We start from the raw sequence: 68,494 nt of genomic DNA on the forward strand, positions 1-68,494 counted from the left end.
GCGAAGGCAAATCCTTGACATCACCTTCATTTCTGAATTTGATCCTCTGATTTAGCAGCGCAGCGCTGGCTTTCTGGCACCCGTTTTGCCTGGCTGTTCGCTATTTAATAGGTACAAGGCTTGTCAGACATCTCCATGCATCCGATGTCCTGGCGTTTCAAAATATCCCCGTGGTTATTTTTTAAAGGGGGTTGGATTAATCATGAATTTTGGTCCCAATCTGCGCGGGGCTCCCGGAAAGGCTCTGCTCTGGGAGAGGGGCTGCGCCTCTCTGCAAAGCCGTTTGGGATACACGTGCTGCGTGAGTTCAGCCCGGTGAGATCTCATCCGTTTCATCCCAGAAAATAGTTAGGGGGAAAATCTACCAGGTCCCACGGTGCCCATGCCTTTGGGACGAGTGAAGTTTATTCCCCACCGATTTTTATTTAGGTGAGTTTTAAATAACTCAAACGCTTCCCTGGGGGAACCATCCCACAGCCGAACAGATTTCAGCACTAAGCAGTTTTTCCTGGTGTTCAGCCTAAATTTTCTTTTGCTCTGTTTTACCCCATTACTCTTTCGCTATAAAATTTCTCAGGTAATTTAAATATGAAGTGGCTGTGGAATACATTTTGGGATGCGGATCATCACTTGATGAGGGTGTGATTGTGCATGGTAAGAAACTGCAAACCACGGCTGCTTGGGAGGAAGGGGGGGTGACGGCGAGCTACCGGAGAGCCGCGGAGATTGGGGGTGATGCTGGGTCTGACCAAAGGGGGTACAATAACTTCTTTCTGCCTTGTCCCTTTAGAATGAAGCATTTCAGGAATAACAAAGCAGCAGGTGGGAAATCTGGGGGATTTACCCCCAGAAATCGCATAATCAGCTTAAATTAGGTCTCAAGGGAGGTGGATGAGGGGGAAGCTGGAAGCCAAGAGACCGGAGTACACGTGTACCGATGGTGCGGGAAGGGGAGGGTGTGATGTACGGGCAGGGGAGTGCCAGGTCTGCGGGCTGGGCTGGAGAAGCCCCACACCAGAAAGCGAGCCCGGCGCAGCGTTACCCTCTTGGGAGCCGGGAGGGAGCCTGCGTGGGAGCCGAGTCCCTTGAAACTCGTGACACCCGGAGTCATTTAATACGTTGGGCAGCTGTCCCTGCTCAGGACATCAAAGGCAGCCAGAGCCACCCTTCCCTGCCGGAGCGGGGAGCATGGGCCAAGTCCCGCATCCCCTCTTCTGCATCCGGAGCTGCATCACACTGCGCCTGCGTCTGGGCCTGCTCCCCCGGGGCTTTGGGTGGCAGTGCCGCAGGAGAACGCCCCGTGCAGCTGGTCCGGGGCTGCGCTGCATGTGTAGTCATATTCGCCCCCCACGCCTGTGTGCGCATACGTGTCCTTGGCATGGGATCGTATAAGCGTTGCTTCCCCTGATGTATGGCATGCGAATCCTCCGGACAGATGGGAGGGCTGGGGCCGGCGCAGCGGGAGCCCTCTGATCTCTCCCTGCCGTGGCAGTGTCTGAACTTTAGCCAGTGCTGCTAGCAGGTGGGCCCGAGCCGTGCACGCTCACTCCGTGCACGCTCGCTCCGTGCACGCTCTCTGTGTCTGTGCGTGCTCTCTCCGTGCGCGTTCTCCCCATGCACACGCTCCATGTGCACACTCCGTGCGCGCTCGCTCTCTGTGCACGCTCCCCTGCCTCTCCGGGGAAGGGGCCGGGTGAGGCTGTGCCCGTGGCCGGGTGCAGCGTGCGGAGACATCCGTGCCAACCCTGGGAGCGCGCTGGGGAAGGAGAAAGGCAGGAAAAGGGAAGGGAGACGTGAATCCCCATCGCTCCCTGGGCTGACGGGCGGGCATGGGCAGGGCGGCAGCTTCCCGGCCACTTCTCGCCTGCGTCCAGCTCCTTGTCAGAGCACGAGGAGAGCTCACAAAGCCCGGGATTTTTGGAGGAGGACGGGGTGTTGTTGCCCCCACCTGCCCCTGCCCCTGCCCCTGGCAACTGCTTAGAGATCCTTGCCTCTGCCCGCTCTGTAACAGCAATCCCTTCCTGCTGCTGCTCCGTCCGCAGCTCAGCCCAGTTCCCCGTCTCACCGGTGCAGCTGAGGCTGGGAACCATTTTCCAATCAGTTTACTGTTTGGTGGTTTGTTTTTTTTTTCCCCCCAGAACCATCTGAGGAATCGCCCTGGTTCAGCACCACCGATTTCCTTACCGGGGCTGGGTAAGAAAAGCAGGGTTTTGTCCCCGACTGACTTTAGTGGGTGGGTGTTCCCTGCCGTAGGAGCAACGCTGGGAAGGGATGGGAAGGGGTTTTCCTGTTCTCCCAGACCGGCGCCCACCTCTCCGAGGTGCTCCACTGCCACGAATGAGACCTCTCCCCGTGCCGCGGTGCCTTTCCCACCTTACGAGTGTTTGGTTTGGTGTCCCCCGAGACATTCCTATGTGGGCAGAGGCAGGTGTTTACCCAGCACACAGCCGTCCCGGCGTGCCAGGTGCGGCCCGTGCCGTTTGAACCCCCAATAAAGTGGCACCGGGTGACCTTCGGCTGCTTGTTGGTGACTCTGCGGTGCTCGCCTGGCTCGCACGCCTGTTCCCCTCGTCCCTAGGATGCACCAGCACCCGTCAGCACCAAACTGGTCTCCGCCGGTTCGAGGCGAGGGGGTCAGTGCCCCGGGGCTGGGGCGACCGGCGGGAGATCCCGAAGTGATCCCGAAGTGATCCCGCCTCCACCTCTGGAGTGGTGGGAGGTTAGCCCGCCAGGGTGGTTTGGGCACAGCATCCTCCTCCTGAAGGATTCCTGCGCTCCTGGATCCCCACCTGAGCCTGTGCCGGTAGAGCCGGCATCGCCATGGCAACCGATCGTGATGTCATCGGCAGGGATGATGGGGCAGGGATAGGGAGAAACGGGCAGGCAGCAGGCAGGGCAGGCAGCACTTCCCCATTTCTCAGCCATGGGACCCAGCCGGGCCGGGGCAGGTGGCCCTCTCAGTTCCCCCTCCAAAAAAAACCAAAAGAAAACCATCATTTCATTTCGCTCCTTCCTCAAGTGTTTTCGTCTCTTTTGAACGAGGGCGTCATCCGGACAGCGCGAGCCCCTGCTGCGTGCCTGCGCCCGGGGCAGCCGCTGCGGATCAGCAACGCGCCGCAGCCCACGTCGTCGTTTTATTTTAAAATGCAGAAACCGAACAAACCTCCACCCAGATTTGACGGCAGGGTTCTGCCACGTAAGGTGCCGGAGGAGAAACGAGGAAACGGATAAATAAAAAAAAGTAACGGAGACAAACGTGTCTCGGGGCGCTGCGAAACGAGGGCGTCTGAAATGTGCCTAGTCGAAAGCGAACTGACTCCAGAGGGGTTTTTTTCAGTTTTTGTAACAGAAAGCGAACTGACTCGAGCTTTTTTAAAATTTTCTTAATAAAAAGCAAACCGACTCTGGAGTGTTTTGTTTTGGTTTTTTTTTTTTTTAATTTTCGTAATAGAAAGCAAACCGCCTCTGGAGGTTTTTTAGAATTTTCTTAATAGAAATTGAACTGACGCCGAAGGGTTTTTGTAAATTTTTGTAATAGAAAGCGAACTGCCTCGAGCTTCGATTTAAATTTTCGTAATAGAAAGAGAACTGACTCCAGAGTTTTTTTGTTTATTTTTTTAACAGAAAGTGAAGTGACTCCAGAGTTGTTTATTTTAAAATTTTCTTAACACAAATTAAACTGACTCCAAAGGTTTGGGGTTTTTTTGTTTTGTTTTTGTAATATAAAGCGAACTGACTCAATTTTTTAAAAAAATTTTCTTAATAAAAAGCAAACTGACTCCGGAGGTGGGTTGTGGTTTTTTTTTTTTAGTTTTATTAATAGAAATTGAACTAACTCCAGAGGTTTTTCTTAATTATTTTTGTACTAGAAAATGAACCGACTCCAGAGGTTTTAAAAAAATTTTCTTAACAGAAAGCAAACTGATTCCAGAGCTTAGTGTGTCCCCCCCCCCCAACCCCGCCAAAACTCAAAAAACCCCACCAAAAAACCTCCGAAAAAACCCAAAAAACCTCCAGCCCTCCTCCCAACTCCACAATACTCCACAAAAAATCCCAAAACCTCCACAAAACTCCACAAAACTCCCAAAAAATCCCAAAAGCTCCACAAAAATCCCAAAAAATCCCCAAAACTCCACAAAGCTCCCAAAAACTCCACAAAGTTCCCAAAAACTCCACAGAAATCCCACAAAACGCCACAGAACTCCCACAAAACGCCACAGAACTCCCACAAAACGCCACAGAACTCCCACAAAACGCCACAGAACGCCACAAAACGCCACAAAAACCCCTCCAAACCCCTCCAAAAAAAACCCCTCCAAAAAAAACTTCCAAAAAAAAAGGCGGGTTTATTTAGTGTTTAAGGGTAAAGCACCCTAAACCGGAGCCATTCCTCCCCCGAGGCCGGGACGACCGAACACCCCCTCACCGATCGTTCCCGCCCTCCCCAAGAGCAGGCAGGGGCGGGGGGGGGGGGGTGGTGTGTGTGTGCCTACCAGCGTCCGCTGGGGGGCGCTGTTGGATCGCGGCTGAATGCCGCGGGCGAGGCGGGGGACGGGGACGGGGACGGGCCGTCGGGGCGCCGGGACCCCGGCGCCCCGACGGCCCGTCCCCGTCCCCGTCCCCCGCCTCGCCCGGTCACCGCTTGAGGGGGGATAAAGTTGGGGGGGGTGTGTGTGTAGTGGGGGGGGGGGAAGGTACGCGCGCCCTTTAAGAAGCGAAAGTGGGCGCGTCCCCGCGCCGCGAGGCCCCCCCCGCGCCGCTCAGCGATTGGCCGCCCCGCTCGGGGCTGCCCGTTCCGTTGCCTGCGCGGAGGAGTAGAGCGATCGCCGCGGCGGGCGGCGCCGCTGTGCGGGAGGGGACGGCGGCGGAGGAGGAGGAGGAGGAGGGAGGCGGCGGCGGCGGCGGCGGGACGGGAGACGGAGGAAGGCGGCGGGCTGAGCGGCATGGGCGCCTGACGCCCGTCCCGTCCCGCCGCCGAGGGACGATGGCGCGGCCCCGCGGCGGGCGGTGGTTGCTGGGCGTCCTCCTCGCCCTGTGCCGCTTGGCCGCGCCGCTCGCCAAGAGCCTGGAGCCGGTCTCCTGGAGCGCCGGTAACCCCAAGTACGTGTGCGGCGGAGGGGCGCGGGGGAACGTGGGGGGTGGTGGTGGGGAAACCGGCCTGGCACCCCCCCCCCCCCCACCCTGCCAAACCCCCCCCCCACCTGAAACCGGGAAAACTTTAAAAAAAAAAAAAAATAACCGAAACCGCAAGATTTTTAAGAAAAAAAAAAAATCCCTCCCCGGGAAGCGGAGCGGGCACCGCGAGGAGCGGCTGGAGGCTGCGGTCGACGGACGGAGAGGAGCGACCCCCGGCTGGAGTACGGACCCCTCGCCGAGCCCCGGCTGCTTCTCCCGGGGCGCGCTTGGCTGCTGCGGGTTTCTACCTTTTTTTTTTTAAAATGTACTTTCAATTTTTTTTTCCCAATTTTCAAGAATTCTGTTGGCTTTTAACCGTTTTCTTATCTTTAAATTTTTTTCTGGCTTTTTAAAATGTGTTTTATTTTATTTTATTTTTTTAATTATTTTTTCACCTTTAATATTTTTTTTTTTTTTTTTCCCCGGGATTTGGGGAGGCTCCGCGGGTGCCGCCGCCCTTCGCCTGGCCCCGCTCCGGAGGGTGCCGGGGGGGCCGCCGCCGGGCCGGATCGCCGCTCCCCTGCACCCCGCCGACGCTAGAGTTGGATTTATTACCGCTTTTTTTTTTTTTTCTTCTTATCCCCCCCCCCGGCTTTTCTCTTCTAAAAGCAGGCCGCGGAGGAAGGCGGGGGGCTGCGGGGGGGGGGGGGGGGTCGGCGGTCGGCCGGCGGTGGGCGCCCCCCCCCCCCCCTCCCCGGCCCGGTCCGGCGGTGGGAGCCGGGGCGGTCCGGGTCTGAACAAAGCCGGCGGCGGGGCTGCGGCGCTCCTCCACAGCCCTGCTCCGGCTATACGTACGGCTGAATCGTGTATATATATATATATATGTATTTATCTGTGTGTCGTGTGTGCGCGTACGTGTCTCTGCCCCGGCTGAGATGCAGGAACAATGAGAAGGGGCTTTTCCAGCGCGCCGGGATGAAGGGCGAGGAGGAGGAGGAGGAGGGAGTGGAAGGTGCTCGGCCGCGGTCGCTGCTGACCTGGGGATGGCGGTGTCAGGGTGGTTTTGGTAGCCCTCTTGCTGGGCTTTATCTTGTAGATCACAGAGTGTTTGTTTATCTTAGCCCCTTCTCATTTAAAAAAAAAAAAACAACAGAAAAATCCTGCTTTTAGCCTGATTCCCCCCCCCAACATTTCTCTCTCTCAAAAAAAAAAAAAAAAAGGAGTTTTTTGAGGGTTGGAGAGAACTGAAGCAATTTGGACAACCTTCCTGCTTGGACACTTACATTCCGACCAAACATTTATTTCTCTTTTTTGGGGGGGGGAAAGCAACTTTGCTGGCACACGCGTGTGCACACAAGCCCTCGAGCTCCAGCCCGGCGCGTTGGAAACGCTGGGACGAGGGCTCCCAAAAGTGAATTCTCCCGGTTGGTGTGTTTTTTTTTTTCTTTCCTTCCTTTTGGAGATGTGTCTGTTGGCTTGGACTGAAAAGAGAAAGAGCCCTCGGGAATCGATCTGTCGTGTTTGTGAGTCTGTGATGTCGGCGAGGGGGAGGCGAATCGGTTCCAGAAAATACCTTTTTAGTTGAAGAGGGGTGGCTGGAGGTAGAAATGGCTTTGGCGTGGTGGTGGGGGACGCCATGTCGCCCCAGCCTGCTCTACTAGCGTTGGCTTTTATCGAATTGCCAAGGCCTGGGGAGTTGGGCGGAGGCGGTGGCGATGCGGCGGGCACGCTGAAAGCTGGCGGGTGGCACGCCGGTGGGTTTTCCACCGTCCTCCCCATCTGCCCGGGGGGCTGCCTTGTGCCGGCACCGAGCCCTGGGTGCGGTGGGCTCGGAGGCATCCCTCCCCGGCGGGGCGTCCTGGGGTAATTCGAGGTGTTTCTTGCTTCTCTCTCAGTTTGGAGCTCGGTGGTTGTCCGCCCTCGGTGCAGCTTTCTGGTTGCGTGCCATCCCACGTGGGGACTGCTCCCGTGGATGCCTGGCGTGGGGCAGCAGCCCGGGGGGCTCGGGGGCAGTGCCGGTGCTTCCCCAGCCCCGAGTCCCTGCTGATGTAGTGCCCGCCGCGCTGGGATGGGAGAAGGTGGAAAGCGCTCAAAATGTTGGCGTTCCCACCCAGAAATGGCCCTGCTGGGGTGGGATCCCAGTGGCGGGGCAGGAGCGATGGTTGGTTTTTGCCACGGTGGAGGCTGTCGGTGCCCGGACATGGTCCCGCTCTCGTCCCGTCGGTCTGTGCCTGTGTGGCCTGACCCCAGACCCTCGTCTTTGGGGTCCGTCTTTGGGGTCCCTCGCTTTCTTTTACACCTTGATGCTCCTGCCTCCGAGTTCTGCAGGTTGCGTGGTGTTGGGCACAGCCGCTTCACGGCCGCTCCTGCCTGCGAAGGCAGTTGAGCAAGCCCGTCTGGGGAACCGCCTGCTGTACAGAGTCCAGTTTGAGGAAAAGCCGTGCTCTTTGTTAGACTGGGCTTACTCTCCTGGATGGATGCGTTAAAACCCCCACGCGCGCTCGCCGTCCTACTTTGGGCTTTCAGGCCCCTTCCTCCGGCGCTCTGTGGGCGATCGTGTCTGTGCCAGCCCTCCGCCCCGCTCCGCCGAGCTTTAACTCTTGTTTTTAGAGTAAAGAGAGCTAAAGCCCTTAAAAAATAACATCGCTAAGTGGAATTTTCCAACAGATAGAAGGAGAAAGCGTTGCGTGTTGGGCCGTCTGGCCTTGGTGGTGTCACTGTAAATAATGAAAATATTTTTCTGCCCTTTCCTCCCCTGGCCAGCTTGGGGCTGCGCTTACGAAGTGTGGGCTTGTAACTTGGCTGGGACGTCACCGGCAGGTTCCTGATCTCGTGGTGGTTATCAGAGGGACGTTGATAACGCATCTGATAGAAGGAACGATTTCCTAGTCAAGACTAGCTTAAGCTGTGGCACTCTGTGCTGTGCTGGGGAAATGTTTCCCTTCTGCTCCTAGGTGCGTGTCCAAAAGCCAGCGGTGAAATCGTCACCGTCTTCCTATTGTGAATAATTCTCTGTCTTAAAGGGGGGGGGGGAAGATAGGCTTAGAAATGCTTTTGCTGGATAAAAGGTGATAATTGTCACAAACCTGTGCTTGGGACAAGCTCAGGCTAAATTAGATCCCCTCTGAGCGAGCTTTCCCCGGGGTGCCTGCGGAGCCCCTTGGAAGGAGGTCTCGGGGAGCTGACATGGTTTTAATTTTCTTCCATCGTGTCGAAGGGGGCTTCATGGGAGGGGGGTGGAGGGTGCTTTTGGGATTTAATCGGCCCTTTTGCTGCTGAGCCGCTGGCAGCCGGGGGGTTGGTGGGAGCGTGCTCTTGTTGGACAGCCGGGAATTGCAGGAGAAATTCTGGCTAAATCCTTTCTGAACTCCCTTGGCTGTAATTTTGGAGAAATATTGACCCTGGTGGGCTCCTGTGCCGACCGTTAAAAGGAAGCATTCCTAATAAAATATCGTTTGGAAAATTCATTTCAGGCTGGAATTCGCCTCTCCAGAAGGTATTTTAATAAGGAGGTGGGGGAAATGGGACACATCATCCGCACGGCTCTGAAGAACGGGTCGTTTCGGCTCTGCTTTTCTCTCTTTCCCCTCATATAAGTTTTACTCGGCTACACTCGCTTGCTCTGTGGAGCAACCCAGCAACTTTCTAAAAACAAGACAAATGCATTTAAAAAAAAAAAAAGCGTGGAGGAGGGGGGAAAAAAACCGAACCAGACAAAAGTCTAATCCTTTGTGGTATTTTTATTCTGTTTTTAATGACATTATGGTGTCCTATTGAATTCTGTAAGTGCCGAGTTTGAAGCCTGGCGTATCTTTGCCTTTTTTAATGCCTTTTTACGAGGGACAAAGTGCTTGCGGGAAGGCTGTTTCCGAGGGGAATGGCTGGCCTAGAGCTCTGCATCGGTGGGCTCACACTTGTCGGAGCAGATGTAATTTAATTACCGTACCAGTGGGTGCATGAGGCGCTTTGCAGTATAAGGAGTTGGGAAATAGTGAAAACACGCTGCTTATTTTTTAACGAAAAGCTGCGTTTGGCTCGTGGAGCCTTCGGAGACTCCCTCTTCCCGGGGAGCAGGCGGGGCCGGGAGGTAGGGGCTCCCCCAGGTTGGGGGGGCGCGGAGGGTCCCATAAGCGATCCAACGGCCCCCATGCACACCTCTGCCTCCCCGGGGCTTTGCTTAATCTCCGAAGGCTGGTTTGGATGAAGCGAGCCTGGACGGTCTGCATCCCGGTTGGAGTTTCCCTCTGGAATGGCGGAGCCCTTTCGTAGCGTGCCAGGAGGGTGCTGCGGTGCTGGGGGGGGACCCTTTGCTGGGTGCCAGGCTGTTGAGTGTCCTCCCAGCATGGAGGGCTCTTGCTCTGCCCCCCCAAGGCAGAAACCCCCCGTGCCTGGCCCACATCGCAGGAGCGAGGTTACCCTTCTTGCCGTGGCTGGGGGAAAGGAGCACCCAGGGCTCCTTGCGTGACGTTTGGGAATGACTTCATTAACTTAAATTAAAAAAAAAAAAGTGAAGGCAGGGCTGCGGCTATTGCAGTAGCTGGGTAAATACCACTGGATTCTATAAAATGGATTTAACTGCTTCCTTTAAAAGAAAAAAAGAGCCGTGATGGGGTGGCTGATTGATTGTAAAAGGAGCCGTAGCTTTCTCCAGAGCAAAACAGCTGCTGCAGCTCCTCGGAGCCGCGTGGCAGCAGGGACAGGACAGGGCTTTTGTGCCATTTCTGACCGCGGAGGGCTGGGAGGGAGCTGGCGGGGGGGCTGCTTCCCTCCTCCGCTGCACCTGAGCGACTTCAACGCTTTTGGTCTGAAGCTGCTCCTTGGATCCCCATCCCAAACAGGCTGCGTGCGGCCGGGCGGGATGTGCCCACGCCCTCGCACGGCGCAACCCCGGCCGGGTGGGCAGGGGTCCCCTCTGGGCACCTTTACTGGGTGGGCAGGGGTCCCCCCGAGCCCTGCATGTGTTTGTACGGGTCATGGGGATTGCAGAGAGCTGCGATGCACGTGAAGCCACTTGCACGACACACGTCAGGAGGTGTTTGGGTTGTCCCTTGGAAAATGGGGGACTTAGCAGTAGGGATGGTCCCTTCTTTCCGTGTAGGATTTCTGGGTCCCGCCTGCCCCACAGCTTCCCCGTGGCTCTCCGGTCCCTGCCCCGCTGGCAGGGCACCCCGTAATCAGCAGAGTGTGGTGGCAGTGCTGCTGGGAAGCCGGTCTGCCCGAGGAGCGCTGGGGTCCGGTGGGAAAACATCTTGTACCGATCAGTAGCACATGCTACTTGGAGTCTGGCAGCTGAAACAGGGTGGGGAGAAACGACGCTGAAATCCATTCTGTGTCTAATTAATGATTGCTTGTATGGGAGAGCAGGAGGAGGACTCTGGGCTCGGCGCTATCTCGGCGTCACATCTGGGCAGGAATGTGGTGGTGGTGCTGCGGGGCTTTTGTTGTGCTCGACTCGAAAGAGCCGGGGTCCTTTCTGCTGCTTTCCGCCGCTTTTCTCCTTCCCGTCCCTTGCTCTGGGGTGGGTGGCATGGCAGAGAAACCTCCTCCGGCGAGCGGGAAGGAGGGCGGTGGTGTTTTTCCTGCTCGCAGACAGGTTCGGCACCCCTTGGTGCAACACCTGGCATCCTTTGGGGAGGGTTTTCTTTGCCTGTCGTGTGTCGTCTCCGGTTGGAGCACCAGCGCTCTCATCATGGCTGTGCTGGAGCCTCGGGATCCCGGCACTCCCGGCCCCACCAGCCTGTCCAGGCTCAGTCCCAGACAAGTCGGACAAGCCGGGGCTAAACGTCCTGCTTGGTTAGGCTGGGTTTGTGCACGGGGTGGGGTTTGCACGGCCCCTGCGCTTTCGGGGAGCGGGCTTCTTCCTCTGGGGCTGGAGCCAAACCCCGCAGAGGCTGTGGGTGATGCCCGGAGGGGAGGGGGGGCTCAGGGGCCTCCAGCACCCTCCTCCCTCGGGAAGGCCAGAGGATGGGGGGACAGGTTTGAGGGGTTACTCGCGGTGTTTCAGCGAGCGGTGGCTTCTCCTCTGTGAGCTCTCCCCGTCGGCGCCCCCCGGGGCGGGATCCGACCCGGCTCAGGTGCCGGCGTGGCAGTGCCGCCCCGGCCGAGCCGAGCAGCTGCACTTCAAAAATGCCAGCTATTTATAACCCTGGCTTGGCTGTTCTGGAATAACTTTTTCCTACCCGCAGCCGGCCTTTCCCAGGTGGGCTGCTCCACCTTTCCGAAGCCGTGGGACCGGGCTTTGCCAGTAGGGCTGCCGTGGGGGCCGCGCAGAGAGCCGGAGCAGGGGGGCTTGTTAGTGTCCAACCATGAACTTCCCTCGGTGTTTTCTGAGGGCTCTGTCCCGCCGTGATGCTGCGTCTGCGCGTACGTCCACGTGTGCCGTGTCTGCTGGCCCGGCCGTCGGCGGGGTTGGGCTGCGGTGGGAGGCTTCGTGATAACCTGGTTTGGCGTGGGTTGGCTCTTGCTGGTGCCAACACGGAGGTGCTGGGGCGGGATGCCCAGGGGACGCTGCACAAACTCTCTGTCCCTACACCTTCAGGCCGGAGTTTTGGAAGTGCCTTCCTCGGCGTGGCCGGGTCCCCCTCCTCTACAAAGGCCTGGGGTGGGTGCCCTCCTTGGGAGGGGGGGTCCCAGCTGGTTTTAGTGGCACCCAAGCCTGCCTCGCTGCTCCATGTGCGGTGATGGGACACGAGTGTCCCGTTTCCCAGCAGTCCCTTTCCTTGCACCCGGCAGCGGCTGGTGGCTCCGTGGCTTGCAGCATGAGCCCAGCCTCGGGGACCGTCTGCCCCGCCTGGCTTTCGGCATCCAACAGCTTCTGAGTAGGTACTTCAGAAAAAACAGTGTGTGTTTTCACGGCTTATCAGCTATAAATACCCTTACACCATTAATATTGATCACTGAGTGTTTGCATGTTTTCCTTCTCATTAAGGCTGGGAAACGTCTGCGGTTGCACATGCATTAGTGGCGAGGCTGAGACTCGACACCGTCTTCTCTTTGCTGCCGATTTTAACGTTTTAATGGGTTTCTGAAACGCGTGAGCACAGCCTGGTGTGTGGGTTTGCATGCAGGGACCGGCGGGCTGGGGGACGGCAGCCTCGGATCCGGCAGTGGTGGTGGGAGCTCGGGGACGTGACGGCAGCGCTGGGCTCTGGCATTCTTTGTCTGGGCTCGCTGTAGTATCGTGGCCGAACGCGAGGGGGAGGTCCGCGGCCCCCCCAGCTCCCACCGGGGTTTCGGGGGGGCAGTCGTCAGCGTGCGTTAGAAATGGGGAATGGGTGTAAAGGCACTTACCCCCTAAAGCGGGGGGTGGCTGGTTTTTGCCCGGGGGGTGTGTGTCAGGGCGGGCTCCCCCCGTGCCGGCAGGGATGACGGCGTACCCTGCCTGCAGCCGGGCGGGCAGCATATGGAAAGGATCTGGGTGTAATATCCCGGGCTGCAGCGCGGCTTTGCTGAAGAGGCCACTTCAGCAGGGGACGCGGTGTGGTTAGTCCTCCCAGCTGACACATCCCAGGCCTTCCTCAGACTTGAAAGAGCTCGAGTCCGCCTTTGAATCTGAGGATTTATAGCCCTTTTAGGCCTCTCCAATAAAAGCACGGCTCCCTCCTCAGACAGAGCCCACCGTCTTCTTCCTCCGGGCTCATTATCCCGGGGATTTGTGTTGCTCGCTCTTGCTCTGTTGTTCGCTACCGCCCCTTTCTTCAGATGTGCGGCCGAGAACTTCAGAGCATAAAAGCGGAGCTGGGGGAGCTGCAGGTCCCGGCCGCGCTGCCTGGATGCGGCCCCTGCCATGGGCTCGAGCAAACCTGGCTCCAGACCCAGCAGCGTGCAGGGAGAGGACCCCTCATCTGATGATGCTGGGGGTACGCCAGCATCTCCCCCTGTGGTTGGGGAGCATCAGCTCCCCTTGCCCCGTGCGTTCCTGGTGATCCCCCAGCCATCCCTCGAGGCCTGCGAGCAAACCGGGATGAGCTCCCGTCCCACTGGGCAAGCGTGCGGAGAGGGCCGGGCGCGCGTCGCGCATCCACCCCTGCCTGCCTTGTCTCGGCACATGCGGGCACTTAAGCATCCTCAGCCCTACAGATCATGTCTGCTTTATACAGGCACGTCAAGCCTCTAACAGTTTAAAGAGAGGCTTAGGAAAGGGTCCAGAGAAACGACATAATAATTATTGTATTACAAATTGTTTCCTTTAATGGGCCCTGTCGGATCGCTCAGTCTGCTAAACACATTGTGCCCGCCCCCAGCCCCGCACTGCCGCGGCCCCTTTCCCCTGCTCCAGCCTCCCCTCTCAAACCCAACCCCGCTGGAAAATTCCTCCTGCCGAGGAGCCCGGGTGGTGGGGCGAAGGATGGGGGCTGCGTGGGGGCTCCGCAAGGCGAGGGGAGGATGGGATGGCCCCGTCTCCCAGGAGGGGTCCTCTCCCTGCGGGTGGGTGGTGGTCCCTGCCCCTTCCCTTTCTCCGGAGCATTGCACTGCCCTGGACTTTGGGCATCCCAAGGGCTTTCAGGCCAGTGGCATCCCTAGCTGACGGCTCGGGGCTTGAGGGCGCCTACTCACCAGTCAAAAACTTCTTGCCCTGCCCGCACCGGTGCCGCAGGCAGGGCGGGATGGGCAGAGCGAGCTTCCTGCCCTTCCCCGGCGTTTCGGTGCTTGCGTGGTGGTGGACGGCTCCCAGGCAGCTTTTTGGCAGCTCCCACCCCTGAGGGCTGCGGGGTGTAAGGAGAGGAGCCACGAGCGGCAGTGCGAATTTTTTCGTTGCCCCCAAAGAATAAACGTGTTGGAATTAAGCAGCAGGTTACGTTTCTTCAAGGCCGAGCAGCAAATATGTTTTAAATTTGGCAGTCGGCAGCAGAGAGCGGGTGGGAGAAATTTTCCAGGTATTGCGTTACACTTTCCCCTAAAAGGGCTCTGCTTTGGGGCTGGGGATTAAAGGGAGGAGAGGAGGGGGCAGCCCCAGGCGCGGGGACGGGAGCTGCGTCCCCTGGGGGTGCAGACCCCTTCCCTCTCACGTGTTCGCAGCCTGGCACGCTCCGGAGGGCGCGGGGGCCGTGGTGCTCGCCCCGGCTGACTCAGGCCCTGCCCGGGGCAGGGGTGTGCTGCGGGGGATGTCCGGGATTAATTTTTGGGCTTCCTCCCTCTGGGCGCGATGGGAAATTTCCACCTGGCTGTGGGTGCCGCCCCGCTCCCCCGGCCTGCCGGGCTTTGCCTTGCCCTCCTCTCCTCCTCTGATGTCTTTAATAAACGCTTCATGCAAGAGCGAACCTGGGATCCACTCCCAGCACGGAACTGGGGCTCGGCCAATTAGTCAATTATTTTAGAAGAAGAAATTAAAAAAAAAAAAAATTTCTTATTTTTTTAGGGGAAGGTCTGGCCACTGCATCAGCGCGCAGCCCCTCTCCTGCGGGGCGAGCTGGGGGGGGGCTCCACGCAGCCCCTGCCATAGTGACCTCTGCCTGCAGTCGCTGAGCTCCAGTGTTGTCCCCCCCCTGTGTTGACAGGACGGGGCGCTGCCCCTTGCACCAAGCAGGAGATGGGGTCTTGGCAGCTGCCTGCGCTCTGGCTCGTTGCCTGTCCCCCCTGCACCCGTCTGGCCCGCCCAGCATGTCCCTTGTCTCTGGGCAGCCAGGCGGGTGGTCCATGAGCATCCCCTCCGGAGCTGGCACTGGTGCATCCCATTGTTCCCAGCTTCCTTCGCAGTGGGAGGAGGAGGAGGAGATGCTTCCCCAGGAGGTGGGGAAGGGCCATCCCAGTGCCATCGGGGGGTGCAGAGACCCCTTCCCTCTCACCGGGCAGAGCTGCGGTGCCCTATGGTCCCCACCGCCTGAGGGGGCCGGGGAGCGGGGGGCCTGGCTGGGTTGGGGTTTTGGGAAGGTGCTTGGAGGTGCGAAGGGCTGGAGGTGGCTGGAATTTCCGTTTCAGCTGTGTTTGGTTTTAAATTTGTATTTTTCTTCTTTTGTGGAAATGCTGCGAGGATGCGGCCTGGTTGCGTGCCCCTGCCTGCGCATCCCTGCCGGTGTGTGCTCTCCGGTGATGTGCCTCCCTCCCCTGCACCCCTGTTAGCGGTGTCTCAGCTGTAGCTAATTGCTGAAATAATTGGGGCAGCAACAGCCTGGCAAGGCAATGCTGCTGGGCCGGGGTCGGCAGAGGGAGAGGAGGGTCCATCGTGTGGCTGTGCCTCCCGGCCTCCCCAACCCTCTCCTGCCCCTCTGTCCTGCACCGGCACGGCTTCACGCCCGTTGTTGGTGTTGCTGCAGTAGGAGAACTTTTTCCTATTTTCTTTCCTTTTTTTTTTTTTCCACTTGCCTGAGCTACATGAAAACTTACTGTTGGGGATGGGGGATGGAGGAAAGCCTGCTCGTGGGATGTTGGGAGCGACGACACTGGCTTGGCTTGGTGTTCCCTCCCCGCGAGCGATGGGTGCTGGGGCGTGGGGAGAAGCTCTGCAGGGCCACCCCGGCGAAGGCAGGGAGAGGGGCACAGCCACTCCTGGGTTCAGTGGCTGAGAGCGCTCGGGATGGCATGTGAAACCCCCTGTGCGCAAACCGGCCTGCCACTTTCCTGTCTGGGGCTTTTCCCCTCATTTTCCTTTGCAAAATTAAGCTTTGTTTCCCAAAAGGCCTGGGGAGGGGACGGCACCCCACCCCAGGGTAACGGTGGGGAGCAGCTGGCACCCTCCCAGGGACTGGCTCTGGTGACCATCCGGAGCAAGCCCCTTCTCAGGAGCGGTTCCCGATCCCGGGGAAGTTTAACACTTGATGATGCTTTTGATCTCTGCCCTGACGTGGTTAGCAGTGGGTGCTGCTTCTCTAATTACCCCCTTCATGTGGGGCTGCGCTGGTTGTTTGTGCTTACCCGGTCTCTCTCTCTCAAGAAAAAAAAATAAAAATAAAAAATACCCTGCAAGGGCGTGTGCGGGGTGGGGGAGCGCAGCGTGCTTTCCCATACCACGCAGGAATCCTACAGCGCTCTTCATATAGCCCTGGGTGCTCCCACCCACGGCAGGCAGTTTCATGCTCCTTGGCTGGTTTCATAACGTCTAGGAGAGGCACGGAAGTCTTCCAAAACCACCTCCCTTTGCTGCGCGTGGAGCCCGTGGGCTTGGGAAGGCGGGTAGGGGTGCCCCCCTTTCAGGGGGCCAGCCGATCAGCGGGGCTGGGGGTTTGCTGGTCATGCCGCCTGGTATCCCTTCTCAGCTGGGTTTTACTCCTTTCGGGGTGCAGGCTGTGTGTTGTGCCTGGACGTGTTGTGGGACGGGGGGCAGTGGCAGGGAGAGTGCAGGGACTCCTGCTGCTGTCCCCAGCCTGGGGAGGGGGCGTCCGGGGTGGGGAAGGGCTGCGGGGTCCTCCTGGCTCCTGCTATCCCAGGCAAGGCCCTTTTCTCCTTATTTTTCCTCTTTGAGGATGGAGGCGTGTGGACCATCCTGCAGAGCTCCCGGGAGTTCATCCACGCCTGTAAAGCAGTTGGAGGTTTGTGGGACATCAAACTTGCAAGTAAAGCATTAACGTGCTGCAGCATCGTACCAGGGCACAGACAGAGCAGAGAAATTTTTGTATTTCACATCCGAGAGTGCTTTCTCCTTAAGGTACCTACAGGTGCCCGTCCCTGGTGCGCCCAATTCACCCTGTGTGCCTGAGACCTGGTAGGAAGGACCTTGCCCGCCCTGTGCCCTCCGTTGGGAAAACCTCCGCTGCCTACTTCTTGGCGGAGAGCGGAGTGAGAATCCCTTTCCTAGTTTATTAAAGATAAAGAGATTTGTTGATAGTACGAACGGTTTCCTTACACAAGGACGGAGAGCGGGTGACAGATACAAGAGCGGTGGGATAATTGCTTCCAGATGCTGCCTCCCCTCGTCGCCAGGGCCGTGTGTGTTCCAGCACCCTGCCAGCTCCGGTGAGCAAAACCAGGGAGTCAGCCCAAGGCCGGGGCTGGCCCGAGCGGTTTCAAACAGCTCAACCTGCGATGGCTCTTGATTTCACTGCATCTTCTGGCAGCCAGAGCGGTCCTGTGCGGACGTGGGAGCAGGCCAGCTTGTGAGCTGGGGCTGGGGCTCTCCCGGTTCCGCCGGCCCCCGAGCTGGGGCTTTATGAGAAATGCCGACTGCTGCGGGACTGGGGATGCAATCCGGAATTGGCAGCGCCGGCTGCGTTGTACGTGGCAGGCGGCTCTCCCGGATCCGTGCCGGAGGAGGCTGCCTCCGCTGTGCCTGGCTTCCCCCGTGGCTCGTGCCGCCTCGGGACGCTTGTGCCATAAACAAAGTGTTTTTTGGCATCCAGGCTTTCTTGCAGAGAGCATTATTGCTAGCAATAGTATTAATGATTATTTATTGGTTCTTAATGCCAAATAATGTAACATCTGGCTAACGCAGCGCACATGTTGCTCCTGCAGTGGGACACCTCCAAGTGTTTGGCATTGGGCTTACACGCTTTACGAATTAGAAGAAGGCAGCAGCCGCTTGCCCTGCAAATGGTGGGTTGTTTAGATAAACTCCCCTGAAGGTAGAGGTTCTTGAGGGGCTTCGCTGCTGACCCTCTTGTTAATTACTGCTCTGCAGGGCTGGGAGGACCAGCTGAAAGGGAGTAATGAAGCGTTGTCATCCGGCGCGCTCAGCCCGGCCAGGGCCCCGCGAGGAAAACGCCTCCTCCCTTTTGCACCGGGGATGTGTGCCTCTCTCTGCATGTTTATCGAGCTGGTTCCCCATGCCTGGTAGATCGGAGCCTCGACTCATAAGACCTATTTTAAGGTTACAGTTCTGACCTTGATTTACACCGGCCATGGGTGTTGATGCAGGCTTTTTCCCAAGGTGGCTGCAATAGAGGTAAATCTAGCTGATGATAAAGGTGCTGGGGAAGAAAAGGGAGCGAAATGGCTTGTTGTTGTGTTGCTTGCTGATGGACACGGATTTTATTTCCCTGCAATTTCTCCTCCTTTTAGCCCCAGACAAAGCTTGGTGGGAAGGAGAAAGGAGAACGTGAACGGAGGAAAATTTACTACTCCTGTGATTTCTGTAGTGCTTCTGGAGGTGAAAGTTGAGTCACTTTTCCTGGTACCAGCTCAGCGATTCCACCTCGTCCCTGGAGAGTGTCTGAAGTCACGCAGGGAGAAACAGTGCTTGGGGTTAAAAATAGACGCTGACAATAGGAAGGGAGGACTGGAAAAGCTCCATGTCAGGGGAGGTGGACAGAGCCCGGCGAAAGGCATCAGGATTGTGCACTGCTAGAGCTGGGCTTTGATGGGTTAGACCGGAATTAAACCTCATTTGCACTTGTCATAACCTGGAGCGGATTTCACTCTTGGGCTTGGATGTCAGTCAACCTGGGGAAAGCGCCTCTGCTTTCAAGGGTCTTGCAAAAGTTTGTTAGCGAGGATGCGGTGCCGTCAGGGCCAGGGCTGGGAGAAGAAAGCGGCTCATTAAATCCTCATTGTTCGAGGAGGGCAGGTGGGACACGGCTTTGGCAGAGGAGAGCCTGGCACGGGGTGGAAACGTTCTAGCTCCCCTGGCATTTTTTAGGACTGATCTGGAGAGGAAGGGACTTAAACTTGATCCACTTCGTCACCAGCTGGGACGCGCAGTCGTGCCTGTGCCCAAAGCGCTTTGTCGGGCTGTCCCAGTGCCACCAGTAGCCGCCTTGCTGGGACCCGGGGTGTGCAGGGTGCTGCTTGGCCGGGGACGGTGGCGGTGCCGAGGGGAGGGTGCCGAGTGGTGCAGGACTGCGAATTCCGCAACCCTTGCCCAAGGCTTTTGTTAAAGCTCATTAAAACCATCTGTGGTTACCGGAGCCTGACCAGAAAGCCCAGGTGGCAGCGGAGGCTGGGGCAGCCCGAGTCCCCGTCCCCTGTCCCCGTGGTAGGGACACGGCCAGCGCTGTCCCCCTGGGGCAGCTGCCAAGCAGCGGGCGGGAGGAGAGGAGGTCACAGCTCCCGCTGGAGCGGGACCAGGAGCGATTCCGGCTTCTCCCTTAGTTTAAAGCTCTTTTCTTTCTCTCCTGTTTCTTTCACTCTGGCAGCCCGCTCGGCCCTCTCCGCTGCGCGAGATGCTGCGAGTACAATAGGGCTGCGAGGTGGGGCGGGAGGGTGGAAGGAGATGAAAGGGGAAAAGTAAAATTGAAGCATGTCTGGAAGGGCATTTTGATGTAAATGGGACTTTTTGATAGACTTTGAGAGACACCGGCAGAAAGGGCACCGACCCCCTTCGGTGCGCTGAGCTCCGGGCTCGGCTCTTTCATTTGCTGGGGAAAAGGGCATTTTTTCATCTCGTGTTGGGTGCACCCATGGTTCCTACTGGTCCTCCCCGTCCCCATCACCACCCGTGTCCTGGCGCGGGCCAGCCCTGTGTGCATGTCTTAATGGAATCAAACAACTGGAGAGTCCTGTTCAAAATGTGAAAGTAGTGGCTGAACCTTGGGAAAGGGAAACGGCTTCTTGCAACCCAAGCAGGCAAACCATGGGCGGCCGGGAGGGCACGGCTGCATCCCACCTTCCTCCCCCCGGCAGCTCCTGCAAACCTTTCCCCTCCCCGGGGAGGGCGTGCGTTTGATCCGCTCTCGTCCTTTTGATCCCAGCCCTCGTCCTTGGCATCGTCTCGGCAGCTCTCCCGTGTTTGGGGAGATGTGGCCTTGCCGTGAGTCATCCTCCTTCCCTTCTGCTGCTTTTTTATTTTTCCCATTTCCCTCTCCTAAGAGAGCACTTATTAAAAGGAAGCAGCATATTCATCCAGGAAACAAGAGCACAATAAATGTATGATGTTTGTAGTTTAAAAGGCGTCTCCGTCATGGTTGTCGCTGCTGCTTTGACAAGCTGGGGGCGAGAGGCGGCTGCCGGTGGCGGGGGGCTGGGGATGCTCCCTGCGCGCATCGGCCCCGGGGTCCCTGGCCCTGCCCGGAGGCAGGGAGCCCTTGGGGGGTGGCCGGTCTCCTGTCGCCTTTCCATGTGCTCCTGCTTGGCAGCTACTGACCCTGCCAAGGCGAGAGGAGGAGAAATGAGGACAGTGCTGCTCCCCGGAGAGAAGTCTGACAGGTTGGGGGGCTGGGAGTGGAGAACCGGGAAGGTCGGTCAGAGCTGGCGTCCGCGTCCCTGTGCCATCGCAGACGATGGGTAGCCCAGGAGGAGACCTGTCACTTCTCATCTGCGTGTTGTCAGCTGAGCCCGTGGCTGGGCTTTCGTCCTCCCTGCGCCTCCCCGCTGCCACGTTCGCCTTCCTTGGTTTGTTTTCATTGCACACCGAGCTGTCGACAGTCCAGAAATTTACTGCCGGTATAAAACCATCAAAAAACCGAACTGTTAGTCGGTAAAAATGGCAAGGCAACTGCAGGGAAACTTGTTTCTTCCTCTGACAAACTTCTGAGTCAGTCCTTTAATCTCTAATCTAGGTTTATGGTCATCTTTATTGAAATGCTGGGCTCTGCGAAGGGTTGACATGTATGACCATCATAAACCAGGAGTTATGGGAGCCCAGAATTGCCTTGATGGTCCAAGTGTCTGCAGGAAGCATTTTTAAAATCCGTAATCGGGATTTATTGGCCATTGTGGCTGAAACTGTCAGTAGAAAATAAAATAATCAGCCTGGGACTTTTTTTTTTTTCCTCTTTGGCATTTGACTCCTTCCACATATTCTTAAATCATTTTGTGTCTTGCCTACATGCTTAATGCCTTAGAAAGGGGGGCTGCAGGTGAGGGGGGGGTGTCCAGCCCCAGTCGGTGCTGGGTGCCCCATCTCCCATCCCTGACCAGGAGCAGGCTCCCCGGTCCTGTCCCGTCCCCGCACGCTCTCCTGCCTCCCCGTCCTCCCCATCCTGGGCGGGGTGAACATCATCTAGTTGGTGTACCACGGTGTGTGGTGTTCATGGGCACGTCCGTGGCAGCACTGCTGCCATGGAGGATGGGGACATGGAGCAACATGCATGCCTGGAGAAGGCATCTCGGCTGGTTTCTCACCTAGGGTAGCTGGGTCCTATGAACGATACGTGCTTTTTGGGCTTATTTTGTTGTTGTTGAAGATACACGTAACAGGAAGCGTATGCTGTGGAAAGGCGTCCTGCTTGGGTCGGTCAGGAAAGGGAGCGAAGAGGCTCCTTGCGTCCACTTCTGGGAAATGGGGACTGCCAGGACCTTTATCATTCTAACTATCAATTTCCATCGAGTTACAACAGTACTGACACCAGTGCATGAGGCCAGCAACACATTTTTCTGCAAGACAGCTAATCTGTGCCAGAGCCACAGAGGAGCCTGTGCTCTCCCTGGGTGGCGTGGGCGATGCGGAGCTGCCCTCCCTCTTTGCTACGGCTGCGTTAGCAGCCCCAGTGTGCCCGCAGCCAGCCTGCAGCTCTGCTCGGTGTTAAAGCAAAGCTCAGTGCCCTGTAGCTTCTCCTCGCGAAGGACCTTAGTGTTAAATCTCTTTGTTTTTTTCTTTTTGGATAAGCTAAACCAACCCAACTTTTTTTTTTCTACTTTTTTTCCAGTCTTTGAATCAGTTCTGTGCTTTGCAGTTGTTCCCTGTCCGCGTCCGACGGGGGCTGTCCAGGCTATGGATGCACAGTATTGCTCTCGCCGGTGCCGGGCGTTTCCCTGCTTGTGGGTGCAGGATACGTCCCGTGCTCCCGGCATCCAGAGGCAAAACTCTGCTCCGGCCCTGAGCATCTTCCTGGCCCATCCCTGTTATCTCCAATGGCCCTTTTGCTTTCCACTAACCCGTGACCATAAGCAGCACCCGACAGTGCCGGGTCCCGAGTTAGCCTGAAATAGTCTGCTCGGGTTGATAAATATCTCTGTTTCCGTTTTGTTTAACAAATATCTTCTTTAATGGCAAAGCTTTTTGTTAAGCTTTCTCATATTATCATCACGCTTAATCATGCAGGGTGACTTCTAAAAGTACTTTTTTTAAATGCCAATTTTTATCCAGGTTTTAAAATTGAAATTCATTTTTTATCCAGAGGCAGGATATAAATGACTCTACTAAAATTAGATTAATCCTAATAAGAATGTCAGTTATCATTTCTGAATACATTAAAATTTTTTTTGAAATTTTACATGCCTCTTTAGCTATAATTGCTAGTGTAATTTCTTACATAGACATGGTGTGTCCTCACGGTTGACAGAAATACTTAATGCAATGTCGACACGGCAGTAAGTTCCAAATTAGTGCGTCGCAGTCACTGCAAACGTTTTGAACTTTCTCCTTAATAAGTTAAAAAAAAAAAAAGAAAAAGCACCTTTAATGCAAGACTAAAATGCATTTAGCTCATTGGAGTAAAGCAGGACGGTTGGAGGCTGGAGCCCTTCAGAAGGGCCTTTCATGAGCTGGGAGAGGGAAGGGGGAGCTGAGGGTCCCGGGGAGGCGATTTGGGGTCTGGCGAGTGAGGGCGGGTGGTGGGGTTTGTGTGGAGGGGGGCTGAGTCCTGCCCGGGACCCCAGGGCAGGACTGGGGCGGTTCTGCAGCAGCACTGGTGCTCGCTTGGGATTTTTTTTTAAGGCATGGTAAATAAACCCCCTTTCCCGGTGGATGTCCTCAAACCTTCGCTGCCCGCGTGCGTGCAAGGTGGGCGTTTGATCTCTGTTTGCTTCCGCAGCTCCGGTCGCTTCGAGTGCTTGTGCTCCGTGTTGGGGAGCGGGTTTGAAGCGAGCATGCCACCCAGGCTGCAGCCCTCCGCAAACATCTGCCGGCAGCATGCATCCTCTACACCTCTGGCTCTGCGTGGGGTGCGGCTGGGGGGATGCCGGGGGGGGATGGTGGGGTGTCAGCACCGTGCCTGGCGTGGGCAGACCCCGCTGCTGGCAGCGTCCCCGTGCATGCAGCGGGTCCTTTGCAATAAACCCCCCGTTGCAATAAAAGGGTTGGCAGCATCAGTCCTCTCTGGCTCCCGGCATGGTGGCGTTGCCGGGGATGTGTCCCCAGCCCGGTGGCACAGTGTGCGGTGGGGCGAGGACCACAGCCGGGAATGCCTGAGCTAGCAGGATTTTGGGGCAAGGCTCTGGGGAATCGCATCTGGCAGCAAAGCTGGGGGGCGGGGGGGAAGGAAGTGGTTGGGGGGAGACTTTGGTCTCTCCTGCGGCATCTCGTCAGCTTTCTTCCATGCGCGTGGGTGGCAAGTCGGAGGTTTTCGTCTCGGGCGGGAGGATTGCGACTGCTCCCCGTCGCAGGCAATTGGAAACTGCTGCGTGTTGGGCCGGCGCTGGAGCGGCGGCGAGGGCGGATGGGGAGCGGGGCAGCAGGCTGGGTGCTCTGCCCTCCTCCTCCTCCTCAGGCCTGAGGGCTGGTTTATTTTTAGGTTTAAAACCCGAGCTTTCCTTAGCGCCTTGTTAAAGCTCCCGCTGGGAGCAGGGGCTGTGTGTCCCAGCAGGGTCTGGGGACATCCCTGGGGAAGGGGCTGGAGACGAGCACCAGTCCCGAGATCTCCGGGTCTGGCAGCATCCGTGGCACCTGAGACCGCCATGGGCTTTCTAGTTCCTCTCCTTCTCCTGTTCCCAGCAGGAGGTTGTACGTTTTATTAAAGTTCATCCGTACGTGTATCTGACCTAAAAATAAAAGCAAGTACGAGCCAGATCTCTTTCGGCAGGAGGAGAGGCTTAAACCTGACACTCTTGTGTTGTGCTGGCCTCTCTCCCGGCCCCTCTCTCAGCTGCTGCTGTGCCGACCAGCCCTGAACCGGGTAAACCGGGAGCAGTGGAGGGGCAGGCAGGGGGGAGCACAGGGTGTCCCAGCCTCTTCCAGTGGTGAAGCCTTTAGGAGGGTCTTTCTCTTTGCTGCAGGCTGTAGATACGTAGAAAATTGGGGCTTCTGCGCCTGAATGGGACCTCTCAATAAAGAGGGAATGTGGGCAGCACTAGGAAGAGGTTTTGGGGAGAAAGGGGCAGTTTTCTTCCCCGCTGAGTGACATCCAGGCACACGGCCTGAGGTGGAGGCTGGATTCACGCTTTCTTGCGGAGCTTGCTCACCAGGCTTTGGTGATCGCTCACAGTTTGTGTGCAGGAGAAAAAGGGGGGGGGGGGAATCTTTTGAGGTCCTATGACTCATCTTTAGCTTTTTCTCCTAGACCTAAACCAGACCCATCCACCCCCATGGTGTGGGGCTGAAGGTCCTGTAGAGCCAAGTGCAGCGTGACGATGATAGGGCTGACTCAGAGGTGAGGAATACTGTGTGACCTGGTTACTGGGGCAGTTGCTGCGCGGCTGCAGTGGACAGCTGTTGGGGTGGTTGTACGCATGCACTTCGTTACAATGGGGTGGTTAAGAAGGTCTTAATAAGTTACAAGGCGGGCTGCAGTTGAGCGAGTTCCCGGTAATGACACGAGGGCTGAGGGATGGTGATTTGCAGCTGCCTGGGAAGATGGCACTTCCAGACTGAGCCAGAATGACAGAACTCGTTTGGCCACATCTGGGAGCCGGGAGATCAAAGGGCCCGGGCAGTGAGTCACGGCGGCGCGGCGAGGGGTGACGCTGCTCCCCAGGGACGAAGAACGGGCTGGCAGCCGCCACCGGCGGGGCTGGCGAAACCCGGGAGACCTGTCGGTGCAGGGCAGGGCATCCCACAGCCAGGCTGTGGGTAACCATCAGCAGGGTTTTCTCCTCTCCCTGCCCAGTTCCTAATGTTGGGATTAATCCTTCAAACCACAGCATCGCTTCCCTGGGGTGAGCCTCAGCCCCAGCCCTCCCGGGGACCTGCTTGCAAGCGGGGTTGGTGCACAGGGGCCGTCACCCAGCCCTTGGTGGGATCACCGGGGATAGAGGCGCAAGCCCTGGCACACCACGGGGGCCTCCCAGGTGCCAGGGGAAGGGACTTCCCAGGGACCTGGCTGAGGCCAGGAGGTCCCCGCTGCTGCTGCTCCCCAGGGCAGGCATGGGTTTTATTTCTGTGGAAGTCCTCAGAAAGGCGGGTGAGGCTGGTTGCCCCTCTCCCTTGCTTTGGAGGCGGCCCTACGGCTGTGTGCGGCTGGCGTAGTGTGAAGCGGGGAGCCGAGGGGTTTGGGGAGCCCTCCTGTACCCCTGGGGATGCAGCAGCAACTTGCAGCACTTGGTGTTGGCCGGGTCGGGGTGCGGGAGCATGCCCAGCCGCAGTCCCGCGGGGACCCAAGCGTGGGGAGGTGTCTGGTTTTGGGGGGGCTCCCAGCCATGACTGGGGCCGGACAGGTTTGTAGGGTGCAGGGTTAGCTGGGGTGTCAGGTCCTGGGGTGCAGGGATGGGGGTGCACAGAGGGAAGGGGCTTCCTCTCGCCCAAGGACTAACCACAGGCTGTGACTTCATCTCTTGGCTGTTTGCTTTCAGTTCTTCGTTTTTCCAACCGAATTGGAAAAGTGAGAGGTGGGAAGCAGGGGGCTCTTCGAACGCCGGGGTTGGTGTCAGGTCTGGTGGGCTGAGCTGCCCCCTTGCAGCCTTCCCCTGCGCCCCCCAACCCCGCATTGTGGAGGGCTGCAATTTGCCTCCTTTCTGTCCCGGCTGGGGATTAATCTGCATGACAATTAGCGGGGCTTGGCGGGTAGGTCTTGCTCTTGGGTTCCTTGGGCATATTCCTGCTGCCGCTGCTTTCCCTTCCAAATGGGCGCCCAGCCGCCGCTGCGTCCCCTGCCAAAGTAATTCTTTGCTTTGGAACCGGGAGACGAAATCTCCTCCGTCTTACTTCGGAGGGGTCAGGGAAGGAGTGGGAACCCTGCTGATCCAACCTTGTTCCCTTTTAACCTGCCTCTCCCTCTCTCCCCCTCCCGGCCCCCCGTCCTCCGGATGAGCGGGGCTGCAGCCAGGACACGAGCGTCCAAACCGAAGCAAAGCCGAAAAACACACGGGGCTGAGCGGGGAACCTGATCTGCTTCCGCTGGATCATTTAATACCTGCAGCATCCCGCGCTCAGGGTTTGGGTTCGTGCCGCTTCTGGTGTCGTCTGGCTTTTGCAATGCCTACTGGGGCGCTGGGCTCTGCTCGTTACTGCTTTCCTGTTTCCTGGGGGTTTTGGGGGGTATTTTGGGGGGATGGCGGTCCCGGCTCCAGCGTTCAGCTGCCAACCTCTGGACGGGCAGCCAGGGTGGGGGAGCCGCGGTGCGGGCAGGCAGAAGGTGAGCGCTCGCTGCCCGCGCCTTGGCCCCCGCCGCCGCTGCCCGAGCCTCATTGTCTCACTTCTCTCTCCATTCCTACACCAATTAAAGAGCCGTGTTGCCATTCATGGCCCTTATGGTTTTGTTCAGTTGTCTGTCAGCTCTTGTCAAGCCCTGTCCCCTTCCCCTCCCCCGTTTTCAAAAACAAAACCCCTGACAAACCCCCCTTTGAATCCCCTCTTACCTCACTCCCAGCGTGGGGCCCCATTGACGGGAGATGCCGGCGGCGGCGGCGGGGAGACCGCTCCCCACGCCGCCTTTGTGGGCCGCCGGCAGCCCCCCCCCAGCCCCCGGCCTCCCCGCTTCTTGACAGCATTAATTAGATAACTCGGCTCGTCTTTATTTCTCCAAAGGGAGGTGCGGGACAATATTACTTGAGGGAGAAAATATGGCTTTTTTTCCCCTTTATTTTTTGACCAAGCCCTCGGTTCCATCACTGGCGAAGTTGCTTATTGTGCTGAAAATAATGAGTTTGCAGGGGTGCGTGTGGGGCGGGGGGGTGAGCCTGGGGGACCCCCAATGCTCCTTATTCTGCCCAAATGGCGTCTGCACCCCGGAGCCGCATGCCACCGGCTGCGGAGAGCGCTGCAGGTGGCAGCAGCAGCCTGCGCCAGTCCTCTGGCCCCAATTAAATCTCCGCCTCAATTACCAGCTCTTTTTTTCTTTTTTTTTTTTTTTTTCAGTCCCCCCTCGCAGGGTTTGGATTAATATAATTTGTTTGCCTGGTTTGGGTGCAACATCTGAATGCCTGAGGTGCTGCACAGAGGGGGGAAGATGGAGCAGCGCATGGCTGCTCACATCAGTGCCTGGCTCCTGCAAGGGCTGTGAGCCTTCCTCCTCCTCCTCTTCCGCCTCCTTGGGGCGTTGGGGTGGTTGGCAGCCATCCCCTTAAGTTGTGGATGAGCACTGGGAGGCATGCTGGCCAGGCCCCTGAGGGGACAAAGGAAAATATTCATCTTTTTGTGGGTGCTTCCCTATGGCAGCGCTTGGCCCTGGTGCGGCGGTGGGCTGGGGGTCCCCCGTCGTCCCCCACTGCCCGTGCACATCTCCAGCCACGGGGGAAGCAGAGAGCACCCGGGCGGGGTGGGCAATTAAAGCCCCGAGATCCCCATCCTGAGCGAGGGGGTGTAGCAAGAGCGAGTGGGGGGCACTGAGCGGCTCAAGGGCTGGCACAGGAACCCCCCTCTGTCGAGCCCTGGCACGGTGGGGCCCTGCGCCAGTGGTTTCTGCGGCGGCTCTGATATCGCTAGCGCACGCTCTGGCTGCTGCAGGACGAAGCCCGAAGCCACCCGGCCTCTGCTGGGTGTTTGTGGGCGACCGATGGGCTGCGGTTGGGACGGGGCGGGAGGAGAGGGGCTGGAAACGCAGACCTGCCGGTCCCTGCCGTGGGAGGGGACGGTAGAGCTTGCTCTCCGGGCTCACTGCCCTGCTGGGTCCACCCCTGGTCAGCCAGCTCCATGGGTTCTCCATCGGCCGTCTTCTTTGGGGCTGTTGGGGAGTCTGGGGCTCGGATGCTCTCCAGCGGTGCGTACCTTCACCACGCTCTAATTACCTGGACGGCTCGGGGAGAAAGCCCTTCCTGCAGCCCTGCTGTGGCGCAGGAGGACTCCGAGTCACCGGGGCCAACCCTGGCTGTCGCTGGCTGTGGTGGCAGCCACCAGCCGTGGGCACCAAGGTGTGGCCGGCACCCCATGGTGCCCGTGCCTGCTTGCCTGAAGCCTGGCTGCTGACCCGTTTTCTGCAGCATCCCTGATGGCTGGAGCCCTCTTCTGCTTGGTTTCTTCCTGGCTGGCGATAACCTCGGTGGAACCGCCTGGTCCAGAGGCACTTGGGAGCAGAGCAGACCCCTGAGCTCAGCGGCAGGAAAGCCGGCGCAGAGGGCAGAGGAGACCTGTGGGGATTATCCTTTTTCCCTGGTGACCTCTGCTAGTTGTCCCTCATCTGGACTTCCCCTGCCGTGGCATCTAGTGCAGGGACAGTAAAAGCAGAATCTGTACAGAGGGACTGCATTGCTGCTTGGTGGGTGGCTTTTTTGGCTGAAGAGCACCTCCACTAGTGTAAACATGCTTGGGGTGAAGTTTTGAGTCAGCCCTTGCCCGATGTTGCTCTGGATTTCTTCTCCCCTAGGAGAGGGGTCTGCGTTGGAGGAGGGGAGACCAGACCCTTCTCCAAGCTGCAGGTTTGCAGTGGGAACCTGGGTCCTCCTCCTGGCTCCCTGTTGCGGAAAGACACTGCAGCTGTGTGTGTTTTTGTGGTAAAATAGGTTCTCTCTGGTCTTTCTCCATTTGCTAATCAGGTACAACTGGGCTGTCCCCCTTTACATTTTGTAAGGGCTTGGTCTTCAGAGTTACAGCAGCAACTGGGCAACTTCTGAACAAAGCTCGAAGAGGCGTGATGGGATCTCTCCTGCTTCCCAGCCGGGGCAGGCAGCTCTGCGCTGGGTAAGCAAGATGCTCACTTGGCCTTCAGCAATTGAAGCTGGTTGGGAAGAGTTACGGTACGAGGCGTTGAACGTGAGGCTCGTGGTTACTAAACCTCTGTGTGAAGCATTGGAGTGGCCTTCTGGCATCACCAAAGCCACCGGCTTCCCTGCGGAGAGATGCTGGGAGCCAAGTCGGGGCTGGGGCTGGCATGTGCTATCGCCTGCGCTATCTTGAGCATCACGCCTCTTTCTGGGCAGAGAGGGGTATTTCGGTTTCGTTTTCCCCCTGCAGCTGGTGTTTCCTTGCCTTCTGCTTAATTTGAACCCCGGCTTGACCGTGACCTGGAGTCAGTCATGATGCAGAGCTTACCCCCCCGGGGTGCCTGCACCGGGGGGGGGGGGCACTGGCTTGAGCATCTTTTAACTTCATCTCAAAAAATGGCTTCCTTGGCAACTGTGGGGGGGGTCACTTTTGGGTGGGGTGGGTGTTTTTACCAGCCTGTGCCGAGCCTTACAGCTGGCAGTAAAGCAACAGGGGGGTTTTGGGGAGCAGTGGAGTTAGAAAATGGCATCCCCGTGCAGGGGGGTTGGGGTGCGGGTTGCCATGGCGACCCGTTTCTGCCTCACTGATGCCTCGTGTAAATCCGTTTGGAAACGAGAAGGGCCTTTTGTCTTTGGGAGGGTTGAATGGGCCTCATTAAACCCGAGATGTGGAAAAAGGGCCTTAGAGTATGTCTGGGAGGGGGACGGGGACAGGACGGCCCCGTGGGCAGCCGCAGGGGCTCAGCAGAGGCGGTTCCCCCTGCCCGGGGACGGCGAGGAGCTGGGGGGGCTGGAAGGTGCCATTGTGAATAGCTGGAAAATAGGTGGAAAATATCTCACTGAGCAGTGGAGGCCAATGGAGTGAAGGAGATATGAGGCTGTTTTCAGAAAGAGTTACCTGAAATTGCTGTGCTGTGCTGTGCTGACCACCTCAGCTCCAGAAGGATGCAGCAGAAATAGAAGAGGTCTGCAGAAGGGCAATGAAAATAATCATACATAGATTAGCAGGGGGGGAAAAAAGATCGAAGGCTTTTTTTAAAGGAGACTAATAATGGAAGAGCACATAAAAGAAGTAGGATCTAAAAGTGGGGGGATTCGTGTCCTATTTACTCTCTCTTGCGGTAACAAATGACTGAACAAGTGAGAAGGCGACAGATAGAGATGGGAGGCAGAGGAGAGCGGGGAACCTTTTTATTCAAGTTGTAATTAACTTCCTTCCGTGGCATATCTTTGTTCCCAAGAATTTAACAGGTATCGAAAAGGAGAAAGGGTCCTGTGCCTCTGGGCGCTGGCACTGCTCCTGGAAAGGGCTGTGGATGCTGCTGGGATACTGGGACGGTGTACTGGGATGAGGTGGGCTGTTGTGTTAAGTATGTAATTCCTGTGTTTTAATTGTCCTTGGCTCTCGAGAGGGGAAGTGAGTTGGGTGGTGGGCTGCGGTGTCCTATGGGGTTGGCTGGTGACCCCCGCTGCTGCGCCGGTGTCTGTGGGCAGCCCAGCCCTGCTTGGGGTATCACCGGGAAAACCTGCCCCTGTCCCCCTGAAATGGGATATCTGATGCTCTCGGTTCAAGCTCGCGGGGGACCGTGCGGTTGACCATGTCTGATGATGCTGTTTGACTTCAGCCATGGTGTTGTGAAGGTACCGCCCAGGTAAGGTCCCGGTATTTGCTACCAATCCCTTGATGTCTCTTGCTTGGTGAAAATACGGGTTTTGGCAAACGCAGAGATGGCTGGGCATCACCAGGGGAGCTCTGGAGCGATGGCCGGAGTGTGAGCTCTGGAGGGACCCTCCGATGGCTTGAGCATGACCTGGCTCTGCGGCACTGGGGTGGCCTGGAGGACCCCTCTGGCGACAGGACTGATTTCTTCTAGCCGGTGGCTGAGTGTCCTGGGCAGAGAGAGTCCCCTGTGCCTGGGCAGCTGCTGTGAAACGGTGGTGCTGTGTCCCAGAAAAGCGAGTAAGAGTGAGACACAGAGAGGCAGGCGTTTAATTTTGCGTGCAGTTGGGCATCGGTGAAGGTCTCGCAGGTTTCAGAGTGTTTTCTGGGAGAACACACCCAGTTTGTACATAGAGTTTTGGCTTTTTTACTGGATCTCTAGCTTGCAGAGCTGTTTGCCGTCCCTTTTCTGAGGTGCTTCCCAGCTGGTGCGAGCTGCAGTGGCTCGTGGGATCTGTGGTCCTGCTGGGAGGGCCCATGTGCTGTGCTGGCATGGAGAGCTGTGCCAACGTGGTCTTCATCTGCCCAGGCACCAGGAAAGCGCACAGCTCCTGCATACCAGAAAATGCCGTATGCACCTCGGTTATCGCTGCCCTCCTCTTGCAGCGCCTCGCCCTGCCGGGCATCGGCAGCCTTCCTGCAGCCTTCACTGCCAGAAGTAGATGTCATCCTTGTAAGATCCAGTTATTTTTGTATTTCTTTGAAGAAAACAGCATTTAGCATATGTCATCTTGTATGTATGTCAGCATTAATGCTTTGGAGCATCTTCTCCAAGGAGGAGATTGTTGTTAAATGTTGTTTTGTTTTCTGCAAAGCCTGAAATAAGGTGAGGTGCGTTGTGTTTCTTGGACATGGGGAAAGGTGATGCTGCCCCAAAGATTTCGTAGTTCATATGGTGCAAGGAATGTCTGGGCTTGGGGGGAGAGAGGTTGTTGGAAAGCATGTCAACCCATTCTTTTAAAAAAATTATATTTTCAAGCAGTTTACCAGTCATGTTCTCCCTAAGGAAGAGCTGAAGGACTGCTAGCATGTTTGTAAAGGTGCCGGATACCTTATCTGCAGGACACTTGTGTTTGCAGCTATTGCTGTGAACATGTTAGCTCATCCATGTTTAATTGTGACCCAGTCTGCTAGTCTGTGCATGCCCACATGGAGAAGAGGAACCTGCATGGTGTGTGTGTGGAGGAGGGAGGTATCATGCCCAACACGAGTCCTGAGCTTGCTCCGACTGAACTTGCATGGTTTTCCTTCTTACCCCGTGTTCCTGGGCTTGTTGAGCCTCTAGCAGCGGTGGGATGGAGCCGGTCATCCCTGTGCGATGCCCATTGGGGTCTGCCGATTGCAGGAACCCTGGTGCTGCCGGAGCTCCTTGGCGTGGCTGGTGTCCCACAGGCCAGCCCCGGGAAGCCATGGGCTTGTGATCTGGCAGGCGGTTTGCCGGGAGCCCCGCCACCCTCCCACGCGGCTGCTCCTCCTCGCAGCCGAGGTGTGAGCTTCTCGGCTGCCGGTGGAAGGACAGCGTCTCTCTGCCTGTGGTTGTACCAGGTTTCTCGGTCATCCTCGCTGTTCAGAGCCATTGGGTGGGTCTGTGCCCGGCCATGTCGGAGTTGAACCGAAGGGCTGGAGGCAGCTGGCACTGTGGGGCCGGTCTGTGCTCACCTGGGGAACATGCCGGTGCCGCAGCGTGGCTTCATCTCCTGCCTAGGCACAGCCCGGGGATGCGAGGGCTGTGATCCATCCCTGGACCCCAGGCAGCCCCACTGCATATTTCAAGGGATTATTATCTCTTATTGCCCCATTCTTATTCCTCTCCCAGCAAATTGCCTCCGTGATGCCAGGATGGCCGCCTCCGACACTGGGCACCGGTCGAGCCCATGGCCCTTCCAGCAGGACTCACTTGTAGCCCCTGGGTCACTCCATCAAGTCCCACTGGAGCTTTTTGGAGCCCTGAGTGGGGACTAGCCCTCCGTGCTGGTGAGGGGGGGGGCTGCCCGGTCCACAGGGGGCTGGGGGTCCCCACCAGCGGCCCCTCAACTTGGGGCAGGGGAGAGGCTGCTCTTTAATCCCATCTCTCTGCTCTGGCATCCCGGCATCCCGCTGCCAACAGAGCTCCCCTTGTTTACCCAACTCAGCGGAATCGGTTTACAAGGCTCACAAATACCCTTTTCACCTTTCCCATCAGAAAACACCTCCCGAAACAATGAGGAAATTGGAAGCCGCCACCTGATCGCTCCCAAGGAACCTGCGGGGCCTGGAGCTGCAGGCCGGGGCGGGGGGGGGGCCGGGAGCTGGGGGCCGGGGGCGCCGCGACGGGGACGCCTGGCCGGGATGCTCTTCAGCGGCCGGCGCGGCTCTGCGGGTGGGCAGCGCAGGTGCCACCCAAAAATCACCTTGAGGGGCTTTAAGTGATGAAGCTGCCAATAACCGGAGCGGAGGCCAGCGCTCCCTGCCTGGCACGCTCTGCTCAGCTGGGTGCAGTTTGGAGCACCGGCAAAAAGGTTTTTTTTTTAAACTTCAATGGCTGTAGTTAATCTTTACCACCACCTTTGACACCAGGAGAAAGGATGCTAAGAATCTGTGAGCTGAGCTGCCATCCTCCTCCCAAGTGGTGGGAGAGGTGGAGGAGGGCGGTCGGGGGGGGGAAGGTGCATGCGTGGGGGGACCCCACCGGGTGCCGCGGGTGGTTGGGGTGCCGGGTGCCTGCTCACGGGCTTCCACGGCAGGGCTCCTGCATGTGCTGTGCAGGATTAGTCCCGAAAGCACCGGGCACGCGCTGGTGGGGCACTGGTGGTGGGTCTGTCTCCCTCCTGTTGCAAGAGGCGTGCTGAGCCGGGGCTTGCTGGGGCAGATTGTGGGCAGGGGTCTGCTCGTGTCCCAGGAACGGGGTCAGAAACTGGACTTTCGGGAGGTTATGGCTTTGAGCAGCAGCCATCCTCCCTCTTGGTGCCCTGCTGCTCTGCTGGACCCAAATTCAAGTTGTCTAATAGAGCGTGTGTCTGGGTCTGTGTCAATCTTAGCTTTAGCGTTAAGGTTGAGTGGAATTTTGATTTTTCTTTTTTTCCCTCCCCGCCTTAAAACAGGGAAATCAAACTGTAATGTATGGAGGATACAGCACGTGCTCTGAGGGCATGATGAATTTCCCTATTAATTTAAAAGGAGATCTGTTCATTCTTCCCAGTTAAGATAAATTTGAAGATGTGTCCTTGTAAAGACAAGTCAGGAGTGTAATTCTTTTTTGCCTTCAACGGTCCTTCTGAAGTAAAATTTCTCATACCCAGAACTTGCTGTAATACTGCATACAGGCAACTTGCGACAATTTTTGGACTTTCTTCTTGTGACAAATGTTGCTTTTCACCTACTGTATTTTAAAGCAGAATTTCCTGGAGAACTGGCCTCTCGCATGATGGGAACGATTGTCAGTCTTCCCTAGGATGGCTGTCACAAGCCATTGCTTGTGTCAGAACAACATATTTTGGGGGAAAAAAATCTCAATGTACGGTTAAGAACTCAAAGAGCAATGAGAGAGGTGTTACACTTCAGGGGTTTCTCATCACCGCTCGTGCTGCCCGGCCTCTCGGGTGGGAAACAGCCCTGCTTTTAGAGAAGAGAGAGGGAGGGACACTAAGGGGGAAATGGAGAAGAAAAAATCAGGGAAATTGGAGGACAAAGGGTAAAACGTGTGTGTGCGGGCAGGAATGCGGCTGGCAGGGAGCAGCGGTTGGAGGGAGCAACCCCAAAAGCCCCGTCCACGGCACTGCCTCTGCATGCGATGAAGTGCTGCCTGCTTTGGCTGGTAGCTCTGTCTTGTTCGATGTTTGTGTAGGAGATCTGGAAAATGTTCCTGGGCTATTTCCCAGGCAGAAGCTGCGTGCTTCTGAAGCTGAGACTGAGCGTTCATGGAAGAAATACGGCTCGTAATTTTATCCTTAAAACAAATAAAACAAACATAGGCCTTCTTTCTGAATTTTCTAGGATGAAGAAGTGCCAGCAGGATGTGGTGCTGGGATGTTCTCAGCTCCCTTGATTGCTTTATGGCCTCTCCCCTGCTTAAAAATCAGCTTGACCTGATCCCAGACGGCCGTGCCGTCAGCGCAGGCTGGTGTCACGTGGACCGGTCGGTTTGCAGGTGTTGGCCAAGGCTTTGGCCAAGGAGGTGTGATAGGTCCTCCTGGTATGGAGATGGGGGATGGATAGGAGCCTTCTCCTCCTGCTCCGGCGTTGCAAGACATCTGCTTGACTTGTTTGTGGCTTCCTGTTTGGCATCTTCTGGGCAGGAGGGAGCTGGCAGAGGCTGGAGGAGGGAATTTGAGTCACTTGGGAGTCCTGTGCCAGAAAGCCTCTGACTCAGCCCAGCCGTGGAGAAACGAGTGTGGGATCCAGCAGCCTCTCGGGGTGGGAACCCGTGAGCGAGCGTGCAAGTGTTCACTTGCACTGCATGTCTGCGGCCTGGCGCGGGGTGGGGAGGGTGAGCAAGGGGAGGGAGGGGCAGGGGCTCCTTTGCATCTCCTGCTACGCGGCTCTTGGGATTGCGTCAGGGCTCCGGCCGTGGGTGGGGGAAGCCTTTATCGCTCCCAAGGCCTTGGAAGCGGTGTGCTGGCCGGGGGCCAGCTGACCTACTTGGTAGCGTTCAGGCGAAGCGCGGCTCACCTCCCGGCAGCGCCGGGGATGGAGCCGGGCTCAGCCGTGGCAGCGGCACGGTGCAGGTGTTCTCCTGCCACCCATCAGTCTGCTTCCTGCACAGGCCGTTTAGGGGTTAAGTTTCCTGCTCTTTCGTGAGGCTGCTGCGTCGCCTCCTTCCAGAAGTCATGACTTTTACAAAACTTAATTGCTTCCCGCAAGCTTGCATGGCAAAGGCACAGCCACTGTACTGGTGGTGCCGGGCTTGGGATGATCCCGACTGTCCCCCTGTGCCTGATGCCCCATGGCCGCGGTGCTGCTTCGGGTATCGCTGGAGCCGGCGTGGTAGAGGCAGAGCTGCAGCCGGGCAGGGAGGATGGGGCAGATAACCCGCCTGAATTCAACTCCCACATTCGGAGCAGTGTGGGTGAAGGGGACCGTACCCGCTGTCCCTGTGCCTCGCCTCCACTCCTGGGGCTGGGCAGGTGTGGGTGCCGGGGCTGCCCCCTCCGACCCGGCGGAGAGGTGCAGCTGATGTCTGTCTGTCTGTCTGTCTGTCTCTCCTGGCCGTCCCTCCCGCTGCTACAGCTGGCGCCGAGCTCCGGAGCCCTTGCCAAAGGCATCGGGATGTGCGTGGGCTCGGGCTCCGCCTGCCTCCTCCAAGCCTGGTCGGTCGGTGTGCAGATCTGCTGGGGCTCCCACAGCCAGAGGCCTGGAGCCTGGGCTGCTCAGGCGCTGGTTTCAGCTCCGTGGCTTCTTGCTAAGACTTGTACCAGAGCTACGGAGCAGGTTGGTCTTGTGCGTTTGATCTTCCTTCCGTGGTGCCTGCAGCCCCAGCTGGTGCGGCTGGCTGGGGGGAGAAGGTGTCCTCATGGCCCCGTCCCCCCGTCCGACTGCTGCGGTGGGATGGGGCAGGGACCGGCCGTGGCCGGGAGTGGAAGGGAAAGCTGTGGACATGCAGCCTGCCAAAGCACACGCTTCGGTTTTTGCCATGCCCCAATTACACGAGGGAGTTGCAGCAGAGATAACTTTGCAGGAACATCCATTCCCACCTTATCTTCCATCAAGAACGCGTTACGTTGCCTACATCAAAGTAGATGCTCTGCTGCTTCCCTCCTTGTTGCCCTAATCCTCTACTTCACGCTGAAAAAAAAAAATCAGAGTATTGCTCCACAATAATGAAATTCGAATGCTAATTATCAGCATATTGCCTTCCTTCCCTTCGCAATGCCCTGCCTTCCAGCCCCAAATAGCTTTCCTCCCTCTTTGCTCCTCTCCATCCGGTTCTCCCACGCTCCTGGGCACGCCGTTGAGCCTGGCCTGGTAGAAGTTGTCCTGCAGGATGCTTCCCTCCCTTCCATTTAAGGACAGGAATTCCTTGGGGAGCCGGGGCGTGGAAGGGATCCCTCCCTGCGCCCCATTGTCAGGACTTCTCCCCATGCCTAATTATCGCCTGTCCCTGCAGGAAGCTCCTCGCCTGGCTGTTGGGCAGAGCCGTGGCATCTCCAGCCCGCCTGCTTCGCAGCCCTTTGTGGGAAGACTCTATTCCCTTTTGGGTGCCAGGCTTGGGTCTGGGAAGGGTGCTCACCCTCGTCAGGAGCGGGACTGAACCAAGCGAGCCTCTGTTTTTATCGGGGGGAGCCTGAACCGGCTCCTTGCACGTGCAGTGATGGTGAATGAAGAGGAGAACTTTATTGTGGTGTCCAAAAACATCTTCTGGAGAGAAAGCAGCAGAGTTTAAGCATGAAATAAATGGTGTGAAAGCAGGGCTCTGCCAGGGGTGGGATGGATTGGCATGGCCCCCGCTGCCTGCGCTCGAGCGTGTGGCTAACCTCTCACCCTCCTCTCTTCCAGGTTCATGACTGGGAAGGGGCTGGTCATCTACCCGGAGATTGGGGATAAACTGGACATTATCTGCCCCAAGGCGGAGCCGTCCAAGCCTTACGAGTACTACAAGCTGTACCTGGTGAAGAAGGACCAGGCAGATGCCTGCAGCACCGTCATGGACCCCAATGTGCTGGTGACGTGCAACCGGCCCGAGCAGGAGATCCGCTTCACCATCAAGTTTCAGGAGTTCAGCCCCAACTACATGGGCCTGGAGTTCAAGCGGCAGCAGGATTACTTCATCACATGTGAGTCGCCCTCCTCTTCCTCGCTGCTGTCCCCAGCTCGGGGGAGCTGCGGGGGCCTGGAGAGTGTCGCCAGGCGCTTGTTCGCGATTTGGCCGGTGCAAACAGCTGACACATATGGAAAATATTTCCTCATGGATGGGAGAAGGGGGAGGAATGTGTCACTGGCCGAGCGGGTCACCGGCCTGTATCTGGCTGCTGTGCTGTGCCTTGTACCCCCTGCCCTGCCCCTGCCCGTGGCCGGGAGCAGGAGCGTGTCCCCCAGCCGGGGTCAGCCCTGGCATGGAGGGGCAGCGTGTGTCTGAAGCATCGTCACACCCGGAGTTTAATTTTGCTGCCATCTTCCTCAAAGGCTGGAGGCAAAGCATTTCTTGTAGGGCTTTGCCCCGGGGAGCTCCCGGTGGGGCAGTCGGGATCGGGAGGAACAGTGACAGAGGAGATGCTCGTCCTCCTCTCTGGGTGCTGCCTCCGAGAGCAGCCCCGGCAGCGGGAAGCTGCCGGTGGTGCCCAGTGCTTGCTGTGGTCTAAATGGCTGTAAAATTCTGTATACTGGCTTGTTCACTTTGTTTCTTGGTATAGTGTGGCTTTATGGAGGGGTGAGGGAAGGAGGGATGAGTTTTCTCAGAGCCTGTGGTCCGTGCCTGCAGGGGACCATCGCACAGGGATGTGTCTGCCTGTGCTGGCCCCGGCGTGGATAGAGGGAGGACTCCGGGGGAGCTCGGCCCTCCCTCGGCAGCCGGTCTGGCGGTGCTGGACTCGGTGATGTCTGCCAGCTCGCTTTTCCCCTGCTCGGCTTCTCCTCAACCTCGCTGTTTCTGCCTGGCTTGGCGCGTTGCTTGTGAACCCGCGGCAGAGCAGCTGGCAAAGGGCACGGTGGCCACACGGCTCATCTCTCCCCTCGCTGTCATGTGCCGTGGGCTCGCCGGCGAGCAGCCCGGCGCAGAGGTCAGCTGCCTGCGTGGGAGGTGAGCGCTGAGCCGTGGGAGCTGGTGCTTTCCAGTCGGTACACAATGTATTTTTAGCCTGAAATCTTTGCCCTCGGAGGGGGTGGTGAGGATGTTGCAGGCAGCTGGGGGCAGGAGGTGCTCTGCCATAGCGCGGTGCCGCGGTGATGCTGCCAGCCTGGATTTCCCCAGCAAGCCCTCCCTGGGGCTGGAGCTGGCTGTAGTTTTGCTGCAGAATAATTTGAGTAAACCTGGTGCTGAGAAAACAGCCGGGATGGGCTCCGGCAGGTCAGCCCTGAGCCCACCCTTGCATCCTGTGGCTGGGCACAGGGCGGTGGCAAAGGGGCTCGCAGGGGTTTCTGGTCACCTGTGCCCGGCACCGCGTGGCCGTAGGAGGGGTGATGGCTGGGAGGGCCTAGCGCAACAGTAGCGCAACAACCCGCTCAGCCTGTTCGGCACGGTGGCGGTGCTGGCAGAGACCGCGGGCTGTACAGGGCTGAGTCACCGTTTGGCGGGGCCGGTCTCTCCCGAGAGAGGCTCTGTCACCCTCGCTGGCCAGTTCTGGGACCATCTGCCTGGTGTGACTCGGGGGGCACAGGTGGGGTCACCAGCTTTGCAGCCGTCGGGGGTGCAGGCGACCCTCGCTGCAAGCCCAGGCGCCCTGGGGATGGGGTGGGGATGCCAAAAGCCCTGGCACAGGTTCCCTGCAGGCTCCCATCTCCCTTACCGCGAGTAACCAGGGCTGGCACCAGCCTGGTGGCTCTGGGACCCCGAAAGGTCAGCCCTTCTGCTGTCCCTCAGCTGATGCAAGGTTTAATTCAACAGCAAGCTTTCCCTGCAGCGGGCAAAGAGTGGGGAGAGGGGCTGAATGCACAGCCATGAGTCTGCCTTTTGTATGTTGGGCAAACATCTTGAAGCACTCGGTCAGCAGCTCCTCCGTGCTCGGGGGTCAAGTTCAAGCAGCGGCACGGTCGTCAAGCTAACGAGGGCTGAAAGCAGGGTCCTGCCTCGTGCCCTGCTGCTACATCCCCTGGGACCCTCAGGCTGCAGATAGCCCCCAAAGACAAATACATTCCTCAGAATGAGCTCAGGAGCCTAACGAAGCGCTGGGGAGGAGAAACACGGGGGTCCCTCACATTGCAACGCAGTCTGGCAGGAAGGTGCAGGCAGAGGGATTTACCAGGCTCTGAACTGCACAAGTTGTAAGGAGCTGCTTTGCATTTCACACGAAAACTCTTGCTTAAGTTAAATCAACCGCTCGTAGCTTTCGGTGGCGTTTTCACAAGCGGCCGACGGTGCGCTGCTGAGTACAAACGCGGCTCCCCAAGGGCCCCCATGGCTTTGAGCCGGTGCCAGCTCCCCTCCAACGCTGCCAGCACACCTGGGTCACCATCGCTTTGGCTTGCTGCAGCTCCGATGGGATGCACAGCCGGGGGTTTAGCTGGGGCTTTTAAACTCATTGCATTTTTGCCCAATCATTTTTTTTTTTTATATGATTCTGCTACCACCGATGGGAATCTTCTCCCATATCTAGAAGTTTTTTTCTATATTTGTAATGCAATCCTGCTTTCATCCCAAGGTGGGGGGATCTCCCAAGACACTGCCATAAAATCCTGTTTAACCTCTATTTTCCGATCCCAGTCTCCCGTTGCAGCATCTCGGAGCTTGTATAGGGCTGGAATAGGGGTGCAGTGAGCGGGGTGCTCAGAGCATCCCTGTGGGGTTCCCCCCTCTCTCCTCGGAGGGCCGGCAGTGCCCTCTGCCCCCTCCTTGGACCGTTTCTGACTTTAATTTCTCTTGACTCCTCTGCGCTTTGAAGCGAGCCCCCTCGGCGCTGGGAGCGAGCGGCCGCTGCCAGCTGAACTTTGGCCCCTGGGTGGGCTGAGGATGCTCCTATGATCTGGCCGTACCCTCTGCCGAGCAGCCCCAGGAGCTCTTTCTGCCGAGAAATAAAATAGCCAAAAAAACAAAGTCAAAAGTCTCCCAAGCAGACCACCCACGTGTTGTCTTTTTTTTTTTTCTTTTTTTTTTTTTTCCCCTTCCCCTCCCTCTCCCCAAGCTTTGCCTTGATGCACAAAAGGTTTTTTTCTTCCTTTTCATTTGCCAGCAGCCCTAAGCTGGGGGGAAGCGATGCTGAAGCGGAGGGGAGCGGGGCGGCAGCGGGACGTGTGCCGCTTGGCCCTCGCCTTCCCCAGGAGGCTGGAAAACCTCCCCGCCGGAGCCAGGGGGCTTCCCGGGGTCCCTCCCCATTCAGGGCTGCTCCACCCCCCCCCCCCCCCTTGCCTTGGATATGCCAAGCCTCGTTTAGGGCCACTTTTATCACGGAGGGACACGGCCCCAGCCCTTGGCTTAGCAATGAAAAAGGCTTTTGAAAGCGAATGTAACCTCTCCCCATCCTCTCTGAAGCCTTGCACCGAGCCCCTCCGCGCCAGCCTCAGGCTTTCGTTAAAAGCATCTTTTCTCCCGGGGCTGGGCAGGGGAAGGTGATGCTTCTTCCTAAGCCTTTTCATAAAGAACAAGATGCGGCAGCTCCTGCCTGCAAGCCCACGCTGGAGACAGAGGCTCGGTGGAGGATGTGGGGCTCCGGCAGGACATGGGGCACCGTCCCTGGGACGGGGCCCTGAGAGGGCAGAGGAGTTGGGAATTTGGGAATTGGGTGTTTTGCTCCATGGCAGACTTTGGGTTTGGGGCAGCCCGTGGTTTCTTCTGTCCTTGGTCTCTTGCGGCTGCCTCCTTGCCTGCCTTTGGTGTCTGGGTGGGAGTCTCCTGTCCCCGGCGTCCTGTCCTGTCCCCTCCCTGCAAAACCATCGTAAGCCACAGGCAGATGGAGAGAAGCGCACAGTGGTGGCTCTCCTGGGCGGTTCCTCCTGCTGTGCTGCATGGGAGGTAGGAAGGTGAGGTCCAACAGGAATGAATTCTTGCTTTTTGCCCCAAAAGAAAGTCCTTTTGGGGTCCCTCGGCCAAGCACAAAGCCATGGGCAGGCTGCTGGAAAGATCGATGGGAGCTCCAGGGTAGCTTGTACTTGCAGACCTGCGTGTGGATGCGAGTGCTGCTGCCATTGCCTGGACCAGTGGTGAGGTTTGGATCATTCACACCATCCTCATCAAGGCAGAAGGTGCTTCTGGCTCATTAGCAGGCGTGCGGTTACTCCTCCCTTCGCCCCTGCCGAGCTGGTAGAGAAGCCGGTTGCTTGTGAATGGCTGAAATGGGAGGGAAGAATGTGTCCGAGTGCTTAAAAATAATCCATCCGATTGCTTTTTGGGCTAGCAGGAGCAAAAGGCTGTAGGAAGATGAAGACTGAAGACCGTTTTGTGAAGGTGCTGTCCTAGAGGTGGGGTGTGGGTCCTGCTTCGTGCCTGTGGGTCATCTGCCCCAGGTCCGAGAGCCTGACCATACCAACATTTCCCTTCAGCCCCGGTTTTTGCCAGTTTCTGATGATTTTCTCTGCTTCCTTGGCTGTCCGTGTCCCACTCAAATGGGACCTCCTCCTCCCTGGTGCCTGTGCTCCTGGGATGCTCGTGGGCAGCTCCGGCCCCCCCACAGCTTAGCCAGCCCTGCAGGTTCGGCTCTCTCCACCTCCCCTCCTAACTCACTCCAGCTCTTAATTGCGTTTGCTGCTACTCTTTGAACTTGCTCCAGTTTTACTATCTCTGGTAATGAGGTGCCAAGATAGAGATGCATTAATCCCGATGTCCTGGCAGCGGGGCGGTGTGAGGAGGAGCTCCCGGCGCGGCTCCTCGCCGTGCAGGAGCTCTGGATGCGGCCCAGCAGTGCCCTGCCTGCTGCTGGTGGCCACCGTGCTCTGGCAAGGAGCTGCCTCGGGTGACGTGTTCTTCAGCCTAGCGCTTGCTTCATCCTTGGACACGGTGGTGGTGGTCCTGGCAGCCCTTTCTGTGTTTGATGGGGTGCGGGAGAGTGAAGACCCTCAAGCAAAGCCTCGCTCAGCCTTTCGATGCTCTCCAGGCAGCTGTTTGCAGATGTGATGGGCAGCGCCTTGGCCAACCAGCCCTGTGGTGTTTCTCCAGGTGGGATCTCTTGCCCATCCCTCTGCCAAGTCCCTGGGCGCAGTCGCAGTGTCCTACCTCTCCTGTGAGCCTGTTTAAGGGAAGGAGACCTCATTTGATGAAAATGCTAAAGTAAAAGCGAGGCCCTGGTAGATGTTTGCCCCATAAATCTAAGACGTTTGCTGCTTATTGTTAGTCTTTAAGCCCTTCAATCCATTTTTGATGTAATAATGTTCGTAATCTAATCTAACACTTTTTGGCAGCAAGATTCAGCGAGACCAGATATATTACCCTGAGTGTTTCTTTAAACCCCTTGTCTTGCATTTCTGTTTTTAGATGCAATTAGACTTAACCTGGCAAGAATTATTTGTTGTAAACCATCGCTGCCTCTGCAACGTGGGCTTCGTCCCCGGGCCTTTCTGCATCAGTATTTTTCCATAGCTTGTACTTCAACGTGGAGAAGGGGGTCACCTATATACTGCCAACTGCCAGAATCATCCTTCCTTCTTTTTTTTTGGGACACGTTGCCATACTTGGTTTTCTGGCTGTACTCCTCCAGCTTCCGAAATAACTGCCGTTGGTTTGGGAAGCCTTTAGCCCATGCCAGCATGTGTGAGAGTGTCTGCGGAGCCGCTTGAGCTCCTTTCTGCAGCCCTTGGTATTTAATAATTTCCTCCCTGGTTCCTTCTGCCCCGGCGAGTGCCACGCTGGCTGCCCTTCTCCGATGGGTGCTGTGCCGGGGGGGTGTGGGGGGGGCCGGGTGCAGCCCCCCGGGGCGGTTTGTCAGCCCGCCAGCTCTTTGCTGGCTTTCTTTGCTGATTGCATTTGAATGTGGCCACTTTCATGTGCTCCTCATCTTCCGTCCCACAACTTGTTTGGTGAAGATGAGTTGAAAGCAAAAGTGCCGTTTGATGCCGTGATGAGAGCTATCAACTTCTGCTGATAAAAACCCAATTAACCGGCTTCCTCATTCTTCACCCAAATGGGCCGGTGCTCTGTGGATGCGCTGCATCCTCATCCCACCAGCTTGCGACACACCTGCGGCAACGTGGAAAGCCTGGGCGAAGCAATGCTGTCCTGGTGGCATAACCGTCTGGTTTTGGGGACTGGCTTTCCTTCTCCATCCCCATCCTGCTGGGAGCTGCTGGCAGTGGGTGGATGAGACCCTCTCTCCGCAGGAGATGCTGCGTGGGAGCCGGCGGGCTTGCACCGGAGACAAACGGGTCTCTAACGGTGTCCCACTCCCAACTTCAAAGCCCGGGCGCTGGACATGTCAAACCCAAATAATGGCCCTTAGACAACACGCGGTTCCTTGTCTTGGAGGCTTGTCTGAAGACCGTGACCACAGTAAATGCGATTTTGTTGAGCCCTGTCCCTTAAGCCTCTGCCTCTTTTCTCTTCTCCTCCTCCCTCCTGACCTTTTCGGCTCAGCGCTGTCCCCGGACAGCCCCTGGCAGCTGATCTCATAGCTCAGCCTTTCACGGCCCTAATAGGGATGAAAAGCCCTATCAGAAAGGGCCAGTGTCCCACACCCAGCCAGGAGGTAAATACCCAGCGCTTTGATCTGCTCCTGGGCCGGGGAGAGGCGGGGGGAGGGTGGGGGGGCCCTGCCTGCAACAAAGACCCTGGCCAGGGGTGCCGGTGCCCGCTTAACTCTCTGGCTGCTGGGCAAGCCAGCCCCTGCCTGCACCCGGTGGGCAGCTGCCCGCAGCTCTTGCACGGCCAAGGGCTCTCCCCGCCGCAGGCAGCCGGGCACCGGGTTGTGTCTGCCCGGGGAGACGGGCTGCCCGCATCCGAGGATGCTCTTCCCCAGGAGAAACGATTTCTAAGAGCATCTCTTTAACACTGACGTGACCCTTTAGTAGAAAATAAAACATATTTAACTCTTTGGTGCTCCTGAAAACCGAGGTGATGTGCAGAGGTGACGTGCAGCCCGGGTGACGGTAGCAAGGAGGTGACATCCAGCTTGCATCGCCTGCCTGATCCTGCTCCGCACCCCTTGACGCTGCTGGGGCAGTGTGACTCTGCCTGTCCCCCCCAAAAGGTGCTCCCTTTGCAGCTGTGGTGGAGGGCTAATACTAAAGCAGTCCCTTTGGTTTTGTGGTGCACGCTGTGGCCATGCCTCTGCCCCCGTCTTCTTCCTTCCCTTCCAGCCCCTGCTCCCCCTGGCAGGTCCGCAGCAGCGGGGCACGGGGACCCCAGGGAATCCTCTGGAGCTGCAGGTGCATGGACCCTGATGGACCCTGCTCTTCGGTGATGGTCACCTACGAGGGCTTTGTCCATAACACTGGAAGAGATTAAAACTTGGCTCCTTTTGGACTAAACTTTCAGTTAGAGACTTGAAAAGCAGAAGAAGCCTTCAGCTTGATGAAGACTTGAAAAAAATCCCAGCACACAGGAGCAGCTGGGAAGGATCTGCAGCAGATAATGCAGGCAGCTACTTCCTTGGCATATTTTTTTAAATAACCACTTCTTCATCAAGACCTTCTCCCCAGCTTTTCCCCTGGGATCCCTGTTGCACTCTCTACTGCTCCTGTACCAACGGTGCTTTCTTGCCACCAGGGCACCGGGAAGAGGCGTGCAGGCACCGCTGCAGCTCGGACCTGGCGTGAAAGGCTGCGTGTTGTAGCTTCAGCTGCAAGCTGGGATGCTGGGCGATCGCCTGGGGCGTGCCTGTGCGGCCGTGGGTGCTGGCTGTCGGACCAAGAGCACGCTGGTGGCTCCAAAAAGCACCGCCGCACTTGGACTGTGAGACGTGCAGGGTGCAAGCAGGTTTGGCGTTAATGAATTGCGATGCATGGCGCTTTTCCATCTCTCTAATTTCTAATGATCTGTGTTTTGAATGCCTCTTGACCAGGCTGGCTGTGCTGGGGAGGGCTGCCCAGGTTGCGTGTGTCACCTTTAAAAGCTTGCCTTTCTGGGGAGAATTGGTTTTACTCGCCATTTGAAGTTTCTTTGCCCTAGGAATGATGATTTTTCTGCTGCTGCTGTGTAATGACTGTGCTCTTTGATCCCGCCTGGCAGCGCGGAGTGGGTGTTAACACAGCTAATTGAGAGCCGGCTGTGGCGGGATGGTGGGGAGCAGTGGGGTCAGCTGCTCCCCCCTCTGCAATGGGGGTCAGCCCTAACTTGGGGGGCAGAGAGACCCTTTCCTCCATCCTTCACTCAACAAGTGGGCAAGTCCTCGTCTGGATAGTCAGGGGCTTATTTAGCTTATATTGGAAATCTCCAAATCCTGTAACTTGGGGTGTTGCTGGAGACCATTAGGTCCGTGTGCCGGTGTCCTCCTGGAGCAGACAGCTGAGACCACCTCCTTGGGGTCCTGCTGGGACCCGAGGGCGACGTGTCAGCTCTGCAGCCGATGGCCCCTTGCTGGGGCAGCGCGGGTGCTGCCGTGCTTGCTGCCATGGGTGCTGCTGTGCAGAGATGTCAGCGAGCTCCTGCTCCGGCTGACGTGGGATGAAGTGCTGTGAGCCGAGGGTGATCCTGCTCCAGGCCAGGCTCCAGTCCTCGCGTGGATGCAACACTGGTGGGTGCATGGCAGCAGCGACTGCTCCCCCCGTGGAAGCAGGGCTGACTCCTGTCCCGGCTGTGGGGTTATTTGCAACTCTGGGCCAGGAATTGCACCAATGTAAACTTCCTCGCTGCAAGCAGATTCCTGATGCTTATGCAAAGTCTACCTTTAATTGCAGTGGGGTTTCCTCCCGGCTGTCCCACAGCGCACCCTGAGCTCCAGTCCCTCCCTGCTGCCCTGCACCTCCTCGACTCCACACGCTCTCCCAGGCAGAAGATTTGCACATGAATCAGCCTCTCCGGTCCCTGATAACTTTGAATTTTCTCTGAGCCGCCTCCAGCCCGGCACCCAGGCAGCGATGGCGTAGCCCAAGCTCAGCCCACCCCGCAGCTGCGGTCTCAGCGGGCAGCGCTGGCTCCGTGTCCCCTCATCCCGCTGTGCAGCATCTCACGTGCGAGGAGGAGCTGGCGTTGGCATCGGCCTCGCTGGCGGGAGGGTGGCACTGTCCCCCGGCGAGTCCCTCTCCAGACCCTTCACAACAGATTTCTCAGTCGGTCGCAGATGTTTTGCTACCTAACTGAAGAGATTTACACCCTGTTAAAACGCAATAAGTGCTTTCCTCCTCTCCTGCTCCCAGCGGGGCCCACAAACGACTCTGGCAGAGCATCAGGTGGAGAATTACATGGCACTTTTTTCCTGACCTATAACCAGCTGCTTGGGGCTACCGCAGAGACTGTGCAAATAACCTTTCTCTTCCACCGACGCCCTCTTTTTTTTTGGAAGGGGGTGGATAGACCTGAAGACAAAGGCTTTATTTAGTGCCCTGGTCCCCCTGAGCTGTGCGGGGAGCGAGGCTGCACGTGCTCCCTGGCGCGGGACGGGGACGTTGGGAGCTTGCACAGCTTGTCTACGTGGACGTCTCGGCAGCATTGGTGCAAAAGGGCTTGCGAGCGAGTAAGCAAGCAGTGGTCTTGGAACCAAGAAGTGCTTTCCGGCCTTGATGAGGTTGCCTGTGATGTAGCTGTGACTCTTAATTATGATGCTAATTAGGGTTGGTTATAATTTTTCCATCAGAAACCTGTTTTAATGGGAAATTAGGTTTTCACTTAAGCATTACTTGTGTTAAAGTGTCTTTTTCTATGCAATACTTCAGTGTTTGCCTGTTGTTCTCCCTTCGCCCCAGGAAGGCACCCTAGACAGTCCCAAACCAGTGCTTAGGTCTGGGAGCGGTGCTGTGGCACACGAGGATGCGTGTGGGTGCGTCCCTTCTTACCCCCTTAACCCGGCTGGCGCTGCTGGACCTGCGCTTTGTGAATGTAGCTGCTGCTCTTTATAACAGTTAATTTAATATTATCTTTGTGGGGCGCTGACCCTGGCCATGAGGAGGTGAATTCCATCCCAGCCAGACCCAGTGCAATCGTTTTCATTCCTATTTCCAGAGGCGTATTTGAACCTGGTGATTTTCACATTGCGGTGTGTTTGCTGTTTGCTGGAGCAAGAAGCGCAGGCTGGGATGTCCGGGTTCCCCAGGGCATGCGGCGAGCGGTCCGTCCTCTGCAGTCACCCCGGCCGTCCCCTGCTTGCCGTGTGTGTGTGGGGAGGACGGAGGTGAAGCCCCGGGTTCCTCTGCTGTGCCTTGGCCCCAGCCAGTGGGAGCGGACCAGAGCAGTACACCAGGCTGTCCCTTCAACAGCAAAAATTTGTGGGGTTTTGCAACAACACAAAATGATTACTATAGCCAATTCAGCCTGAATCAGCACCGTTAGGTCGTTTCATCATACCTTGCTTGGAGACCCACCAGCGCTTGGCCATACCTGCTTGCTCCTCCTTGATGGAAGGACTCAGTGCGAGGTTGCGGTGGGGAGGCTGGCATTTCCCTCCCCAGTGCAGGGAGAGCCGCGTGTTTTTATATATAAAATCTGTTTATTTAGCCAGGCAATTCCAGGGCTGGGCATGTGGTGCTGGCAGGCGTTAACATCCCCCTCCCCTCCAGCCGCACTCGGGTGCTCCAAGGCTTGCCAGGAGGACGTAGCACTTCGGAGAGCCGACATCCCCTCCGAGCACCACGGCCATGAACAGGACCTTTGTGTCGGCTGGCAACTGGGTTTGCCGTGTGCCCCTCCAGCTCTGCGCCCTGCTTGGCGTGGGCGTACGCCGGCAGATGGGCCGGTGCGGCTGCGCCCGCAGGAGTTGGGTTGGGACCGTGCTGCTCTGCTGCGGCTCCCACCGTGCCGGCTGAGCCCTAAGAGCCGCCTCTGCTCGCGGCTCCCAGCTGCTCCGGCGGGTTGAGGCCGTCAGCAGAACTGGAGCCAAGGGCTGGAGGGAGCTGCGGAGGCAAACTGTGCGCCCACACCTGGCTCTGCACATGAAGCAGTGGCGGTGGGAGTCTTCATGGCTATGCTGGAGGAGCAGCATGGCCATGAACCTCGGCACGCCATCGCCCAGTGCACGCTGGTGTGGATCCCACCGCTGCTTCTCCTGCAGCCTGCAGTGGTTAGCACTCGGTTCGGTGAGTGTAACCTGCTGGGATCCCTGTTCGTCCCCTGCGGAGGCAGAGGGGAGGACACGGGCTCCGCGTCCCTTCAGTGGTGTTTCCCTGACCCCAAGAGTTGCTGTGCTGCAGGCAGAGGGAACCTGAAACTGATTGCTGGGACACGAGGAGGGTTTGCCATTCAGTGCTTCGAAAACTCAGCTCCTGCAGTCCTGGGACGGGCTGTGTTCTAGGAAACACCCATGTTTTTCCGAGCTGTTTGTGTTTGCGGGATCCTGAGACAGTAAACCCTGAGGAGCAAAGAGGAGGATGCAGATAATGCACAGGGAGGGTGTTGCTTGTGAAACTCAGGTTTGGGTCTCAGGGTGCTTTGGAAGCTGGCAGGGCAGAGCGGGAAGGTTGTGATGGATGTCCCCAGCTCTGAGGACCTCCGCGTGTTTCCTACCCCGTGGCAACAGCCACCGCCGTGCATGGAGCAGACTGGGCAGAGCTTTTTCCTGCCAGAAGGGGTTTTTTGGGTAATGGGGAGTAGGTGACGGTGGCAGCTGCCGGGTGGGCAGGCTGAGGATGCCTGCCCGTGGTAGTTACCTCCTGGTGCCCACCGGGGTCGGCGGGGAGAAGGGACCCGGGGCAGTGCGGTCAGTCTTGCATGCCCAGCGTAGGTGTGGGGGACAGAGAAATCCCAGTTGGCACCGTGGCATCAGTCGACTGGCCGGCTGCGTGGACCCAGCAGTGTCCTCCGACACCGTGGCATGGCTGGGGCGGTGAGCTGGGGAGGGGGCAGCCCCCTGCACCCCAGGGCACCCCCGGGGTTAGCGGTGCAGGGGGAAGAGGCTGCTCGGCTCTTCTCTTTCCATAGCAGACCGGGAGGCTGGAGCAGCTCTTGAGCTGCCAGGAGGGTGTGTGAAACCCTAGCCTTGCACCTCCTGCAGCCGTTTAGGGACGGGACAGGGCTGGGCTGGCTTGCACACGCATTTCTGGGGCTTCAGGGCCCCTTCCCGGTGCAGCTGCCTCTGGGCTGGAAGGCTGCTGCCGGCCTTGCTGGCAGCGTGACAGCGTGGGGCTCGGCTCCCCCCGCGCAGCCCCTGCCCTTGCTCTGGCAGCAGACCCAGCGAATGTGCCGGAGCTGTCGGAAAGGGCTTTGGGGTGATGCGTGCGGGGAGGAGGCAGTGGGCTCACCTCCCTTCAGCATGGCTCGGGAAGGAAATAATAATAGTGGTGATACCGTGAGTGTAGGCTGTGTGCAGCAGGGCTGCATGCCCCTGCTGCCTCCCAGCTCTGCCGGAGAGGAGGAGAAGGGGGGCTGCAACCAAGCCATGCTCTCTGGGCAGCCCCAGGGCATTTGTGTGCAGTGGAGCAGGCGGGTGCCTCTGCTCGGTGACCTGGAAGTGGCTCTGCAGATTCCTCTGGGGTGAGACCCCTGGCCTGGGATGGGGATGGTCGTGACGGGGCTGGGCACCGGTGCGGCACCTCTGCTGATGCAACAACACCCGTACCAATGCAACAGCTCTACCAATGTAACACCCGCACCTCGGTACTGAGGGTGCATAAAACAACTTGAAAGTCTTGGAGGACAGGGAAGGTGACATGAGCTGGATTTTTATGTTAACTAGAGTCTGCTTGCAGATTTGCGCAAGGGTCTGTTGGCACAGTGTCTGAGCACACCGGAGATGCGTGAGGCATATCCTCAGGGCCACCCGTAGGGTCTTTACCTGTGCAGAGAGGGGCTTTCAGCCTGGTGTGGGTGTCCTGACTGAGCTGTAGCTGATCTGAGCCTGTTCTACACCAGCTGCCCCTCAGCAAGGTCGGTCAGTGCCTTCCCACCACCCCATCTGCTCCGGCGGGATTGGGGTCAGGCTGCGGGGGCACCCTGAAGCCCTGGCAGCGGGCGGCGGCGGTGCCGATGGGATGCTGCCGCCTCCACCTAAGGCTGTGTGATGGAAACGTGAATCTTGGACAGGTCTGGGAGCGAGGAGGGGATCACGGGGCGGGCGTTCGGGCTGCATCCACGCAGCGCCTGGCTGGGTCTGGAGCAGGGCTGTGGTGCACAGATGGAAGAGTAATTAAGAATAATAAAAGGAAAGAGACTTGGATTCGCTACAGTCTCAGCACATTAATTGTGCTTTGGGGCCCAAATCATAATGGAGTCCTGCTAGAGGGAATCTAGAAGAGAAACCAAACGTCTCGCTCTGTCCAAAGCTGACCATTTAAGAGACCCTTGCCTTCATCTGCTGCCAGGTATTACTTCCAGAGTCTCCCATCTGCCAAAACCCAAGTTCTCATTTGAAATATTTTTAGGGAAGGAAGAAAAACTACGGTGACGCTCTGAATGCTAGCGGTGGGGAGGCAGAGTGTGGTGCACTGGGGACAGCATGTGGCACTGCTTGCTGCTGGAGGTGGAAACATGGGGTTGCTGGGGTTCTCCTCCCCACAGAGGTGTCTGTCCCAGTTGGCTGGCCTGTGTCATTGGGCTGGGACTTGGCATTTCGCTGGTCTCCTGCCCAAGGACTGGGGTGAGTTGTGCCAGCAAGCAGAGGTCCTCCCTGTGCTTCCATGCAGGCTGAGCATCTCTTCTCAATTGACAAGCAATTACATGGTTAATGGTATCAATGTTAAATCCTCATCACTCAGCAGCCTGAGGCTTAATGCTTCATTAAGGCAAAGGCATCTAATAGCTCTCCGGGCTGGGAGAGGCCTTTTCTTTAAGCCTGAGTAGAAGTCATCTGTCCAGAGGCTGCTTTTGCTCTCCTGATCCTACAGCCAAACTGTAAGTCCCTCCAAAATGGAAGGGGGGCAGGAAAATGCTCCCATACGCTCCGCGTTGCTGGGGCTGGCCGGATCAAGCCTTGCTGATGCAACGGAGCTGCACGTTGCAAATGTGGCGTGTGGAGATCACGGCCGTCGTTTGAGACCTGCCATTTCCTATTCCCCTGGGTATCCCCAGCTCCCTGCCTGTCTTCACTTGTCATTTTATAGCTCTGCCTCGTGCTACCGCCCTGCGCCCACCTCTCCCCGGGCTCAGGGCTGCCTCTCGCCTCTCCCTGCAGCCCACTGCTGTGCCTGTGTGTTTAACCTTCTCTTCTGCATTACCATGCATTTATTGATGCTGAATTTCATCCGCCGTTGAGGATCGGTGGTGCCTCCGCTGCTCTTCCGCAAGCGCAGCAGCAAGTATCACAGACGCTTTGGGCTTTCGTCTCGCTGCTCGCCAGGTGCCTCCTGGATTGCGTGTCTCTGCTGGAGTGGTGCTGGCCTCGGGCCTGATCCTGTGGCCTTCTGCTGGTAAATCTTCCACTGTGAAAGCAAGAAACAGCGGGAGGATCAGCTCTCCAGCTCTGAGCTTTGCAGTGAAGCGCAACGGAGGAGCCTGCAGTGCCGCCGCCGCAGCACCCTGCCCATGGGTCGGTGGGGACACCCCGGCTGCAGACCCCCGCCCGCCTCCGGACCTGCTTCTCAGCAACACGTCAGTCTGTCCTACGTGTTTATATAAAACTCGCCAGAAGTTGTACTCTTTTAGCCATTTGGATGGGATTTTGACTTTTGGAAGCCTGGCTGGCTGTGTGGAGCATCTTGCTTTGCTTTGGTTTGGCCCATTTTGGATCTATATGGAGCGTGGCAGCGTGTGTCCTTGTTTCAAGAGGCTGCACCGGAGACAATCACCATGGTTTTTGCAAGTGTTTTACCCTTTTAGCTGCCCCTTTTTATGTTCCCTCAAGTAGCTGCTTCATTTTTTTTCATGCAGTTCCCTTTCAAAGCTACTTTCTCCCCTCATCATTATTTTGATCAGAACAAGAAGAGGCTTCTTGAACAAAGTCCTGTGTGCGGCGCGGGAGGAAGGATGCTCAGCTGTGTCCCCTTCTCCGTCCCTGTGACTCCAGCTGCCATTCCTCTGTCCTGTTTGGACCTTTAATATTTTTGTCGTATCCGAATGCAACGTCTTTGTAGTTATTTTGGAGGAACTGCTGTCTCCCGTTACTGCTGTGTGCTCTACCTTTGCAGGATCTCCTAGTTCCCCACACTCGAGCCATACTTACTCTGTAGATCGTTTTGATATAATTATTACCTTACAAATAAGACCTTATGAGCTCTCGCAGAGGCTGGTTTTTACAGACTGCTGTGTTTTCCCCTGTCCCGCTGTGTTGCAGCATGAATGGGTGAAGTCTGTTCGAGATAGAGCAACCCATGGCATGGTGCTGGGAAGCTGTTCATGGAACTGCTTCAGGGCCATGAGCTGGGACGTATCGGCTTATTTCATCCCAAAACCAGTGCCTTTGGCCTGGTAGAACTGGGCTTCTGTGCCTTCTGCCGGAGTTAGCTCCCTGAGGTGTTTTTATGCGGAGTTTTTGCTCAGGCCCCTGACTCCGGTTCACGTTGGGAAGAGCTTGTGCAGGCTGTAGGGGGATGTTTCTCCGGTTTCCCAGGCGTTTGCATCGGGATTTGTGCTGACAGTGCTCCTGTCAAAACGCCTGCCAGCGAATCCCAGATGCGTGGATGTACGGCTCCGGCCAGGGAGCTGCTGGCAGGCAGAACCCCGTCGCGGGAGAGGCGATAGCTCAGCAAACATCCCGATGACTTTCTGATTAGTAAAACATTTGCTAGTGTTTCACACGAGAGCCTTGATTACACAGAGGCGTTTGGACGGAGCTGGTGGACTTTGAGCTTGCATCCTGGTGTGATCCAAGCTTGTTTTCCAGCGTAGCCCAGCATCGAGTCCTCATCGAGGCACCCGAGGGTCCTGCGGCTGGAAAGGAAGCACAGAAGAAAAAAGAAAGACCTTGCTCCGTAACCCAGCCTCTTCCCATCACCTCCTCGCCGACACCCAGCGGGGTCTGATGGATTCGTCCCCACTGACCATCAGTCACCCGCCCTCCCCAAGCCTGAGTTTTTGCGGGGCGGAGGCAGGAATTGGGCTGCACAGGCAACCTGAGACCCTGGGGCTGAGTTTTGGCATTGAGGCTCGGGCTAGGTGTTGGCTGTACTGTGCTGGCTGAATCCTGCTTTGCTTCACTGCCTTGTCTCTGTAAAATTATCCCCGTAGCTTCGTGATTCTCCATTGCATCGCCTTTCCTAAGCCCTGCTCGTGCCGTATGCCGTCGCCGTGCTCCTCCCAGGTTTTGTTGCTTCCCTGAGTGAATAAATCCCCGTGCCTGGATTTGGTGGAGCACCGGGATGGTTTGTGTTTGCCCTGGTGGATGGAGGTGCCGGCTTGAGAACCGTCCCCGGTCACCGGGGAGAGCCGGCTGCGTGCCAAAGCCGCCCAGCCCATCACCCATCTCGGCACAGCATCCACCGGGAGCTCGCTGCTGCCGGCGACGTGGGCCCTTTTGGGGCCAGAAACCAGTTTTTCGAGTATGTTTAGCAGAAGCTGCCATTTGGGTGCTTAATCCTGTAATCCTCTGGTTTGGTTTTTTTTTTTCTCTCGTGTCCCCCCCCGCCTCGAGCTGTCCCCACCGTGGCAGAGGGCTGGCGGGCGTGTGGGTGGGGGTCCTTTCCTGCTTGGTGGCAGCGGGAGACGTGCAGCTCCCTGCGCTCCCGCAGGATCTAAAGGCTTAAAAATCTGTGCCGTCTAAAGCAAAAAGTTAATGTGAATTTAACTGACTTCTGCCCTGCAATTAAAGCCACTCAACCCCATTGGGGCTCTGAGTTTACATTCTTTACTGAGGCACAGGGTGTAATTATATATGTATAATTTAAACTGTGCATATGCATGTGTTCCTATTATACACCAAGGAGCAAAGGAAATTATCCAGGAATTAAAGGGGGAGGAGGGTGCAGGCGCGGAGAATGGCTTGCTTGTGTGGATGTGGCAGCCAGGGGAAGCTGGAGGGATCACATCCTCACCACTGCAAACATCTTTTGAAGGTGCAAAAAACGACAACTCAGTGTATTAAACACTTGCGGTGGGCTCCGGACTGGGGCATGAAGAAGTGGCTGCAGCAGGGGGGTCAGGAGTGAGCTCTCGCATGAGGAGGTGCCGAGGTCCTGCTGGGTCCCTCGGGGTGCCTGGGGACAGCGGGGACCTGCCCAGCAGTGTCCGGGGAGAGCTGGGACATGTCCAGCAGTGCCCTTCCAGCGCCCAGGAACCCTGCCTAACGCTCCCTCTCTTTTCTTGCAGCCACTTCCAACGGGACGCTGGATGGCCTGGAGAACCGGGAAGGAGGGGTCTGCCAGACGCGCTCCATGAAGATTGTCATGAAAGTGGGGCAGGGTGAGTCCTTCTGCATCCTGGGGTCTCCCATCGCCGAAATGCCCTTGTCCAGCAAAATGTTGGCCCCTGAACCAGGGCCCCTGTCCTGCTGTGGTGGGGTGTTCTGGATTCTGGGGAAACTGAGGCCAGGCCAGCTGCTCCCTGGAGCCCGGGAGGCCTCCTGGGTTAGTTCAGCAGAATTTCGTTTTTAGGATCTTCTTTTCTCCCATTTCTCTTTTGCCAACACTTGCACATGTTTGGTGCATTGGGATTAAAATGGAGTAATTGTTCTGTGTAACCTCGTGGTTGGTGTCCCGGTGGGAAGCTAGCTCAGTGCGGGACCCATGAACTGTGCAAGTGCATCGGTGGGGGGGTTGGCACGGACGGTGCCCCTGTGACTTGCCGGGCACCCGAGGAGGGGTTCGAGCTGGGCAGGCATTAGTGCTTGGGCTCAGTGGGGTCCTGGCAGCTCTTAGTGGCGGTGGCCACCACGTTGTGGGGACAACCCAGGCCAATGGTGGCAGCAGGACACGGAGGGTATCGCTGACGGTGGTGCTGTGGCAGAGTGTGCTCTTCTCCTGGAAGAAGCTCCCCAACACCTCCCGTCCCGAGCTGCTGGGTGCCTCCCAGCCCCAACGATGCCCCGGGCTCGTTTTGGCCCCCGACTCGGATGCAGAGCTCCTGGTGGCTGCTTTTCATTATTGTGTTTTCACTTTGGGGCCAATATTTATAATAAACAGAAGAAGCAGTGCTGCAGCCTTGGCAGGCTCCCTTCCCTTCCCGTTCCTCCCACTGCCCGTGCAAGAAACTTGCCCCAGCCCACGCATGGGAGCTCAGAAAACATAAAAGCAGGGGGGATTAGAGTGGGAAGCTGCTTCCCACAAGCCCTGAAGCAGCTCAGCCTTGCTCTGTTGCTCTCGGCAGCTCCCATTGCTCCTGCATCTCCCTTGTGCCCCGTGGGGGGTGGCTGGCTGGGATTTTGGGGGCAGTTGCTCTTTAGGCGGGGGAGTGAGCTGCTGCCGTCCAGGTTGACTCGAGGTTTCTCACAATCCCCTCCTTCTCCTCCCCAGATCCGAACGCAGTGATCCCAGAGCAGTTGACAACAAGTCGGCCGAGCAAGGAGTCCGACAACACCGTGAAAATCATCACACAGAGCCCGCGCAGCAAGGTCCCCGCGGTGGAGGAGCCCGGCAAGCCGGGTGGGTTTTGCTGGGGACACCCCAGGAGAGGGATGGGGGGCTCTGCCTGCCGTCGGGGCCGGAGGTTGGCAGGTAGCTGCTGCCGGCAGAGCAGCTCCAAGCCAGGCTTGTTGCATGGATCCCGGGGATACCGGGCGCTCCGGAGCAGGAATACAGATGGGTTTCCCGTAAGCGTTGTGCCCGTCTCTGCCATCCCCACTGCTCGCAGCATCTCCTCGCCCCAGCCCTGCGCCTTCTGGCCGGGGACCGCTCGGCTCACGCAGACAGCCAGGCTGCGGTGCGGAGCAGCTCGGGTTTGTTTTCCCAGCTCTGGTATGTCCTGGCAGGAGCTTTGCAGGGAAGTGCTGTTTCAGCACTCTCCTCCTCCTCCTCCTCACTGCCCATCTGTTCCTCGCAGTACATCTGAGAGGGCTTGGAGGAGGTTAGGTCCTTGGGTTTTTGAGCTGAGCCAGTGTGAAAGCCCTTTGAAGGTGGTTTCCTGAGTTCCTGACCCTGCTGAGAGAAAAGTGAAATCAGATGAAGTAGGGAAGAGTTGCTCTTTTCTTCTCGCCCGGTATGGCCAGCCAAGCACTCTCCCTTCGGGGGGCTGGGGCTGCCCTGGCCCGGGGGTCAGGAGGAGGCGAGGGGTCAGTAATTGGATATCGTGGGGCTCCAGGTATTAGAGCCCACTTTCACCAGAGTGTCCAGGTCTGTTGTGGAGGGCAGAGTCTCCCGGGGTCTGGTCTGGTCGTCACCCGGACACGAGCAGCGCTCCGGTCCATCGGCCATGGGGGTGGAAAGGGGGAGCAGCAATGCGGGGTGGGGGAGAGGGCACGTGGTCCCTCCTCTGCAGATGTCCAGGGCTCCTGCTTGCCCTGCCCAGAGCCTGCTATGATCCAGGGCTCACCCACCCCGCAGGGTGCGATCCGTGCATGGATGGAGCATGGAACCAGCTGCGTGGAGCCCCTCACAGAGGTGGGGCGCAGGCTGCCCACCAGGCTCTGACACCCCTCTCCCCTTGCCTTGTAGGCTCTGTCAACCAGGATGGCCAGGAGACCCAAGGTCCCAGCGATGGCTTCTTGAGCTCCAAGGTGGCCGTCTTTGCGGCGATTGGTGCCGGCTGCGTCATCTTCATCCTCATCATCATCTTCCTCGTCGTCCTCCTGATCAAGATCCGCAAGCGGCACCGGAAGCACACGCAGCAGCGAGCCGCAGCCTTGTCCCTCAGCACCTTGGCCAGCCCGAAATGCAGCGGGAACGCGGGCTCCGAGCCCAGCGACATCATCATCCCCTTACGGACTACAGAGAACAACTACTGCCCGCACTACGAGAAGGTGAGCGGGGACTACGGGCACCCCGTCTACATTGTCCAGGAGATGCCCCCCCAGAGCCCAGCCAACATTTACTACAAGGTGTGAGGAGCAGCCTGGGCAAGCCGCCGATGCAGGAGCACGGGAGCGCCGAGCGCGGGGGGCAGCCGCCCCCCGGGTCTCCCCACGGGCGGTCTGACGCCGGGAGGGAGGAAGCGAAACGAACCCCACGGCACGGCGCAGGGAGCGCCAGGGTCCGGCGCCGGAGAGCGGATGGCTCACTCGCGTGCTGATTCTCCCCTTTGTATTTAGTTTTGTAGTTCTCAGCTTTTGTAATCCCGAGACTTGAGGGTGAGCCTTCAGCATCCTCCTCTTCTTCTCCAGACTGTGGCCGGCCGGGGGGTGGGTGCTGTGCCTTTCCGTGCTCGGCTCGGACACCACCGGCAAACCCGGAGACTCCACCTCCCCTTTTCGTTTTGGGATTTCTCTGCGTCACCCATACATCCTTGCGTGAAGTGCCCGTGCGCCTGGCGCCGCATCGGCCGCCGCTTGGGCCCCGGAGCCTGGACCGACGCCGGGGCTGCGGCGAGGAGCCTCGGTCCGAGGAGGAGAGAGCAGCCGCGGGGGGAGGAGGAGGATGCTTTGCCTAGGTGCCAAGATGCAGACAACTGTGCAGGGAGGAAGCTGGCAAACCCGATTTACTACTACTACTATTATTATTATTATAATTATTTTAATTTTTTGTAACATTTTTATTTTTGTGAATTCCGGGCGGGACTCTGGCCCGCCGCCTTCGGGCACACGCCGTCGCCTCCTTCCAGCACGCCGTCCGCCGGCCGCGGGGCAGACCCTGCTGCTCCCGCCGCTGCCCTTTTAAACTTTTGTGTTCGTAGCTGTTGACTCTTGTTTTAGTCTCTTTATAAAAAGAAAGAAAGAAAGAAAAAAATATATCTATACCATGTCTCAAGCATTCAGTGCGTGAGAGTCCAGGTGCTCCTCCTGCCCCGTGCGGAGCAGCAGCCTTGGCCCGGCAGCTCTTCCCGAGCCCCCGAGGGCGTCCCGCTGCAGCGAAAAGCCTCTGCTGAGGGTTTCCATCGGGCTGGGGCTGAGCCTGCTGGAAGCGAAGCCGGGGGCGGTGGGGGGCAGCGGGAGGGCAGGGGCTAGCTGCAGCCCCCGGTCCCGTCCCCCAGCTGGTGATGCTGCAGGTGGCTGTCCTTGGAAAGGAAAACTGGAAAACAAACGTTCCCGACCCGCAGCCCGAGCTGGGGGTGCCAGGAGGAGGCCAGCACTCGGGGCTGGAAACCCCCCAGAAGGCATCCCTTGGGCTGGCCGTAGCGCCGAGCTTGGCTTGTTTGGGAGCTGAGCCAAAGGCTTCTCCACCTGCCTGGTTTACCAGAGCGACCCGGTGCCCCTCTGCGGGACCTGCCTTTGGGGACCAGCCCCCAGCAGCGCGTGCCCCCAGCCGTGCTCCTGGTGCAGGAGCATCGCCCACCTGTGCCACCTCCCGGCGGTCCCGCAGCCCGGGCTTGCTCCGCCCTTGCCTTGCCTGCCTCCTGCCCAAAACTGGAAGGGGTTGAGCCTTGGGCTCTTCTGGTGGGATCATTCCCAGCTTCCTCTTCCCGGGAGGACCCGCCAGCACCGTAGCTGATGCCGGCGAGCATGGTGGGGCTGGCGGTGCCCTGCCGCCCGCCTGTCCTCGGGCTGTCCCAGCCTGGGGACTGGTGGCTGCCCCCTCCTTCCTCGCTTTCTTTTCCTTCCAGAAGTAGCTGCTTTTGCTCAGGGAGCAAGCGTGGGGCGGGCGGTGCTGCTCCACTGGGGCGGCTCGCCGCGCTGCCGGGCGGTGGGTTTGCGGTGGCACGGGGCTGCCTGGCCTGGTTTGTCCTCGCCTGTCCCCAGGGCCCCAAAACCCACGTTAGGAAGTGCCCAAAGAGCGAGAGAGCTGCTCTGCAAAAGTGCCTTGACGAGGAGCGGGCAGGGGCGGTGGGAGGAGCAGAGCAGGGGACGGTGAAACCCGGCGGCTCGGATGCTGCGCTGGGGGTTTGGCTGCGGTCCTGAGCAGGATGGGAGCATCCCTTGGTGTCATGTTGTTTTTGTTGGTTTTTTTTTTTTAAAGGCAGGAGAAGGCAGGAGTTTGGGCTGGAGCAGAGCAGGCTGCCCCAGCTCTCCTCCCGCCCTCGGCATCCCGCGGTGAGGACGGCTTCCAGGGCCCTAAACCAGCTACCATGCCTGGGGGAGAAGAGCCACAGTGGGTGCTCCCCCCTGCCCGGCCCTTCTCCCCGCTCCCCCGGCCCCCACCACCGCAGCCCCCCACTGTGTAGCACTTTTCAGCCCCCTCTCCTTCACAGCATCCATGCCAGCGCTGCCCGCCCAGGGCTGCTGCTGAAGGGCCGGGAGCCACCCCAGCCGGGACCCCCCATTCCCCGCCGGGGGACGGGGTCTGCTCTCGGAAATGACAGAAAATTGTGTCTTAAAGAAAATCCCCTTTCCCTCACTGGTGCCCTCTTCCACCTGCAAAATCATGACCTGCAGTTCCTGAAGTGAGCAGAGCCCCAGTTGGGCGGTGGTGGCAGCGGTGACGGTGATGGTGGCCATGGAGGATGCTTTATCGACGGGGAGTTTCTCCCCGCAGCCTGGGGAGCAGCAGCTGGCGTGGAGGAGGCAGCTGGGGGATGATTTAGTTTTGGTTCGTTTTTGGAGGGGAAAAGGAAGGAGTCTGTCCATGGGTCGTACCGAAAGCAAACTGACGGCACGGGGTGGCTTCCCACGGTGGCTCTTCCCCTGCGGCGCGGTGGCTGTCCCCAGCCAGGCTGCAGCTCAGCGGCCCCCGTCAGCTCCACTCCTGTTGCTGGGGGCAGCTGAGAAACCTTGTAAATATGTGAAGAAAGGGTGAAATCTGAACTCTTGGTTTTTGCTGAGCACCTCAGTCTGCTGGGTCCTGAAATTGAGTGTGTCCCTTTGGTTCTTTTCATTGAAAGCATTGAAGTTTGGTTGGTTTTTTCTTTTTTTTTTTTTTTTGTCCCCCCCGTCCCCCCGTCCCCCCCCCCCGTTTTGTTTGTGTAAATACTAGTCTTTTTTGGAAGAAATAATGTAAAGATGTTTTGTATAAACTCTGAATTATTTTCTGGTTGCTTTTTCTTAGAAAAACAAATGAGAACTAAAAAAAAAAAAAGAAAAAAAAGAAATTTTAACCACAAGAACGGGTGTAAAACATTGTCATACTGCGCTCAGCCCCGGAGCTGCCCCGCGGGGCTGTGCTGGTGTGCGGGCGCTGCTGGGCAGAATGGCTGCGGGGGGGCTTGGTTCCCCCCGGGGGGGTTGGGATGGGGTGGGGGGCCGTGCCCGTGATATAATGCAGGATCTGCTGGGCCCCGAGCAGAGAGCGAGGCCGGGAGCGCCGGCTCTGCCCCCCAGCGCGGTGCAGCGGGGCTGGTCGTGCCCCTTGCCGCCGGCACAGCCCCGGCACTTGTGGCAGGGTCGGACCTGGCTCATCCCCAGCGAGTTTCTGGCCGTCCTGGGTCCAGGCAGAGCTTTCAGCCCCGGCCTGAGCACAGGCAAGAGACTTGGTAACACAAGGTGAACTAAAGGAGCATCAATTTAGCTCCTTTTTTGTCTTTAACCAAAAAAACTGGACCTCGGGATGTGTAACTCAATGCAGCATCCTGAGATCCCGATCTGCTTTTCCAGACCCGTGGACCTGCTCCTCTTGCAGATCCCTCTCCCCGACTATCCCTCTTTTCCACTTGCCAACCACAAGAACACCGTAGCCCGTTCTCTGCTTGGTGCCCAGGCCTGGGGTGACTTGCTCCTCTTCAGCAGCGCCCACGTTTTGTACAGGGCAGTGCCAGGGGTCCCTGCCCTCGGGGAGGTGGCCGTGCCCACTGAAGCCATCTCCGGTGTCACCGGCATGCCTGGCACTTCCCCCTGGGCAGCTGGGAGGCAGCTGGGAGCCCCTTGTAGTCCCAGTTGCTCACGGGAGCCGGGCAGTTGCCTGTGAATCTGCATTATATCAGCAGAGGGTGAGGGGGGGCTGCCGCAGCCTCTGCTGCCCTGGGGGGGGGGTTGGAGGCGCTGGAGCAGGGCTGGTCCACCCTCCCTCCCTCCCTCTCGGCTGCGCCGCGCACCAGCACACCCGCACCGCGCGCTCCCACATTTCAGAGCTGTGACCACGTCTACATCCCACAGCGTCGCATCCGCACCCTTGCCACGGTCCCGCGTCCCGAGGGGGCGAAGTCCTCGTGTTCTCGGGCGGCCCTGCGTCCGTCGCGCGATCAACCAGCCGCGGGGCTGCTGCCCCCGGCCCCGTGCTCGGCTGCCCTTGCCGCGGTGCCGGCACCGCTGGAGCATCCGGGCTGCCAGATTTTCCCTGTCCATCCTCCGCTGCCGTTAGCTGAGAGGTAGATTTGGACTTGGAGCCCGGATGCGGCCGGTCCTGCTGCCGGTGCAGGGCACGCAGGATGGGGGCTTCGGCCGAGGGCTGGGAATTGCCGCTGGCGAACAGCAGGAGCGGTTTGGGCACCGCACAGCTCGGCGGTGCGGGGGGATGCCGGGGCTTCGGCCGTGGCACGGAGGGAACGAGGACCCTCTGTGCCAGCACCTCCTCGGGGGGTGGCCGGTCCCCGGGCTGCTGCAGGGGGCACGTCCCAGAGCGGGGCTCGGCAGTCCCACGCTGGTTGATCGTCCTCGGCTGCCGGTGGGGCTGCGTTGGCGTGCGGGGCTCTGGCGGTGCCGGGCGCCGGGGTCCTGTCAGCCGCGCTCCCCGGCGCCGCAGACTTTTGTTTCTTCGTGTCATGTTCCTCTTTTTGATTCCTTTCGCCTTCTCCCCAGCTCTCCCGCCCAGTAGCATATCATCGGCATCGGTAACCAGCTCTGTGGCATCTGAACTCCATGGAGCCGTGATGGAACCTGATATATTGTTAAATAAAAGGGTTTTTTTCCTATGGAAACCCGGCTGTCTCCTGTGTGCTTTTTTGCTGCCCCAGGTTGTCTTTTGAAATCGCAGCCTGGTCTGAAGAGATCTGGGACAAGTTAGCTCACACCGTTCATCGCTGGCTTTTCCTGCTGGTGTCGGAGGGAGCTGTTTGGTTTGTTTTGGTGAGCATTAAAAATCGGGAGATTTTTGTCTAATACTTGCAGCATCTCACACGGCCCCGGTGACTGTGTCCCTGCAGCTGGAGGCTCCTCCGAGGCCACCAGCTCCCCTGAAGCAAACACCTGCCTGCCTCGCTCACGAGAGCAGAGCTGCCTGCCCAGCCGCCGTGCCGGCACGGCCCCCGGGCTCGTGGTGCGCCCGGTAGCCCCCGATCCCCCGGGAGCTCGGGGGGGCTGCTCCTGCACTCGGGAGCAGACAGAGCCTCGCAGGAGCTGTTTGTGGATGGTGCAGGACGGCGATGTTCGTCCCATCTAGTGACTGATACTTATTTCGTCATTCCTCAATGTACCTTCATTTGATAAGTTATTAAAAAGTCATTTTAGGAAATGGGACGGCAATAAATCAACAGATGGTGCTTTAGCCGGCTCCAAAATGGGCTCCACCACAGTCATTGCTCTTGCTCTTTATAACCAGCTTTTATACGGCACTTTGCATTGCTATAAAGTACCACATGACACAATAAATTATGGATGAGAAGTGGGGTGTGGATGGGAAACGCTCAGTGAGTTTGTTCATCCGCGTTGCTCAGCCTGGAGCAAAGGAGTATTTTTGATTTTGCTGGACTTTGGACACCTCTTTGCTGCGGGGACAGGACGGTTCCCCTGCCCGCTCTGCCTGCTCCCCTGGTGAGTGCAGCCCTGTGGCCATGGCTGATGCCTTGCCCGCGGCTGGCCTCTCCCGGGGGCAGCAGTCCGGCAGCACGGGATAGCGGGATAACGTGGAGGCAACTCGGGGAGTCTGGGACGGCTGAAGAAGAAAGGTCTCAGGGAAGGGCAGTGGTGTTACACGTTGTCCCCATTGCTGGTGTGGATCTGGGATGCCAAATGCGGGATGCAGGACATGGGAGGTGGGATGCAGGCTGAGGATGGAGCAGGAAGATGGGGAAGGGGTCGCTTCCCGGCCAGGCTGGACTCAAGATGATGCGGGAGTGTGAGTGCCGGCCACTGAGGTCCTGGGCAGAGGCTGCAGCCTCTGGGTGCTCCCTCCCTGCAGATCCCAGGGGACCGGCATGGCGGCGTGGAGGCCGGGGCACCACGACCTCGCCAGTCTCGAGCCCGGAGCAGGAGGAAGGCTCTTAGCAACCTGCTGGTAGGAATAAGCCTCCTCCACAAACAGAGAAAGGGAAAACCAGGGTGCACCAGGGCGCCCAGAGGAGGGGAGCAAGGCCAGCATCCCTCTAGCTTTACCAGCAGTTGCTCTAGGAGAGGACAGAGGAGGCGAAGCTCTGCCTGCCTGGTGTAAATCCCGTCTGCATCAATCCAGGCTGTCCCATCAGGGGCTGTGGCTGCTGCGTTACTTGTTAACTGCAGGGATGCATGAAGGGATGGGTCAGGTTTATGGGGTCTCAGAGGAAAAACGAGGCCGAGGTAACCGAGAGAGGGTGGAGGATGAACTTCTTGGCCAACGTGTGAGGGGTGAGAGACAAGGTGGACCAAGGAGATCAAACGCAGCAGGCTGGTTCAGAGGTGCTTGGGGCACAGCCCGAGCCGCAGGGACCATGCCAAGACGCCTGTAGTGGCGAGCAGGGGCTGCTTGGGATCAGGGTCAGGGTGGGGGGAGTGGGCCTTTGGGTGTGACAGACGTGCTTATATGTGGTTTGCTGGTTTGAAAATCCTTCTTCTCTGCATGCTTTGATCCCAGTGTGAATTAAATAATGCTTTTAATTTTAAACAGCTTTGCTGGTCCCTGATGCCCAAAGGGTAAAACTGTAAGCGCCAAACTCGCTCGGACCTGCCAGAGAAGGAGAAAAGCACTTTAACAGGTTCCTGTAACCCAGCACCCGGCCGGGGAGCGGGAGCGCTGCAGGTTCCTCCCGGCTCGGGGGCTGCTCTGGGTGGGCCCAGCCAGGGACCCGGCACGGGCCCAGGGACACCCACAGCAGGGCCTGGCGGGGCAGACCCTGTCGGACCGGCGGGATCTCCCCCTGTGCCCCTACCCGTGTGTGTCCCGAGGCTGCTGCGGAGGGGAGGGGGCCCCATGGGGCATGGCTGCAGCAGAGCTGCCATCGTCCCCATTGCACGGGGCTTGGGGGAGCTGCCACGCTCCCCTCCTGCTCGCACCCTGATGCAAGGTCCTGCAAAAGCACCCGGGCTGGGAAGGGCTTTGCTTGGGAGCACCCTCGGCCCCGGCTGTGGTGGGGAGAGGACATCGAGCTGTGAGTGCCAGTGCCCACAGGGACACGGGAGCCAAGGGCACGGGAGCGCGTGGTGGCTCTGCTCCCAAGAGCCGGCTGGTGCGAGGGGGATCGGCAGGATCTCGCCCGGGAGCCTCCAGATCTGGAAAGTTCATTAAAGCTGCAAAGCTGCTGCTGACGTCCATCAGGACTGGATAAGTTATTTTAATTATTTAACGTAAAGGAGCTTTCTGTCAAGTTTATTAACTCACCCTTGGCCGGATCCCACACGGGTCTGAAGCAGCTGCCGGGTCAGCGGAGCCGGAGTGTTTGCAACGGCTGGCTGCTGGGGTGCACCACGGCCCTGGTGCCGGAGCCGGCCCGCCGGGCGGCATGGCCAGGGTGGCACCCCACGTGTGCTTGCTCTGCTCCATGGAAGGGGGAGCCTGTATGGGAAGCACCTGTATAACCTGGTTAAATGATGGGAAGCTCAAACGGCCTCGGCGGCAGGTGATCAGGGAAGAACAGATCTGCAGCACTTCCAGCTCCAGTTTGAGACGAGGCTCGACTGGAGACGGGGCATCAGGCCACCCCAGCCGGGCTGCCGCGGGGCTCAGGTTGAGCCCTGGCATGGGGAGCACAGAGCAGGAGCAGCCCGGGCAGGCACAGACCGTGCAGCCCTCGGGATGCCCAGGACACCAGCTGAGGCTGCCGGAGGTGCCGTCGGATGCAGGGCAGATGCATGCTCGGGGCGCAGCTCCCTGCCCTGGGGCTGCAGGATCACCTCATGCTGCACACCCCACAGCATCCCTGTGCTGCAGGGGAGGGTCGGGCTGTTAGGGACGGGGAGATCAGAGTGAAGGCTTCCCAGGCCACCTCTGGCCTCGTAGCCACAGACTCGCATACCAGCGGGTCCATGTAACCTGGCAGCAACCTCCCTGAATGGAAAGCAGACCGCAGAGAGAGACTTGATGCTTTTCAGATGTTTTTACTGTATTCTGATCTCTCCGTTTATGTAGGCGCCTCCCGAGGATCGCCTGGTTTGTCCCGGCGCGCCGGGGGGTGCGAGCAGGGGAGGCAGCAGCACTGGGGGGACTGAACCTGCAGCAGCGGCTCCATGCGCCGGCGCTGTGCCGCTGGCACTGGTGCTTTGCAGGGTGCTCTTGCAACTGCACCCACCCTCCCTGCCGCTCCTCGTCCTTCTATTTCCAGCACTGCCGAGGCATTGCCTCCCCTGGAGCTTCCCTCTCCCCGCAAAGCCCTGAGCAGTGGTTGCTGCTGCACATCCCCGGGATCAGCTGGCCCTGGGAGGCATCGGGGACGGAGCCAGAGCACCGGTGCCTTCAGCCCTCTACTCATCCTGGCCTTGGCTGCGTTGTCCTGTGTCCTGACTGCACCAAGGGTAAGCAGGGCAAGGGAGCCCCAGTTCTCATGGCTGCTCTGAGTTCCCTCTCTGTTATCACACCCCGTTGCCCCCCCTTGTCGCAGCCCTTTCCCGGACACAGCCGCCCTTCCTAGCCCGCCCAGCCTCCTCCTCCAGCATTTCCACATCCACTCCAAGGGGAGGATCTGAAAAAAACCCAGCCTGTAAGAGGCTGTATAACAGCAATCCCTCTTAATAAACCTTGGCTGGGCCAGCTGCTGCAACGAGGATTGGGAAGTTTATCCTTGTTTTCCCTGTAGTATATCCAAAATAACTAACAGGTTCCCTTGGTTGAGGCGATGGGCTTTTCCCACAGCCAGGGTTTCTGCGGCATCCACTGACTCGGCTGCACCTGGTTTCCACGCTCGCATGGAGAGGAGCCTGGAAGATCCATTAGGCTGTCGTGGTATGCAACGAGTCCCACGGGCTCCGTAATGAGAGCAATAACGGCAATGCACCGGAGGGCCGTTTGTCACAGGCCCATCGCGCGGGCAGCGGGGACGATGCCGGGGCGTGCAGGACTGGCGTGCAGGACGGTGGTCCCTGCCCTGGGGCTGGCCGCTGCTGCTGGCTCGCTCTGCACTAGGCGCTGCATGGGAGAGGAGGAGGAGGAGGAGGAGGAGGAGGAGGAGGAGGAGAGTGTGGCTTGGGGTGCCAAGGCAGTGGGTTGGGATCCAGCACTTGCTCTGTGTTTATGTGCAGCAACCAGCAAGCAGCACTGTTCTTTGTGATAGCGAAGCCATCTGTGCCCGAAGGCTGAGCAAACCTGGGACGAGAAAAAGCCCAGCCCAGCCTCGACACAAAGGACCAGCAGTTTTCTGTAGCTGAAACCAGCTGATCTCAAGTGCTTGAAGAAAGGCATCACGTGCTGCCAAGGTTTTTTGTCCGCAGGGAGGCCCGAGGCCAGGGTGACGATTGCAGGCTTGTTCCCCTGGCAGGGCTTCCAGCATCCCGAAACAGCTCTTCCCTGGACGTGTCCCGGCGGGGAGCCTGTGGGCGGGCAGGGGAGAGCCAGCCAGCCGGGACACACGCAGCCGCGCAGGGGCTCCCGTGCACGATCCCCCTGGGCTGCCAGCAGCCTGGTGGGGCAAGAGGAAAGGGCTGGGCTGCCGGGGCAGCAGGGCTGGGGAAGGCAAAGGACCTTCGGGAGGGTGCTGGAAAGACGGGGAGGGAGGAGGGAGGGAGTTTTCTTCCAGCGGGGTGAGGCCCGGCAAAACAGGGAGCTTTGGGACAAATCCAGTAGTTTTTCATTCCTTAAGAAGAAATGAATACAAGTATTGCTCTACAGCAAACGTAAATTAATTATGTGCAAGGTTTTAATGTTACTGAAACACAACCCTTGGAGAGGGTCCCCCGGCTGCTGGAACAGGGTCTGAAGGAAACACAGAGCTTTTCCTTTTTCTTGTCTTGACGGAGGATGAGAGGTAAATGTGAAATGTCGGCGCTGCGGCCACCCGGGGAGCCGGGGGGGATCCTGCCTCTCAGCCGGCCTCGGGACCCTGCTGGGGGGTTTTACCCCATTTATTTGGTTGCTCTGCACCTCTGCCTGTATAGCAGTGACCTGTCCCTGGGGGCGCAGGGGGATAAGAGCACTGTGACCGCAAGGTGGACATGCCCTGGGGGGGTGACGTGAGCCGTGCACCCATCACTTCATCCCGCCCCATGGAGAGATGTGGGCGAGCCTTTCCTGCCACCTCCTGCGTCCCCAAGACCAGCACCCAGAGCACAGAGAAGCAATTTGGGCAGAGCCATGACAAAGAGCTGTGCGCTGGGGAGATGCCTGGCAGGTCTCCTGCAGCCCCTGTCCCCATCCCAGCGATTGCCTCCAGCCTTGGACCCGCACTCCTTGCCCCAGCTGGGAAGGGCCGAGCAAGACTTTGGTTTCAGCCAGGCTTCCCCCACTACTAATTCCTGCAGCCTGGTGTAATCCTCCTGAGTGAGCCCAGCGCCAGGTTCCTGCTGGAAATTGGCTCTTGCTGTGGCTCTGGGGTCTTTGTAAGGTAGCTGAGCCAGAAAGAAAAGAGAGCCGGCGATTCAAAAGGACAGGGGATGGGGAGGCTTTGCTCTCTTCCACCCAGGTCAGGGGGACGGCGACAGGGGACCTCAGGTGGGGACGTGGCCCAGCTGGTGACTGGCGTGGGGTGGAAGAAGCCCCGAATCCTGTCGGGGGGCTGGGGTGGGTCCAGCCCCGAGGCGCGGGGCTGGGGCTGGGGTGCCCAGGGGGTGCCAGCCCTGCCCAGCAGCAGGAGGCAAAGGGCTTCTCTCTGTCCCCGGGACGTGCCCTGGCTGGAGGTGGGCTTCTCCTCCTCTCCTGCAGGGTCTTTGTCCTTCCCCTCTTACAGCAAGGCAAAGCCGCCGCGGCGTGGATGGCGCTGGGGGGAGGGATACAGGGAAAATCTGGGGAGATGAACCGGTGGGTAAAATGGCAGCGTGTCAGCCGGAGCCAGGAGCACAAAGGCAGCTGCCTGCGGGGTTTATTTTCCTTTGCATTAATGAGAGGAAAATGCCAGGAGGCTTCCTGCTGCCCCGGCCCCACAGCGGGGGCTGCCCGGGCTGCTGGCAGGTGGTTCGTACCCAGCGCTGCCTGTTGCCCTGCCCGCTGCCCTGCCTGGGGCTCGGCCCTTCAGAGCCGGGGTCTGGCTGCTATCCCCTCGGGACCTGCTGGGGTTTCGCTGTCTGTGGATGTGGGCCCCTCTCCGCGAGCAAAGCCAGAGTCTGGGGCGGAAGGTGAGACTGGCGTTGCTGGTCTCAGATGGGAAAATCTGGGCACAGGCTTCCTCCTGAGAAAGAAGGTGCTGTTTCCCTGGCTGCCCCTGGGATGATGCTCTTGCAAGAGCAGCCATGGTCCTGGTGCTCGGCTGTGGGCACTGGAGCTGGCTGCCGGTGGCCGTGCTTTCCTGTCACCATACCAGCAGCTCCTGGGCAGTGGTACCCTGCTCCGTGCCTGTGGCATCCCAAAACGCTGATCCTCAGAGCTGCCTGAGCCTGTTGCAGGCCAGTGCTGCATCACCCGCCAACACCGGAGCTTCCCCTTAGGGGAATCTGCCTCGCTGTCTTGGAG

At 58.3% G+C, this 68,494-nt stretch overlaps 1 protein-coding gene across 1 annotated transcript; it reads left to right on the forward strand.

Annotated features, from left to right (window-relative positions):
• Positions 1 to 4,923: 4,923 nt before the first annotated feature.
• On the forward strand, positions 4,924 to 57,702 carry EFNB1 (ephrin B1). The gene is made up of 5 exons (XM_076347104.1): positions 4,924 to 5,100; positions 36,845 to 37,122; positions 54,189 to 54,281; positions 55,331 to 55,459; positions 56,468 to 57,702. Exons 1-5 carry the CDS (start codon positions 4,985 to 4,987, stop codon positions 56,854 to 56,856), a joined length of 1,005 nt encoding a protein of 334 aa, XP_076203219.1. The 5' UTR covers positions 4,924 to 4,984; the 3' UTR covers positions 56,857 to 57,702.
• Positions 57,703 to 68,494: the final 10,792 nt, after the last annotated feature.

The sequence above is a fragment of the Aptenodytes patagonicus genome, chromosome 9, assembly GCF_965638725.1.
Source record: "Aptenodytes patagonicus chromosome 9, bAptPat1.pri.cur, whole genome shotgun sequence".
NCBI classification, from domain to species: domain Eukaryota; kingdom Metazoa; phylum Chordata; class Aves; order Sphenisciformes; family Spheniscidae; genus Aptenodytes; species Aptenodytes patagonicus.

Excerpts from the sequence above, each read along its gene's own strand:
- EFNB1 (XM_076347104.1), top strand. The coding sequence starts at position 4,985 with ATGGCGCGGCCCCGCGGCGGGCGGTGGTTGCTGGGCGTCCTCCTCGCC. Across the intron at positions 5,101-36,844 it reads TGGAGCGCCGGTAACCCCAA|GTTCATGACTGGGAAGGGGC; the intron begins GTACGTGTGCGG and ends CCTCTCTTCCAG. Across the intron at positions 54,282-55,330 it reads TGTCATGAAAGTGGGGCAGG|ATCCGAACGCAGTGATCCCA; the intron begins GTGAGTCCTTCT and ends TCTCCTCCCCAG.